This window comes from Struthio camelus, chromosome 2 (genome assembly GCF_040807025.1).
Source record: "Struthio camelus isolate bStrCam1 chromosome 2, bStrCam1.hap1, whole genome shotgun sequence".
In the NCBI taxonomy this organism is placed as follows: domain Eukaryota; kingdom Metazoa; phylum Chordata; class Aves; order Struthioniformes; family Struthionidae; genus Struthio; species Struthio camelus.
Window position 1 is genome coordinate 72,403,420 of NC_090943.1, and position 72,089 is coordinate 72,475,508.

Below are 72,089 nucleotides of genomic sequence, written 5' to 3' on the forward strand. Positions count from 1 at the left end.
TAAAGAGGCTCATTTGTACCCTCTCCTTGTTTCTCTTCATGAATGATGCATTGTAATCAAGTCACCTCTCAACCTTCTCTTTCATTAGCACTGAAATTATTTTTGCAACTCTTTTCTGAGCCTTCTCCAATTTCAACACTCTTCTGAAAATGAGTATTTTGGTACTGCATGTAGGATTTTAATAGGGGTTTTAAGCAATGCCAGATGCAATCATTTCCCTATGCTACTTGCTCATTCCCTGTTTATACCTCCTGAGACACTATTAACCCTTTTTTACCCCACTGGAGTCCATGTCGAGTGACTTTTCCATTGTAATTCCTAGCTGTATTTCAGAATTGTTGTTTTCCAGGACATAGTCCCACAGTTTCTAGGGAAGATCAGCGTGAGCATAGCTGTGGCCTGAAATACCTTGGGACTCCTTCTATAGAGAGCGACTTTATTATGTTTTTTCCTCTACAGTTATTGCACCACTAGTGGTTGTTAAATGCTAAAAACTTACACTGGCTCATGAGAAAACCTGAAAAACTGCTAATTCAGTCCTAGGAAATCAAAACTTCAAGCTGCCCTTTCTTTAGAGCGGGAAAAGAACAGTGATTTCAGGGGGAATACCTGCCACACGGGTGTGAGAACCACATAGAGTGCCAAGGGAACACTCTTCATCCTCTGTTGTCCAAATCCAGCAAGGTGAAATTTATTGAAAGACAAAGCGAATGGCTCACATGTCCCTGTTCAGTGTAGACCACCTAGAGACTGGCTGCACAGTCCAGTCCTCATCACAACTGGCTGAGCCGGCAGCAGCAGGAAGCAGAACAGCTGTGAAATGAGAAGTTTAATGTATATGGAGCACAGTGCTGTGCTATCATCTTTAATCTGTGAGCCAGGAAGAGGACCTGCACTGAGCTACGTGTTACAAAAGGAGCTACGTTTTAGCTGCTAGCAGGAGTGTGCATCAGCTTCTGGGAAGTCTGTTTTACCTTGAGCTACTTTGCTTCCAAGGAGTTATGCATATTCTTCAATGTAAACATGAACTTTAAGAGTTGGAATAAACTGGTCTGTGCGTTATGTTCTACTTCCTAAATAAATTTAATGGACTGTGTTTTGGAGAATCCTTGGCTATATCTATCAGTTAGTTACTGCTGCCTCACATACCTTAATTACCCGTTAAGTGTGCTGTGGTGCCTGTTAGAAGCATCCAGGCCATGGGCAGCACAAAATGGCAGTGCAACATAAAGTATACTGTTCAACCCTTCTTTGGCTCAAGTGGGGAGCTGAAAGACCACTAACAGAAAAGACCTTCTGTGGTGCGCTTATAAGAATATTGATTATATTTGGAAGTCAGTAATTAAAGCAGGTTTTCCGTTTACTTTGATCTAGCCTGATCATACCACACTTGACTTCAGAAAAAGAGACAGGATAGTGCATGTGAACTGAAGTCCTTATAGTTCCAGGCCTTTTTATTGAATGCATAAGCAAAAGAAACAGTTATAAAGAAGCTACTTCAATTTTATTTACAAACTCATAAAAATAGAACAATATTATAAAAATTTGCTTCAATTAGAAGCTACACTGCTGTTTATTGCTTGTCCCATTGACTGAAAGAGTATGAAATGTAGAGTGGGTGGAATGGGATTTTTTTTCTTAGTCTTTTATTTTTTCCCCTTGCATAATCCAGTTACTATATGTAATGGCGTGCAGTGGATCAGGATGTGATTAGTAAGACTCATAGTGTGTGCACATCAGGAAATATTTGTTAGCTTTTAAAAATCAGCTGTGTATTTCTATTTTTATGAAGTCTGTGGTTAAGCAGTATTAGGCTTAGTAGATTGGTTATTTTATACTGTTGCTTTCCAAAAAAAAAAAAACACTACAATTCTCTTTCCATTTTTTTTCTGATAAGGATAGTATTCACATGCTTAATGTTTTATATTTACATAATTTAACAAACTCTCACAAATGCCTCTGTGTGCTATCAACTCTTTTTTAGAGATATCAGATCAGGTGATAAATAGTTAAAGGAAGTATTGTTAAGTATTTTATCTTGAGTGTCTGTAATTATATGTTTTAATCCCTATTTGGTACTTAAATATGTTATCTGCCTTTTCTCTAAGATTCTGGCTGCCCACATCGACAGCAAGGTCAGTCAGACCTGAGAATACCCAGAACTGCAGCAAATAAAGCCATTCATATAGGTAAGTAACAGATTTGGGTATCTAACTGTCAGCACTTGTTTTTATATTTTTTTACCAAAATGTTTTACCTGAGGGAGAGAAGAACGAATGAATGAGGACCCATAAATTACTCGCTTCATGCCCCTTGCTCTGAGTATCAATTTCATGAGTACTTAACCCTCATCTTGACACTTATGTCAAGTGTCATGGTACTTTTTTTCCTTTTACTATAGTAATTTGAATTGTTGGCATGCTTTATTTATTTGGGAGAGGGGATATTTTAGTGTAGCAGAAGAAATTCTCTTTCTACATTAAAGGCAAAGAAACCTTGAAATAATATATTGTCATGAGTGCATGTTTACAAAACTCCTGTTGCCATGTTGGTCAACAAATGTAGGACTAGAAGCAGAATAAAAGGTATAGTGGGTCTGGTATTGCTTTCATTAAGTAGAAACATTCAGATCAAGCCATAAATTACCACAATCAATCTGAATAATTCAAATTTCAGTCAAAATAAATTCATGAAAGTATCATTAATTTTATAATTATGTTGATGTTTATCTGGTTTCAGCGTGACCTGAAAGACAGAACAGCAGCAAACTATGAGTAAAGTGTTTCTAACTCTACCACTCCAGGCAATAATGGAAACCATATATGAGAACTTGCTTTGGTAAGATTTTAATCCTGATTTCTCAATCAGAGAAATTCACATACATTCTAATAATCCAATAAGCATACAAACTGTACGGAGCTGATCAAAACTAAATTTCTGACTCATTTAATGTTCTTCTGTCCTTTTGAATATACTGACAGTAATAACCACATCAAAAAGAAAAAGAAAAAGAAAATGGAAATTATTTTCTTGAGAAGCAATAATTTTTCTTTTTTACTGTTGCAGCAAATGATTGAATAAATCACATAGTAAATCAAAACAGTTAATGGGCTTACTTAAACGTTGCATAGCTATTTCAGATTGAGATACAGGCTCTCTTCTTCAGGCTGCAAGGCTGTTAGAGGGTTGTGCTGATCTTGGGGAAAGTGCCCAAGGGGCTGTGAACTGTAGTGTTTCTCTGTGTGCTTTGCAATTCAAAGGGGAGCACAGCCTGTTCCATACATTGCAGCAGAGCAGATACCTCTTGTCTTGGTGTGCTGAACACCAAGGAACACTATCTCCTTTTGCATCTTTTTCTTCCTGCTTCCCGCTGGGGAGGAAAAGCGAAGAGCACGTGGCATGACTGACCATCCTTACCTTCCATGAGCATAAGTTGTGTCCTCTGAGCATGCGCACAGGCATCTGCTCATGAAACCTCAAGGTGCACTTCACCCATCTGCGTGATAAGATGTTTGCTGACTGGACATGGAAGCACAAGTCCAGTGATGTGAATGAAGGAAAGGCACAATCTTTGGTTTCCTGTAGAAGAGCAAGGTGCCTCTCCTTGAAGGCACAGCACTGCTAACAGAAAATGCAGGCAAGGAAGCCCTGCTGAGGAAGCTTCCTGAGGGAGGAGAAAGTAGGCTTTTACCTGCAGCGCCAGCTGAGTTTGTTCTCCAACAGCAGCACTAGTTTTCCCTATAGTGGAACGTAACCCATTTAGTCTAGCTAGTAATGCAACATGGCACAGCCACGCAGAGCAATAGGGCACAACACTGTGCCCCTATAGCAATTTTCTCTTGTTAAGTTAACATGGTGCCTGTATCCCTCCCACCCTGGATCCAGTTCAAAACAGGCTGGGAAAAGCAAGTCTTCCCCTCTCACTTCTCAAGTGTGCTTGAACACACTTGGAGTCGGGGGCAACCTGTCCCTCAGTTTTGTCTCAGTTTCTTTATAAAATGAAGAGATAATTCAGTATATGTCAATAACAGTTGAGTGATAGACTTATTCTATTGTTAGTTATTGTTTGTAATTACATTTTATTTGTGCTACATATTATCTTTTACTGGAATCCCACAAAAAATACTCTACAAAGCTTCACTGGGTGGAAAAATAAACTGTTCTTGCTTGGCACAAAATAGCCCCCTTTAGGATTTTTTAACTTAATTTTACATATTCACTTAACTCTTTCTTAGTGTTTCTTACAGTTCATTTTCAATGTAGTGCTCTTCTTTGAACCTTGTTTTATTTGTTCTAATGTGTAATAAAAGCACCTATGTCGTGCATCTACGTGTGTGCCTGCGTATGTGTGTTCACAAGTCTCTGTGTGCTCTGGTTACATGTAAGAAAGAGAAAAAGAAGCTCCAAGACTGAAAGACAATCTGTAGAGCGAAAGAGAACACCATTGACTGAAAACTGAGACAAATGACATAATAAAAAATTAAAAATATGCTAACCCTGCCCTGACCCTGCCCAGTCATGGTGGGGCTGTGTCTGACCCTAGTTACCCTCCCCAGGCCTGATCCTGACCCCAGCCCAGTCAGTCTTGGCCGAATGCTGTCCCCATGGCCCTGGTCTGCCAGCCCAGGCATCCCCTGCCCCAGCTCCCAGAAGCCAGCAGCCGGCATGGCACCCTGACAGGCATTTTGAAAGTAGGGGCTGGAGCTCTTAAAATGTATAATGGTCACAGATTTTTTTCTTAAATAAGAACAATAGTGAAGTGGGGCTATGATGTATTGCTTCTGCTTGAGACGATTAGTCTTTCCACAGGCTGAGAGCAGTAGGAGAAAATGAGGAGGGACACTTCTAAGGAGACCTTCAGGTAAATCAGGTTTGCAATTGTTAGATTGCCCGTATAGAAGTTGAGCAGATCTCTGAGGAGGTCCACAGATCATTAGTATGGAAGGTATATTTCCACTATATATGGATAAGATTTTCACAAAGGTATCACTTAGCTCAATATTTTGTGCTCACAAGTGCAAAAGTGGAATATATCTCAAAAATTTGATTCATAAGTTTGGCTTTTTGGATCATGAAGATTGAATAATTATTTCAATTTTGGAGCCTGAAACAACAGCATTTTAAGGCTATCTCTAACAAAAAAAATCTTCTATATTTTTTTAAAGAGTTTTTATTTTATGAATTCCACTCTGGCTTCATATAAAATTAAAGAATCCTTGAAGATATGTAAGAAAAATAGTTTCTGATTAGTGTTAGGTTTCCATGATCACACCCAAAATGTATAAGGTTACCTAAGAGCAAGTGAAAAGGTACAGAATGATAGCTACAATTTAGTGTGTGTGTGTGTATATATATAATTTACACTGCTTTTCTTCATTGGTAAATGCTGATCAGCTCAATTTACATAACTCAACTGCTAAGCAGTCTGTGACGGGTTACACAGAACACTACTCTTATATGCTAGCACTGTTCTCTTTTTTTTTTTTCCTTCTTTTTTAATTCCACAAAGAATGTTGCCTTCAGTCAAAACCTTTAATCCTCTTGTCCTATAGCGTTTATGGCAAGAAGTGAGAAGTTCTATTTAGAGAGGCATTTCAATTCCCCCTCAGGCCAAAAGAAAAACATGTTATTTCTAATGCCAGCACTGCGGCCTCATATGCTAGGAAACTAGTGACATTTTGACACAGTCAGGGACAGTTCTGAATTACGTGGGGCTGCTGCTCATATCATAAACTGGAGCTTAAGTGCTTAGTGAGCCTTCTCTCTGTATCTGTAACCTTGTTTCTGTGCCAGACAAGTTACTGTCTGTGGGGAACGCAGCACAGCTGATGTAGGCTATGAGCTGGCCTGTGCAGTGGGTTTTGGGGCTTACCTCACTTACTATCTGCCAGCAGTGGCCAGCTTGCATCTTCTGAGCAACAAAAATGCAGCTCCCGTGCTGGGTTATATCACACCCTGGCCCAAGAATTCAAACACCAGCTGTGGGGGGAGCAAATAAGGAGTGGTCAGTATGTACGATCCAGTCTTGGTGTCCTTGCAGTCCCAGTCTCAAGTGGAAAGACTGTGGAGAAACACTTCCATGTCCTGGCTGGGAGCTACTGCTGGAGCTTCTGCTTTCTTCTAAGTATGCATCTTGTAGTTTTGTCTTTTAGCCTATAAGAAGATTTCAGTGTGCAAGCTCAGAGGATCAAAATGTTGTCAAAGAATTTGCATGTTCTTCACTTTTCTAGTAATAATGTTTAAAAGCAGATATTCTTATGCATCTTAGCATGAAACACCAATATATTCATGGATTACATTCCCCTCTTCCATTAGACATATCTAGTACTACCATATAACATATTCTGTTTTCTCTTTGCAAATTCCTCTGTAGTAGAGATTTTTAAAATCTCCATATTACATTCTGACCCTGAAGTGATTTAGTGAATGAAATGCTTGCTTTTCCTCTTACAGTTCTTGCTGGCTTTACATAAGACTCTGGGTTCCTAAACCTGTTAGGCCAGTTCCTTTAGAAAACCTAGAGACCTTTCAAACAAAATAGACTTTTAGATAAACTAGACCGATGCAAATATCCCACCCGAATACCTCCTTGCTCCCCTGAAGGCCTTTACCAGGCTTGCATTTCAGGCTTTCATTGGATTACAGCATTTCAAAATGTTTTTAAAAATGTAACTGCAAAAGATCTAGTAAACTTCATCCTGAGCACACAACAGATCCTGCAGATATGACAGCTCAAAGGACACTTTTAAGACCTGCAAGGCATTTTGCAGATCTGTATTGGCAGATACAGTGCTTTCATACTGTAAATGAAACATCACATTGGGAGGACAGAATCAGTTTCTCCAAAATATGCCTTGGTAAACGTTAGTTCCTCTGCTAATATGGTGCTGTTGTTAAAAGGCCAGCTCCACACTATCAACACTCTATCAAGACTCCTAAGCAGGGAAAAGTCAAAATTTACATTCAGATATTATAAAAGGAATCTGATACATAATTTTTTATCTGATATTTTGATCTTGAGTTAGATTACATTAAACCACAGTGAGCATTTCAAGTACACCAAACTATCTTAAACTACTTGCTGTTACTGTTTTAATCAAAATATCTCATTCACTGGAAGGAAATACTTGATATAGCTAGACTTATGATAGCTCTCTTCTTGATTTCGGGTCTCAGCAGGAAATTTCATCTTGTGTTTGGTAAATTTTTGCTCTTTGTGCATGTTGTTTCTTGCTATTAAAACGTCTGGAAGTACTTGTTTTTTCAATTTTTTCCCTGTATTATACGGGATTCATACCCTACAGCATGTTTTTCCTGATACCCACTGAGAGAGGAATATTTTTAAATTTTTCATTTTTTGATCACTTTGATTTTTAATACTGTACATCAGATCTTCATTCTGTTAGAACTGCTTATATTAAGTATTTTGATATCCTTCTTTTTCCAGGAAAACTAAATTTAAATGTGTTCTTCACTTTCTGTGAATATCAGCTTTAGCATATGCAATGCTAAATTATAGGAAGAGAAAATAAAAACCACTTTTTTGCTTAAACAGAAGTTTTAAAACTCTGAAGATGTGTAAAGGTTTATACTGGCAAGAGCGAGGTATTTAGCTAAAGTGATATTTCAAGTGGTTCAATGAACTCCTAACAAAGTGCATCTAGGACATCCAGTAGGCCCATAAAGTTGCTACTGGCTCTCATAATTTTAAATTCTCTGGATACAACAGCAAATTACGAGCCTTTTAATAACTAGTTTGTGCTGCGCAAGGGTGGGTTTCTGCTTCCTAAAACCGTAATTATCTTGTCCTCATTCCTGACACTACGTTGTGTAATATAAACTTCCACTGTGGGAATATGAGCATGCAGCTTCCTTGCTTATGACTAACAGAGTAAACTAAGTGAATTTCCTTCATTAAAGTAACAAGACTTTTAACCATTTGTATTATTACCTATGCTACATAGAATAGAAAAGACATTATGCTAGCATGGATTTGTATTACAAATAAGACAACTCGGAGAAACCTTCCGGTTCCAGAGTTTGTTAAACAGGCCTTTACTACATTATACCTGTTTATTTAACTGGTTAAACACCTACTTTACACAAGAGGTTCAGAGATTCTTTATTCTTCTCTGGCATAGTTATGAGGTTTAGGCAATGGCGGTACAAAATACATAATATGGGGCTTCTTGATTTCAAAAAAAAAGTTGCAGTTCTCATAAATTTACAACTGAAGCAAATGATTTCTGACTCGAATTTTTTACTGTCAGGACCAACACTTCATTTTCCATATTATTTACTCATCAAAACCAGGCCTTTTATCAGCATAAACTTCCATTGATAGACATGACATTTACAGAGATTTAAAAAGGAGAAATCATAAGCTTGTACCATAAGGTACTACATAATATCATATTCTAAGCCAAAAGGAAGTATATATTTGAGATTGGTATGAAAAGTCTAGCTTTAATAAAGGTAGCAGTAATCTTAACAAAACTGTCTTACAAAGAAAGAAGGGGAAAAAAGTGCAACTTTTTTCCTCTTTCCTCTGAGTTTAGTTTACTCTAAACTCCTATTTCAGAATAATGGTGACACATTCTCAAACATATTTCATCCTCACCTTGAATCAGGATGAAATTAAATCTTAATTTTTTTTTTTTATTTTTGTAGCCAGTCAAGGAATTGCAGCAGAGTTTTATTTAAAAAAGTAAAAATTCACAACTATTTCTAAATTCCTATTTAAAAAAAAAGGTAATTAAAAATCAAAAGAAACAATGTTTTAAAATGCAAAGAGAGCAACTCTTTGCTACTATCAGTTTTTCTTCATGTTTCATTTTTTAGCAAAGGCACTTGAGAAGAAACAAGAGCAGGGTTAAGGGCTTCTGTGGCTTGTGAACTAAGGAAATGACTGGAAGGACTAGAAGAAGCCTTAGTGTCAAGAGACAGGAACACTCAGAGAGAAGGTCAGAGAAATACACAATGAAGCTTTGCTGCTTTTGAGTCAATGAAGTAAGCTAGCAGCTTTCAACAGTTATATATTTTGCATAAAACAATAGATCAGAACATCCGGCCTTCATGTAGGCCTAAATCTCAGTTTTATTGGCAGAGAAGGCTGTCTCAGATGCCGAATATCTTTTGCTGGAAAAAGGTTGCAAAACAGTTGCACAACCGTGAAACAGGAAAGCAGAAAAGGTGTTGCTTTTGACTGGAGATAAGTTCCTGAATGATGAGCTTTTCTTTGGTATAGCTTAGGTTTTGCTACAACTTGCTACAGCTTATGCTTCATCATAGTTAGCAAACTTAGCAAACAAGGTTGTTAGTAGAGAAATGAGGTAGCTGAAGGAGATGAGTGCATGCAACCAGCTGAATGATAAGGATTATCAATAAAGAAGCTCAATATAAGATTTCCTGAACTTCAGTAACAACCTTGCTTGTAAAAGAAGTTCGCAGTCCTCACCCGTTCAGTGACAGGCAGGCTGTCTAACTGAGAGGACTCTTAGTAGATAATTGTTCAGGTAATTATGGTGATGTTTGGCTAGATGTCATGTATATTTTGTTAAATAAAGGTTTGCCTTAGTGGATGAGCTGCAGTTTGGTCTCCTGCAAAGCTCTCATGAAAGGTTATGTTCCATGTTCACCAGGACAAATTAATTAATTACAGTTGCTCATTCATGGCTATGATTCTCTCTGTCTCCATTTCTATATTCCAGTTGTCAGCTCTCCCAAGTTATTACAGATCTTCTGCAAACCTAGCAGCAAAGTGATCCCAGCTACAAAACAGTGAGCAGATTTTAGGCCTCCATCAAAGGACTGCCCCATAATTGTCCAATTACCAAGCATTTGTTCTGCAGCCACTCTGGGTATAATTGCGGAGGTCTCGGTAATGGTCAAGACAGTTTGCAAGTGGGAAGATAAACAGCAGGAATAGGTACTGTGACCATAACGAGTGCAGGCAGGAAAACTTATGCTAGCACAAGTAGTGTGGCTTGACAAACATCCATCTGGAAGATTACTTCTTCAATAGGTAGGCTCTTATTAACTCACCTGCTATGAGTCATTGCACCATGGAATAGAGGACTATTCTATGCTTCATAACTGTTTTTATAAATTCTCATGAAAGTAGATTAAACATTACATTTTTTATATAGAGTTTTAAGGGAGATTCACCAGAAAGCAGCTGTAATAGATACATATTTTTAAACCCTCACATGTAGCAAGTAGAAAATTTAAGTGGAAGAAAGCATACAAATTTTAGTGTCAATAAAATAAAAACAGTGAGAGAACATGGCAGGTTGCAGTAGCTTGGAAAATAAAGTATACATAAGCTTCATTCTTTCACTTAATAGCCATGAGTTTTCCATTGGCCCTACTCTATGGTTTGGAATGTGATTTAGAAAAAGTCTCAAAATCAGGGTCCCGCAAGTCATTTCTACAGTCCTTCAGTGTTTATGATGCGGATTGGCTGCGTTTGGATGCTGCATAGCAAAACACTTGAAAAAGACACACTCTGTGCTTCAGTAGTACTTGAATTCATACTGAGCTCAAATCACCTGAGTGCAAGTGGAGAATCCTTTTAAATCCAGGTGTTTAAATAAGGAATGGCATATAGTTAACCAGATCTCAGATCAGTAGAGGAAAAAATATAAAGGGGTAGAAATTGATGGACTATGCTGGGTTCAGTAAGGGTCCATAAGACAAAATGTACCCATGTGTACGATAGCAAATGGTTAATATGCTGCAAACTTATGACACTTCCAAAAAGTCTGTCGTCTACACTCCTATCTTATCAGACAATATATCCTATGCGATGCGTCATATGAATAGAAGCATTTGAATGTGCCAAAAATGAGCTTGGTGTGAACTAATTCCCCCGCCCACATCCCCATGAAACTTTAGAAAGAAGCGCTTATGGAACTGGTATGTGAACTGCCCTGATGAAGTATTTAAGATAATTTTACAAAGCAGTTGGAAGCATGCTCTGTCCTGAGGGCATCAGATCTTATGTGGTAGTGCTCACATAATTATCCTAAGATGGATTGCCATATCACTCCCTGGGCCTCTGAATGGAATAAATCCTACATCCAGCTAAAGAAAGAAAAATGTGACTTGCAGGACTGGCATGAATCTTATTATATCTCAGAACTCTAAAGAGAGACCCAAACCTTTTCAATCAATGATTTTTTTTTTCTTTTGATGTCACTCAGTTTTGGCCTCTGCTGAAAATACCAGCAGCACAGATTAAAAAAAATATATAGCTGAGGTATTACTTTTGAGCTGAGCTGTCACCTGAAACTACATGTTCTATGTCTCTGTGGTATTTCTTAAATTGACTGGCTCGACTTGAATGAATGACATCACATGTCTATAATTATATAATATTTTCTCGAGTTGAGGTACTGCTGCATTTTTTATCAGCCTGAGTTTACTGTATTTATACTTTCTCCCCCACCCCTAATATAGTGTGCCAAATTATCAATAAAGCTGTGTCATTCTAGTAAAAATGGATTGCACAGTTACAGAACCAGTTTTGCTTAAAAGATAGATATAGGTTGACGTTCACTGTGAAAAACAGTATCTCACGTGCTTGAAAGTCAGGAAGCTTTTCCACTTTGCAGCTGAAAAGCTATACTAATTTAAATTATGCTCCTGTTTAGCCACAGAATTCAAATTAAAAAGCACCATCACTCAAAATGCATAAAGATGGGATGTATAGGCCAACACTCAGGTTGCAACTTGAGTTAAGTCTTCAGTAAGTATGAATTGCCAGAACCTGGATACTGGCTGATATTCCATGAAAAGAGGCCAAATGCTGAAGAGGACTGAAAACAGATGTGTTCTTTCTTCCCTGCTAATAGACAGGGTGCAGGCTACTGAAGCAGTTTAAGGATGTCTCTGCTGATGATAATCAGCATTGTAATGTTCAAAGAATGAAGAGAGTCACTTAATTCTCAAGGTATGCCAGGCACCTTCAACAGTTCCTCAGGAGCTGTATGCACTGTAAAGAACAACAGGCTCAAAAGGAGGCTCATACTTCTAGATGGGTCTGTTGATTCAACTAGGAAGAAAAATTTGTGACAAAGAGGTCCAAAACATGATTAAACTGCTGTTTCTTTTTACTTCTTTCTTTTCAGAAATTCCTCGTATTTTTAAAAACTCCTTGCATCCCATTATTACTGAGGTTACTTGGAAAAATGTCTAGTGAATTTACCTGCAGTTCTAATTTTAAAATAGTAGGTAGCAAATAGGCCAGCAATAGGTAGCAAAATAAGATATTAGTGTTATGTAGAATTTTTCCTTCCTTTTTCTTTGCTATTTTACTTTTTAAAAAAAGTGACTAAAGTCTGAATTTTGTTGAGCTTCCCTTGGTCTTGAAAACAGTGGCACTGTCTATGGGGCATTTTTTTAAGATTAAAAAATCATACTAAATGTATTCCTAGATCTAAATAACAGCGTCAAGAATGGAGGAGAGGATATTATTTTCTAAACACGGAAGCCTTATAAGCATATTACCTCTGTCCTTGTCATACTTTTTTCCTAAAAAAAAAAAAAAAAAGTTTCTTACCTACAGTCAAAATCTTGGCCCCATAAGCATTATTCAAACATAACTTCTGCATCCAAATTGCTAGTAAAAATGACTAGAAAAGGGTTTATTTCTCAGTTATACTACACTGATTTGTCAATATTCGGATACTAACAAAAGTACTATTTATACATGTTTGTTAGTTCCATAACCCCTTTTTAAGGCAGACAGATCTGCCTCCTGCCTCTATCATATAGGTCCTATGGTTAAACCATAGGTAGCTATGTTTTAACTGGTATTCTAGCCAAAGAGCAAATGATGTGAAACAATTGCCATCTCACTTATGGTTAGACTTATCAGTAAGCAAAGTTTTGTGATGTCTCAATGTATCTGAACGATTCCTTTGCTTTTTTAGTTAATCAAATGTAGTTTGAAACGTAATTTATCATCAGATTCTGACCTATCTATGAATGACAGCCAAAGTCTCATTAGAAGTAACAGTTTAATGCCTAAGGCTTATCAGAATTAGAGCATGTTAAATTAAAAGGTAAAAATGAGCAAAACTAAGTAGAAGAGAAAAAACAATTAATTAGTTTTGATTGACTTTTAATAAAAAAAAGTTATCTACAAATATGTTGTCCACAACATTCTATTGACACGAAAGATTTTACCTTGAGTTGTCATAATAGGGATTTTTTTTTATTATTTCAGTGTATTGAACCGATTCAAAGTAATTTGTTTTTAAATTGATGTTGTATCTGTCTGTCATAGAATGCGTGTGTCTTACAAAAGTCATCTAGACCATTCAGTGCCTCAAGCTCTTTTCCCCTCAGAGGTCAAGCTTCTTCGTGGGACTATATGTCTTCCATACTGGAAAAGGCATGGTATGCATAGGAAGAAAAGGCCTGACTAGCACTGAGGAGTAAGGACCTGGCACATGAACTGCACCCACAAAATGCCTTGGAGCGTTGTGAAGTGTTGAACTGACCTGAAAATTTTTTGATCTAAGAAACTGGTATGAAGGCATTTTGACTCAACAATGTTCAAATTTATTCTTTAATCAAAAACAAGCAGCTTAGGTGGTTCACTATTTCTTAAATAAAAATAGGAATATTTATTCATTTTATATTTTTCAGCATTTTGGCTTTTGCTTTCCAGTCTAAGCTGAATGTTGAAATTCTATGTCAGGAATTTTGAAATTTTGATTTCTGATTGGTTCTACTAGAGATAAAGAATAAATACAAATTATGCTTTTTATGGCCAGATGAAAAATGGATTTCTCCCTTCATCATATTCATTAATTAAGTTAACATTGAAATAAACACTTCCTTTAGAAAACTAAAAAAATCTCCAAGACTAATTTAAATCAAATGTCTCCTTCTATGACCAACTTACAAAATCCACTACACATCGAACTTACTTAAGTCTTAAAGATGTGGGCTTCAGCTGAAGTTAAATACATAAATCTAAGGCATTATAGTTCAACTTACAATGTTATGTGGAATATTTTGTTAAATATACTTGACACAGCACAAGTGCTTAGTGAAAAGTAAGGCCAATCCAAAGGTGCACTAATGAAAGAAATTGTAAGAAATTAAAATGCTCTTCATACAACATATGATTTCTTACCATGCCCATCCTTAGCAATTCTTTTTTAGGCAATTCTTGAAAAACCATTTTCGAGAGCAAGCATTGTTTTTCATAATCTTACGCCTTCTCTCAACCATATTTTCTTCTGGTTGCAAAGTAGGACCAAGTAGCCATGAAATAATAAAAGTTTTCATTTTTACATCATTAATGTTGTCATCTTTTTAAGTTGCGAGCTAAGTTTTGGCACAAAATAGCAGAGCAGGATGTTAAGCAGCAATTAATAGTTACCTCCTTGCCTATTTGCGAAAGAACCTGTTACCCTTTTAGTTCACATGAAGGTATTCTTTCAGTCAGTGGTGTGACCTTTGCCAAGAAAAAAAAATGCTGAGTCCTATACAACTAGTAACTGATGAGAAAGTAGAATCTTCCGTTCTGCCAATTACAGACAGTAATTGCCATGTAATGAAGTTAATGTTTTGTAGAATTTACAACCTGAAATTAATGGTGTTTCTTTTCCACCCTCTCTTATCCTACTTAATTTTCACCCAGCTTTCTCACAACAAAAGAAGTAGGACAATGCATGAAGGCTCATTAATTCTATTTAGTTTTGATTTTTCCTCCCCCTCCCCGTCTTTTCTCCCCTCCTCCTGGAGGTGAAACAAGAGCCGTGCCATCAGGCCTCTCCGTAAACTCTGGTTCACCTAAGGGTGAAAGTTGCAGCCTCCACACAGCAGCCTGCACCGTATAAATGCTCCCCTTTCAATTTCCACTCAGGCCATTTAATGGCCATGCCTTTTTATTGCCTTCTTGATCACCAATTACACTACGGAGAACAATAGGCCTAACACTTAAATGAGTAGGCCTCAAATTTGCCTTCATTTGCCACCGTGTTTCATAGCAACACTTTCTTTGAAAGTAAGACTAGCCTAATTACAAGGATGAAGATGGATCAGGGTTTAAAAAAGGCTCTCATCCCCCGAACAATATGCTAACCTAACTGTACTGTCTGTACTCCTACTGTATTATTCTGACCCCAGGCTGCCCTTCTAACACTCTGCCTGACCTCTGGCTTCTAAAAGGAAATTGTATATGCCCTCGCTATCTTCAATGTCACTGCAGAATTTGGGAGGGTGTTGCTGAATTTAATGACAACGGAATCTAGGAAAAATAAATCATAAGACGGGAAGTAGACAAATTGAGGAACTGCAGGGTATCCAAAGCGTTTCCATGTTATTTTGTTTTGCCACTAATGGCTGAAACGAATAAATCAGGATGTGCTAACTCAGCGTACTCTGTAGGGCAAGTGCTGAATACTGTGCCTTCTTTGTTTAAGAACTTATAGCAGTATTTCACACTGAGGTGTTTTACACACTTGTTGTTTTACCAGGATTTTGAAGTGATTGCTAATATATCAAAAGTAAACACAATTGCAACGTATGATAAAAATAATTTAAAAAGAGACTGAATAAAATTATAAACAAGGTCATAGGCTAGAGCTATGGAAATTAAAGACATTTTTCTCTATTTAAAAATACACCTTAACATGCCATCATGATTTACATACCTTTGTGTATAGAAGTCAATCATACGGATATTTTGATTTGGTTCATTTCTGCAAAAGTGCCATTGAAAGGAATGTCACCACCTCAGAGCTAATGATCCAGTGTGCCCAATACACATACACACTTGGCAATGCCCCTTCAAATCTGGTGTTGCCTCATTCAGCGGGATGTGCCAGAACTGACCCAGTGCACAGAAAGATAGATTAAAGACATTCACCACTACGGAAAGGTTTATTGAATTAATTCTGAAAACAGGCATTGGTATTTACGCAAATGGACTCAGGTGTTCTAATGGTATAAAAAGCTGATAATTTTCTCTTGGAACGTCTTTAGGCATCCAGATTCTCCTAACTTAAGTTAGTTCATAACTAACCATATAAAGATTTATGCATGTACTTAACTTTACATACTGTGTGTGGTCCCAGGAAACATCCAGTAGCAAACAACTATGTGCAGGACTGGGCCCTTTGTTCATGAGAGAAAAAATGTGTGGGCTAATTGTTATAGCATAATTATGCAGTAGTAAACACAATTAAGCATTTACTGCAGGGAAAGAGTCAAGATTTTATTTTTGATTTTAGCTTTTACATCTCCTATCTTCCAAGACTGTAAATGCATAAACTTAACATTGTAATAACTTAAAGTTTTGTGTCCTTTCAATGGGAAATAAAAAGAAAACCCAGAGCTTGGGCTCGGGTAGCTGACACGTGCTACATTTCTGTTGAGATCTCACTGCTACAACAGGCAGGAATCTCCCAGGAGAAAGGAATTCTCTTTCCCTGCGGAAGTTAACTGCATATGATCATGAAGATTTCAGACAAAAATCTATTCTTGCAGTGAAATCTAATTAGAAATAATCCTTTCTGTATTGAAAAGGCATTATTTGCAATACTAACTAATTGCATTTAAACAAAGTCACAATTTCCGGTAACAGAAGGGCCTAGCTGATGTTTAAATACTTAGCATTTTATTATAGGTTGCCTTCCTCCTACACAGATAGGTGTTATCCACAATATGGACAAGCCAATCAAAACATTAAAAATTATAAATAAGTCAAGTTTTTACAGCAACATATGATAAAAATTCTATTCTGTGATGAAAGAACTGTGCTTTCACTTTCCTTCATTCAGAAACACTTGAACAGATATCTCTAATACATTCTCCATGCCAAATCTGTGCAAAACCTTTCAGACCAAAGGATGAGATAAGAAACATATGAGCCATTAAAAAAGACCTATAATGACAATATCATCTCACCAAGCTGAAAGAGATCTATTGCAATACATGCAAAGAGATGGGAATGTTCCTGTAGCTTTGGCACATAAAAATGGGGGGAAGGGAGTGAGAGGAGGAAGACATCTTTTGAAACTAAAATGAAACAGAGACAAACATAAAAAAAAGTTAAAAATGAGGATCCTGTGCTTCCAATACAACACAGACTTTGGGAAAGTTCTATCATCTAACTATCTAGCTCCCATCATGCCTGGTCAGAAGTCATTTGATTAAAATATCAGGAAAACAAAATCAAATGACATCTAAATGAAATTTCAGTGTCAAATTGTCACTCTTAAACCACCACGAATATGTCCTGAGTGTATGGGCATGCCTTGGTTTCATTTTCTGCTGAACTCCAATAGCAGAACAGTTAGGATGGACGGCAGGGCTTAGCAACGTGTTATTGTGATTCAGGCAGACTTCATGCTGTCACTGTAATTCTAGACACAGAAGTACCAGACAAACATAGCAGTTGTATTTTACAGTCAGTCAGTTTCCCTACACTCAGTGTTTTTAAATTTACCTACACGTGGTTATATATGTTGTTTCAATATCAGCTGAAATATGTCTTAAATAAATACATGCAGGAATATTTAGGACCCTAAAATCATTAAAGGCTAGGCTGCACCTATAAGGCAGGCTCTGCAAAGGCTCTCTTCAGAGGGAGAGGTCTGGTAGGTCTTATCCTTGGGAAACAGCAGCAAGATGGCTGCCATGAGCTAAATGAGACTCCAGAATGGAATTAAAAACATGGTTGTCAAACCTCTCTTACTGTTTACTGATAAGGATAACTGCTGCTTCATCTTCTGAGTTTTTAGATTGCTTGGCTGATGAAAATGGGAGGACTTGTGTCTCTAAGCAGAAGGTGCAAATTGTCCTCATGATGTGCCTAGCTTCCGAAGTGACTGTTTGTTGAAATATTGAACTTGCTTGCCAGATATTTTAATTCGTCCGCAGTCGTCTTTGCGGGTAGGGTGGGGCAGATGGAGACGTGGTGATGCAGAACTTTTTTTTCCAAGCTACAGCTGGCAGATTGGCTCATACATCTGTGAGTGTCTGTGCACTGGAGTGCGTGGTTGATAGGGAGAGGGAGGGAGAAAACAGTATTGAAAAGACAAATACTTAAAAATTATTTCATTTGTCTGGTATGCAATTTGGTTTTGACTTCTGAACATGCTGGGCTTTTTATAACTGTAGGAATTCATCAGAAGTATTTCTCTGAGTGGAGGTTTTTATTTTCCATCTTCCAGGCTGCATATCCATATGCATATTGATATCCAATGGAACACGCACACTTTCAGCAGCTTCCCATCACTGTTGCGTTAGAGCAAGACACTTACTTTTGCATAGTTGTAATCTTCTTGGCAGAGAAAGTAAGAGTTACATTATCACTAGAGTAGCCTTTCCTTTCTCCCTCTTCTTCTGTTGTTTTTCCTGGGAGACAAAGCTAGCAGAAAAATCGTACGGGTGCAGAACTTTGCCTTGAAGGGGCATGTTTTTTTCTGGAAGCATGTGTCCACAGTGCCAAAGTGCAATGAGTCTGAAAAGAAATGGGTTAAAAACTGGCTAGGCAGCAGGACTCAAATGAAAAGAATCAATGACTCAATATCTAGTTAGTAAGCAGTAAGCTGATTACCTGGGTTCAACACTGGGGCTGATCTTGTTCAATTTCTTAACCAGCAATCTGGATGATAAAACAAAATGCACCCTCAGCAGACTTGTGGATAACACTAAACTGGGCACAAAGATGGGGACTGAATGTAGAGAAACTTGAGGATTTAGCCAACAGAAATCTTCTGAAATTCAACAAGGAGTGCAAACTACTGCCCCTGCACCAAGTAGGCATCAGTACAACATGAGATACCAGCCCTGCTAAAAAAGCATGGAGGTTACAATGGAAACCAAAACAGACTGGAGCTAAAATTACACTCTCTTCAAAATGATATGTGACACACCCCTAATACTGTGTCTAGTTCTGGTCACCCCAGTGCAAGAGGGATATTGAAAAACTGGAGAGGGCCAGCAGTAGGCTATCAAGATAGGTAAGGGTCCTAGAGCACTATAAATCCATGAAACAACCTATAAGAAGATGTTGAGTAAGGTGAATTTGTTTAATCTGGCAAAGCGAAGGCTAAGGCGGGTAATCTGCTAGCAGACAGTTACAAGGATAGTTACAAAGATGGTGGAGCCAAATTCTTCCCAGTAGTGGAAAATGATACAACAACAAGAAATGACTACACGTCATTGTTTGGGAGGTTCAGATTAGACATTAGGAAAAAATATATATTCGCTGAGTGGGAAGAGCAGCACTAAAACAGAATGATACCCATGGGTGTAGTGGAATCCTTGAAAGTTTACAAACTCGGCTAGAAACTTGGCAAACCTGAGCTAGCATTGGCAATAGTCCTGCTTCAAGCAGGACTAGATGTCCTCCAGAGGTCCCTTCCAACCACCACTTCCATGATTCTATGAAGGAGCTCAGTAGAAGAGCAAATGTAGAACAGAACAGCAGGTGGGCTGCTCTGAAAAGGAGAAGTAGAAATCAATGGTAGCACAGCACTGAAAAAGAGTTGCTCTCTCCTTAAAGAGAGATTGGAATTAACCAGGGCTGGTGCAGGGAAAGACTGGGCTCTGCACACAGAGCAGTGACAGGGACAACGGAAGGGGCATGATCTACAGACAGGGAGCAGGGTGCAAGGGAGAGAACTGGGGTTTCAGTCCAACCTGAGGAAGAGGCAGGTCCACACAAACAGGAAGCTTCTCATTAAGAACTTAGAGATGTCTGACAGGATCAGATTCCACCCAAAAAAGTAAACCGTATTCTGTGTCATGAGCCTTCACAATGGCTGTGCATATAAAGCTGAACAGGGTCCTGCAAGCAGTGTGAAAGAACCTCATGATCTTCCTTTGACAGCGTCACTAAAATTTTCAGTGTAGTATACCAAGGTTCACTACGACATACTAAGGAAGAGGCTTCAGTGATGTTTCCTGTCTCCAAAAAAGAAGATTGAAGATAATCAAGATCAAGAGATTGAACAAGGATTGGTGCAGTGAGGAAGGCATGGAGATGTTAATTCACAACATCCATGGAAATGTATATGTTTTTCCTGGTGTCAAGGTTGCCATGACTGATAAGAATAATTTCAAAAGAAATAAGAGGAGAAATCTGAACTAGACAAATGGTGTCTTTTCTCCTGGGTTTAGTATAAACAGAATGCTACCTTAGTGACCAAACATTAATGTGGGAAACAATGGATAACAAGAAAAAATAAAAGAAAACAAAGCATTAATATTGATGAGGACATATCAAGTTCACAGAACCAGTAAGAAAACTATGCTCAGTCCACTGTGAAACTGACAGCAATCACTGTACTCTAACTGACAGCAGCACTACTGGTTCAAGACAAGAAACATAATGTTGATAACTGAAACAAAGAAGAGTAGAAAACAGTTATTACAGTTAAGCTGATTAGACTGTATTTGGAAAGGTATAACTCTCATTTTTTTTGAAATCTAACAACATTAATAATAATCCTACCAATAGCATAGTAGCTCAACCAGCAATCACTGCAGAAGGAGACTAGTAAGATAACTGGGGGAATTTACTGAGAAAATCTTTTTGAGGAAAGTTTAAGCTAACAAAAGAAAGTTATTGATGTGATTGTTATATAGAAACATACAACGAAGAAAAACGGAAGAAAGTTGCTTAAGTTGAAGGACAGTGTTGAGATTAGCTGGATTTAAAATGACATGAATATATTTTTGGCTGAAATTCGATTTATAGCTGTTAAAGAAAGGAGGTTCTGGAACAATCTTCCAATGGGGAACGATGATGAAGAAAAAAATGAATAACTTTTCAAAATGGAGTTCAGAATGTTTGGTGCTGACTATCGGATGTGATACCTCGCTGTGCAGGAGACTGGACCTGATGATTCAGAAAGTTCTTTAATTCCTCCTTTCCTTCAGTCTCGTTCATCGTCATCTCTCTACATCACAACCCTTAAACAAAGATAAATGTGTGTTTTGTTTTAGGGACCTCTTTGAGATTCTTAATGAAGCAAAGTAAGATTTAGAGCAATGATTACAGCCAAGAACTTTAACAGAGGACAAGGTTCTTTTCAGTGAATTAATGAAAAATCATAAATGAGGGAAAGACAATGCTGCCATTTTATTGTTTGCATATAATCCTTGATAAGGCATCTATGAAAAACAACAGTTGCTGTGATGAATGAACAAAATTTAACACAATCCTTGCATTTCATGAAATAGTTTAATGGCTTCTGTTCTGAAATAGTAACTGATATTTCTCATACTTACTAATACACATCTCAGGATTCTTATTCATTCAGCAAATATTCTTAGATTCCTTTATTAATTAAACTATGCAGACTATATAGTTATGAAAACTGCCTGTTAGTGCAAGAAGCCAAAAAACACCAAATGGCTAAATGGTAAATCCTTACCAAGAGGATATATAGGAATGGGTGCTCAAAGGGAGCAGATATACTACTGTTTTATGCAAGGTAAGGCTCTAACTTACCAATTCAAGAATTTTGGTAATTTTTCTTCGAAAAGTTTTATTTTTAGATAATAATATATGTAGGTATAACTGTAGATAAGGCAAGGACCCTATTGCCTTTTACTTTTCAGATTCTCCCCTCCCCTCCGTAGCTCATTAGAATGTCTAGGTAAATTATTAGTACATAGTGAAGTATGATCTATGTTTTCAGACAAACATTCAATCAAATCTGAGTATGTTTGACTGTTTTGAGCTTTGGCAAGAAAGCAAAATCTTTCAAAGGACAGAGACCATGTTTACAAGTTAGGAACATTCAGTGACAATTCCTGAGGGTTTCGGAAAGTAATAAATGTTGTCTCAAGGATAAAGATAGCCAGTTGCACAACTCAATTGCTTGCAGAGGAACCTTCAGAGAATTCTTTACCTTGTGGCATTTTTGTACATTGCTGTTTACTTAGTGTTCCAGGATGTTCCTTTAATAAAAGGCCTGTTATTACGTGGAATGAATCCCAGCATGGAGTCATATTCCTTCCTAAAAGGGTGATAGCTGGAGTTCATAATTTTTTTGGCTTTATGAGCTCGATAATAAAATAGACCAACTGCAAAGAGTAACCAAATGCTAGTGATTATCTTCTAAGAGCACAAGACTACTGAAAGAAGTTAGAGATAAAGGTACACACCACAGAAAAGAGAAGGAATTTATGGTACTTCTCTGCTAGTGGTTTCTCAAGACCATCACAAGGTAAGAGGTATAGGATACTTACATATTTATTGCGTTACTAGAATTATGATTTATACGAGCCACCTTTTATTTACTGGCCTTGCATGTGTGAAAAGGAATGTTAAAGTTTATAGAAAATAAGTTTCGAAGGAAGTTTTTTTGAGTGGCTTGATTCCATGTATATTAAAACTTAGCTGTGTGGGTTATCAAAATTTTGAATTCAGACGAGGCGTCTGACATAGCCCAGTATGTCCAGCTATGAACAAAATATGTTTTTGGTAATGTTAAAGTAATCACAGAAAGCCATAATAAATGTGATGATTGCACTTATAACTACAGAATATACTATCTAAAGTAGGATATAATGAGTAAATTCAGCTGAACATCATTCAGCACATTGGGTAAAATCTGTCATAGAGATTTAATCAAATCTAAGCACGAATAATGGGATTTATATAGTGAAATTTCTTGGATTACCAAACAAGACTCCTAACTTATTTCACAATAGGCTCACACCTAACAGATGAAACATCTAAAGAAAAGGCTATTCTTATAGTTATGATATAGAATGGCCTCAGAGGACATATGAAAAAAGTAAGAGTAATAACAATAGTTTGCACATTAAGTTTTGATCAGTTCCAGAATGCCAAGAAAATACTAGCTTACATTGTTGTGATAAGTGCATAACATAAAATTGATAATATCTGAACCAAATTGCTTTGGAGATTAGAGTTCAATCATCAGCTGCAGTGTATGGCCTAAGAAATACCTGATAAAATTTCAGGTTCCTAAAACACCGATGATGTGACAATTTCTAGTACAGTATGGTTCTTTCTTTAACACTGACAGCTGGACATAGCAATATAAACCTCTCCACCTCCTAGCTTTTACATGAAATGTAAAAAAATGTAGAGGTTTTTTATTTTTGTTATTATTATTCTTTACTTTTCTGTTGTTTTATCATATGGATAGACTCTATGGCCAGCCTCCAGGGACAGTAAAAACAAGGGAGAAGAATAGCTGAACCAATGATGCAATATGGTTGATTCACTGATCAGATGTGATAGGTAGTCAGTTCCTTTTCTACAGGACATATTTCTTGATTTGAATAGCATCCTAGTTCTTGGGATATTATGTTTATTTCTGAATCTTTAGTACAAATATCATCAACCTTAACTATGATATTAATGATGAGAAATCAGGAAAGGATGCTTTAAGAACTCACCTGATAATTAAGAGCTTTCCACCTATGTTAGGGAATATGAATAATACAGTAGACAAATATAATATATCAACATCAGGATTCCCAGTGCCATCTCAAGTTAGGTTAGCTTTTAGGTTTCCAAGAGAGATTAAGGAACAAAGAGGAAACCCCAGAAACAGGAAGTGTCTTATTCAGACAGGTTTTTTATCCTCACAGATAATATCAAAAATTCTGGCATTATTACTGGGTCTCCACTTCTAAGAGCAAAGACAACAAACTTTTCACCCCTTAAGTTAATTCTATTCTAATTCTGTAGTAAGGCTACATTTTTGAAGGAAGTATTCAAACTTTAGAGGGATTATATGATCAAAAGTAAAAAAGGAAACAACTATTCCTTGGTGTGCAATGTTAATCAGTTATCGCTTTATTAAAGATGTAATGCAGAAGCTTTAATTTGGGTATAGATTTATAGCAAAGAAGGCAAGATTTGTACTAATATAATATTTTTGTTCGAGTTTTCTGAATTATTGATTGGTAAGTTCATAAGAAACATGAATTATGACAGAGAAGGTTGTGCAGCACGTCTCCACATAGCAATCAAAAGAAAAAGTATCTTGCTTTTCTGGTGCATAAAGATATTAATTTGATTAGAAAAGGAAACCCTGCTTCACAAACTTTCTTTCAAAAGTTCTCCAATTTATAATTGATGATGATGTTTATATTTGTGTGCATATATATGACATTTCTAGTCATATATTCTAGTCACGTTGAACATGACTGGGTTCAGTATTAAAATACTTCTACAAACAACTGCTGGTCACCTAGTTACATTAATATCTGAGTTATATGCTACAGATGACAGCAAATTTAAGGGGATTGTCAGAAGATAACAACTCATGAACGTAGGGTTACATTCAAATGTATTGCTCAGCATTACATGCATGCCACTACAACGAGAGCTTTCAATTGTTTTTCTGTTTCACTGTTCTGGTTTTAACTATTGAATCTGTTGCTTTGCAGCTCACCCCTTGCAAATACACAGGTAGAAGATGCAAGGCACAACAGGATGGTACACAAGGAGGAATTATCACAAAGATGAGACATCAAGAAGTATGTCCAGTGTGAATAATTCTTTGGACCTAAGTCTTATCTTTGTAAATTGTCTCTAAATTGTTACCCAGAGTTACAGTTCATGTCTAAGAATATGTGCAGTGCCTGTGCCTTGCTTTCCACACTTGATGCTATTGCAGGAAAGCATAATTTTCAGAAAAAACAAAACAAGAGCAATAACAAATAACAGTTACCAGTTTGGTAGATGCAGTTCAGTATTTATCATCTTTATGTGCTTATCAATATCAGACAAAACCCTTTGGCAAACTTTCAATGTGTTGCTTTCCCATCCACTACGATAAATCATTTCAGAACATGTGTATCAATCATTGCCATAAATAAAATGCTTTCATCATAATAAAAGGAGGCAGTTCTAACACAGATCATAAACGAGTCATTACATTGCAAAAGCTTCTAATGATTTCAGCTATTTATCTTGAAATGTACTTAGTTAATGGTTAAACAACTGAATCCTGCTAAAGCAGCAAAGTCTCATGTTGGAAAACAATAGGTGTGGTTAATACGTATGCTGTCATTGGGCTAGTGGTACAGTAAAGCCTTTTGTATTGTCTGACTTATGATAGATTTTGTAACACAGTGATTTATGAAGGGCAAGCATGGACAATTCCTCAAGCAATGGTATTTATATCTAATACTTAGTTTCCAGTATACCTCATTTCAAAAGTAATGTTGCATTTAGATGTTCTGGAAAAATGATTTCTATTGCATAGTAGCTACGCTTGCTGACAACTTTGACGTTTTATATGCTGATGTATACTGATAAACTCAATTGAATGCACACATCTCACACTTCTTTGTTGGTTGTTTAGTACCTTTTTAATAAAAAATGTGGGGATTTGTGATTACAAAATAAACTCTCATTCATTTCTGAAATTTAAAAATAGGTTAAAATATGCATTTAATGGTTTACATAAATTAAACATATATGCTTACACTGGTTTGTCTTTTATTGCTTAATGTGAAGTGCTTCTTTTTGTAACATCGTGTTAGAAGTTAAATAAAGTCAGTAGTTTTTTCCAGTACCACTAATCGGGGCCAGGTTCAAATGACCTTTCATTGCAATATGATGTAATACAGGTTTGTTCCCCAATCTGTAAGCTAGAGAACCAGGGAGATGCAGTATAGGTGTAAGTATATTCCTCTGTGTATTTTGAATCTTATATCTTGTGCATCTTATGGGATGTTACAATACATTCCTTTTGGGAAGAGTAGCATCAAACAGATTAGACAAACATTGGGGAGCTTTAAACATAGAGGATCACAGTCTACATCACCTGTTCAAACACGTGCAGAAGCAGTTATCATTCTCAGCAGATCTGTTATTGAAATCTTCATATCCAAGAATGACAACGTGGCATTTGACAAGTGACTGGCATATACATTGATAAAATTTTCAAAAATGCAAAGAAAAATGTTGCTTATTCTCAGACATAGGGAAAAATAAATATATAAAACTCAGTTTTGCCCAAGTCTGGACTTAGCCTTAATACAAGGTTCAGCTTAGAACCTTTGGGGTTGGTTTGTTTTTTTGTCTGTCTCCCTAGAAAACTGCAATTTGTGCCTATAGGCACAGAATTAACATTCAATGATTCAGAAGTGTCTTTTTCTGTTTTCTAAAGAGCAATTTCCCATATATTCTTAATTAGAATCATTTATATACATATATATACATATATATGTATTCAGAGCCGATCTTATACAAACATATATGTATATTTTATATATATGTAGGTGTATTCATATAAACACTCAAGAAACAATAATATTTTTCCTTACAGGGAAAACCATATAATAAACTCTAAGTTGATTATTTCTTTCCTTTCACCCAGGAGGACCAAAAAACAGAATAATATTAAATTACTTAACAGTTGCACTTTACATAGTCAAGAAGTGTGAATTGAAATGACAATTCTGATATCTCAGCAGTGTTGTGTCATGGCATAATTACTTTTCATAGCAGATGAAGCACTTGCCTGTCAGACTTCCCTTGAATAAACCAAATTCCCATTCCAGTTGAGACTTTTTGGTGATCTTAACTAGCTACTTACTCATCTCTCTGTGACTTTTATAAAGGAAATGAAAGAGAAGTTTATATATTTACAAAGAAAATATTTATCTTCCCTCCAGCATTGTGTTAATAACAGCACAAGCTGAAAACATAAATTGCCTCGTTGTAGAGTTTTATGAGAAATTTCAGATTTTAATTTTACAAATACATGGAATATTCTTAATATTTTGGGAACCTCTGTCCTTACAGCAGAAGATGCTAGATTATGATCTTCAAATGCAAAACACTGTGTATATCACAGGAAACAGAACATAGGGCTTTAGTCTGCATTTGTTCAGTTTGTGACTTAGAGCAGCCAACTTTATTGGCCAAAGAAAAATTAAATTCTCATGCCTTCCCCAAGTCTTTCTTGTGACTTCTAGTGAAGGTATTGAGCAGAGCTGGCTGTGGAGGTCAGTAGAGTTTTATGCACTAAATAAATCTTCAATGAACTTACAGTGAGTTCTTGTAATTTCAGAACAAAGAACAGCAAGTTGAATATTCTGTATAGTGTTGTTGTCTGGGTACCTTCTATATCTCTCTGGATTGTTTATAAAGAAAGCCTAGAAAAGTGGCTCAGGCTAGTCTTCTAACTTTCAAACAAGTGAAATTAGGTGAGATGAATCCCACTCCATAATGCATCTTCAATATAGCTTGATCCTGCTGTAATAGAACCTGATAAGATTCACCACTAATTCCAGCTGGGAAGTAGGACTGTACAACAAAACGCATCGCTCTCTCCATAACCAATTGCTGCAACTCTGAATATTGAAATTTGCTCCAGTCTCCAGCTTTTTTCCTTGACCAGAAAACAGTAGCCTATGTCATGATTTCCCATTTCGTTTGCCCTAGCTTTGTTGCCGAAGTTCAGTAAGACTTGCATAATTACTGTGAAATTCTATATATTAAACTAGATAAAACATGCATGGTGGATTGCTTAAATACAAAGCATATTGTGGATGAGTCTGGGGTTCTAAGCTGTTGATGCAAAAAGAAGAAAAGGCAGAAATAGGTTACACAGTAAGCAGTGAAGTTAAAATTTTCTCATTAAGAAGGTAAAGTTTGGATGTTAAATTTCATCCAAACGGTAAAGGGTGTGTGTACTGTGTGTTGCATACAAGAGAATTAAAAAATGAAAGATACCTACAGTACACAAGCAAATTAGCAGCAACTGACCTAAGTGATAACAGTGTTATTATGTATTAAAGTCAGATGCCATTTCCCCTAATTTAAAGGTATTCCAATTAGAGTTAACCTAAAGGTCAGCTACTTTCTTCTTTATCATCTTTGTGTTAGTGTTATCACTGATATTATGGCATCATTGAAATTATAAGCAACATAAAAATTCAGCTAATTATCACTGAACTAGTCACTTCTTATGTAGTACTCAGTTCAATACTTTCAAGCCAATATTTGTGACCTGTTCCTCTAACAACATCATCTATTATTGACTCGTGGCATGCATCCTTCCTTTCTTAAGTTCTAAGTATCTGCCTGGCATTGCATTTTCTCTTGCTGGACAAGTGAATAGTTTTTTTTTTTTTTTCCCAGCATTTAACACCCAGAATGTACAAATGAGATTCTTAGCAAGCGCTGAATTTTGTATTCAAATTTGCATGGATGGAATGCAAAGGACTGTTCACATACTGTCAGCATGAACAGGACATGAAGGTATGAAGGTCTGCATTAATTGAGCATCTGAAGACATAATGTTGTGCTCATTTGTTGTTAAAAAAAAAAAAGGAGGCCACGATTATTCTTCCAGTAAGAAAAATGCATAAATATAATTGCATAACAACATTTCATTAGGTTGAAGATGGGTTCTGGAGGACTATGTCCCTTTCTAGCACTTAAACTTTATGAGAAATTGTGGAGAGTGTATAAAAAAACTCAGAGAAGCCTTGAAAGAATTCTTAGCATTATAATTTGCTAATTATAATTTTGGTTTGGTTAAACTCAGAATTGTGTTGATTTTCAGGGTAAATCAGGATAAAAGATAAAGCTTTAACACAATCAAATCTTCTTGAAATATTTTTCTATATCTTTTAAGAAAAATTTTTTGGAGCTGAATACTACTCAGTGAATACATTATTCACTGAATTTTGTCATTTTTCATTGAATAAATTATTCAATGTCTTTTCCTCTTGAGTATTTGACTAGGTCTATAACGAATATAATACCATTCACTGAGCATATTACTCTACAAAAATTGACAATAATACCTGAATAAATTGTTCAATAAATATTTTCCCCTAGAATTTGCCCACTTTTATCCTTTACTTTTTACACCAGTAAAATATAATTTCTCATATTCACATCTACACAAAGATGTGTGAACCTTGCAGAAGAAAACTGGAAAACTGGTGAAGTCAGTGGGAGATTTCTTCATTGTTCTGAAATTGTATTATCACTCAAAATATGGAAGAGAATGTGGGCTGTGTTTTAGCTTTTATCCAATTCTAAACCAAGATATGTAAAACCTAGCTATAATAAATAAACAGCAGTCTCAAAATATACCAGAACTGAAACAGTACCAACAGAAAAGGCTACCTGAGCTGTCTGAAAGGGAAAGGTTCACAGATTCACAGGTTCACAGTCTGGTGTTCAGAGGGTGGTCGGATCCAATGGATACCAATCACATAATTGGTTGATGAAATTTTCCTTTGATTTTAATGCACAATTTCTAGCTAATGCTGCAGCTAAAAAAATAATTGGGAGGAATACTGTGTATGAAGGACTTTTCGTTATTAAACATTTCATTTAGCATGCAGCATTTAAAACTTTTGACTGGCTCAAGTGTTAGGAGGTACTACTTTTACCTCAGGGACTCAACCTATCCAGCTGGTCATTAACAGTAAATGCGCAGTAAATTACCTAAAGGTAACACATTATGGCTAAATTAATTTTTAAAAAAGCAAGAAAAATGAAGCTGATTGATAGTGTACTATGAATGATCTTTTCCATACAATATCTTTCAACCAAACACTTTGGCCCTTACAAGGAGACACTAAAGAGCTCTGCAATAAAAATTAGCAAGCCAGAGCCCCTTAAGTGATGTTGCATTAATTTACTGAGTGTAAATAGTATTTTCCTGGATTTCAGCTTCACAGTGTAGCACTTTTGGAACTCACTTCTAGGAATGTTGGATTGCAATATAGATCTTCTGAGTGAAAAACAGTCTTCTACTAGTGTAAGGAACAACATTCATGTTGCTCATTTTATCAGCTTTTAAACTTCTGGTTAAGATGATTTTGAGGTTTTTCTTTTTTCCTTATACCTTTAGGAAGGCTGACTTGGAACCTTGCTCCCTTGATAGACTTTCTTATAATTTCCAGCCTACATTTTTAGGGTAATTTATTCATGAGCTAACGTTGTTCATTCTCCTTTAGCTCAAATAGCTCTTTTCTGTCCCTGATTTATTTCTGTACTAATGAATGCACAAGGACAATGAAAACATAGGAAGCAATATATTATTTTTCAGCCTTTATTTTACCAAGGAAAACAAGCAAGTTTTTTTTATTCTTTCATGGTCTTCTTGTAGAAAAGTTGTAATGTAATCAAAACAAGTAGCAAGAGCAATACGTGTAATTAATATGTAGCAGGTCTAGCTATGAACAAGCTACTCTTTATTCAACCATCATCTAGCATGAGTGACAAAAAGTTAGTGCCTACCCCAAGGCACTTAAGTTCACAGTCCACCAAGGGACATAAATATCACAATACTTAGCATGGTGTGCCTTGAAAATCAGGTACTCAGATTCAAAGCTGCAGTACGCAGTATAGAGGCATCTGAATTTCTTGTAGTAGGCAGAGGGAGAATTAGGTATCAAGACAGAATTCCCAAGTGACAGGGAGGGTGAGCACAGTGGTACCTAACATAGGAGACAAAAAACACCGAAGGAGGAAACACATCCAGGAGCCTACAATGTAAACTGTGCTTCTGCAAGATTAATTTTAAAACTAAAGACCTATTCTTGACTGAAGCATCTAAACCAATTATTTTATGTTCTTCTGGTGTGTTTGTTTGTTTGTTTGTTTGTTTGTTTGTTTGTTTGTTTTTTCTGGTAAATGCTTAAGACTCCTGTGGTCAGGGCACCTACATGTCAATCGGCCATGAACAGCCAGGGAAGAAATCAACTGTAGTACTGCAGCATATTCTTTTTTCATCCTCTTGAATTGGACCTCTAAGCTGCCAAAAACGCAAAATTCAGAGTCAGCTCAGAGTAAGGTGGCAAGTAAGCAAAATTCTGATGGTTGGTAGTGAAGACCTTCAAATGAGATCTTCTGCATTTGCATCCTGAATTGCTGCTGCCATTCACATTAGGCAATCGTCAACTCTGAACGTTCTCCTGAATTTAATGGTTCATGTCTGTAAGCATCTGGATGCAATCCCAGATGTCATAGAATCCTATTCTTGCATTTAAATCTATTTAGAAACCTAAGTTAGGTGCCCAGGTACTACAGTGCCTGCACTCCATAACTCATGACTCATTAGAAAACTCAGAATTACATGCAAATAAGCCAGTGTGCCGCCCTGATTGAATGACCAAATGAAACACTGATTACCTCACATTCTGCTTGTGATTCAAGACTTCGGGAAAATGCTTTGATTAGTAGCACCTACTTGTCTTTTAAAGATCAAAAATGCTTCATGATAATATATTTTAAAAATGTATATATGTATATATGCGTGTGCGTATGCATATATATATGAATATATTATATAATGACAAATATATATGTGTATATAAATATATATGCATTAAGATATATAAGTGTGCATTATGTATATGTGTGTGCATGTGTGTGTGTATGTATTTTATATTTTATAGGTATTGCTGTGGCAGAGGCACTCTCCTAAGAAATGGGGAGGCCCAGCTCAACTGCCTTCTCTTTCTCTGAGGGTTCAGGTCCAAGTTACCAGCCTTTCAAGAGCCTGAGGTAACACTGCTGCACAGACTGCTATGGAGGATGGAGGGGACTGGAGAAAGCCATGTCTTTCTCCACATGTTCTGCTCAAGATATTCTAGGTGATCAGGGATAAATTCAGGAGCCATTGGAGAGAAAAAGAAGCATGAGTTTTTTGCAAATTGGTGAAAAACTACATTCTGATCTATTGACTATTTAAGCAATGTCTTCAGTAACTTAGCATGAAAACACAAAATATACTTTTTTTTTAATACTGGCTCTTTAGCTAGTTTACAACTTCTGATTATTTTGAGTGCTCTATGGAAAAGTTTTCAGATGCTTAATGACATATCTTGCTTGAAAATGCAATTCTCAGAGGATTTGTTATCACGGTTTTGAAAACTATACAAATAACCTGAATTAAAGAAATTGCAGATGGGTTTTGCTGCCACGCTGTTAACACGGGTGGAGGCTTGGTTTGCCCTTCAAACTTAAAGCTGAGCCTCAGTATGAATATTTATTATAATTAGGTTCCACTACTTTGTTTTTATACTTTGAGTTTTCAGAATTTTCTATAAAAGGGCTTTATCTCGCTTGCTATATTTTGTCCCGGCAGGTAGATTAGATAGGTTATTGTGTTGTTTCCTACTTCATACAAGCAGAGCCTCTGCTAAGAGGCAATATCTCCAGATTAGCAGATTACATAGATCTGTCTTCACCTTTCCAACTGGCTCCCTGACTTGCTTTCATGCAAACAAAAGTGTTTTGAAACCAGTTTTGGAGAATAAGCACAAATGACTCTTCTTTTATTACAAGCCTTGTACTTATTTTAAGAAACGGCAAGCAGAGATCACTGAATGGTTACGTGGAGTACAAACTCATGGTAACTACCTGCTTTAAGGCTGTAAAAGTTGGCTACTAGGCTTTAGGTTCACCATCATCAAAACTTCCTACGCAATATTATGTGTGGTGATTATAGGAATTTTATGCCTTTCATAGCAAGCCCTTTTGGGAATAGGACAATAGAGCAGATAAATATTACAGCACTTTCCTCAGTAACATCGTGAGCTAGGAAAAATACATACAAAGGAAATTTTGATATTGGCACAAAAAAAAATCACAAGCAGCAAGCCGCCTCTTTCATATATAATAAAGATCTTCCCAGTCAGCTGCTGTTGACGATAAGTATAATATCTTTAAATGGTTAATCCAAGGATCACGGCTCAAGTGCTTTATGTGGTTAGGAGCAAGCAAAGCTGTTAGTAGCTTCAGTGTGCATTTCATAAACCCAAAGATTTTTTTTTTTTTTTGGGTTTGGCTTTCTACTATATCTTAAATGCTTTATTTTTCAGAGGAGAGATAAGGCTTGGTTCTTCACATAAAACTACAGCTTAGCCATTACTTAGTCTTTCTCTGTTACGGAAAAGGTCCTGTCTGTGCACAGATGTCTCAGATTAAATTGTATCTCACAGTCCTTACAGTGCTCAGTACTAGATGAACTGCCAAAAGGGCCGTAGGCAAGAACTAAATTGCTTTGGTTTCAGTACACAGTGAATTTGGCTCAGACAAGCTGAATCAGTACATTAAATGCGAATCCCTCACAGATTTGAAAGCAGCCTTTAGCACAATTATTGACTGTGAGTGATGATTATGTCTAATTGAAGGAGACTTTTGCTACCTGTAGCTCAGTTGGAGTCCATGAGAGCCACAGCAAGGCACTGCATCTTAATTCAATGTTCCAGCTTGAAAGAAGCAATTGAACCTAAATCCTGAAGTGTATACACATGGTCGATAAACTTTAATAAACTTTACAGGTTCAGTAACGAGACCGAGTGTATATAATTCAATTTTTTAATTCAGGAAAGGAAAATAGCTAACAAGTATGTTAGGCTACAATAATGTATTAGTTCATCTCAGGCAGAGGCCCTCTCAGTAAAAGGAAAAGATATAGTTTCATGCTTGTCTTTGGTACAAGTCGTAAATCTGCTGTTCTATACACTATATTAATGCTCTACAGGTGGGAGATTGCCAGGTTACTTGGGTATGGCCCAACTTTCAGTAAATTTGTGAGGAAAATAAAGTAGTTTGACAATTCTGTATCATTTTCTATGGAGGTTATGCCAATAATGAAGAGAAATGAATGTTTTTCTCAACAGCTTCTGCCTCTCCCCACAAGATTTTTTGGCATGTTTTCATAGTATAACAAACCTGTTGTACTAAAAATGATAATATTCTATGTCTTAATCCTTCTCCTAAAAGTTATTATTTTTTTCTCAGTGAACAAAAATCGATTCTCAGGGACCCTACAATTAGAATTATTTTTTTCCTTCTTTCTATTAAAAAAATAAAAATATATGAATGTGTTTGCTACAAACATTTTGCTCCCGTATGCATTTATTGTAACCTATTGGCTCTTTTCTAGGTTTAGGTTAGGTTCCCTTGGCACCATTATTATGATAACATTCATCGAAAGCTCTGTGCCAATGCGTTTTTCATATTTTCCATGAACGTGTAACTATCCGAATCATATAAATGTTCCATTTAAATTGCTCCATTATTAAGTAATTGATCTAAAGGGCATATATGAGCCATACAGAAAATTTGTGCCTTTGTTCTAGGGGCTTGCTTACATTTTTTGCAGTCCTGAGCCTTTACGGAAAAAAAAAAAATGGAAGATTGTCTTTAAAAAGTGATACATACCATAGGCTGTGTGGACAACAGGGAATGCAGGGTGAAAAAGAGAGGTCTGTGATAACACATTTTAGCAAAATCCTTCCATAATCGATAGTGCATAGCTTTTGAAAATGTTATTATTTGAACATTTTTTTGACAACATTATTTGAAATGTCATTATGAAGCAGCTATGATTGATTGTTATATGCAGACAAGTCTACGCACCATTTGCATTGTGTGTCACCTGGGCCAACAGTCCAAAAACCAGGGAATATCAGAACTAGGACATCTCACTTTAGCATCCATTACATATATGTTGTGTGATTTCCTAGATTTAAAACAAGGAAAGCCGTTAAACTGGTTCTTGACCAGAAACATTTAACGCTCAGCATAGACTTTTGACTCCTGAGCTAGTAGACTAACTGATGGCGATACTCTGTCATTTTATAGGTGAATCAGCTCTATGAACCAGATGCTCTTTTGCAAGGTTTCCAGTCATATGATAAGAACAAGGATGTTCTACTGCGTCTCCTGTTCTTTTCCCCATGCTTCTCTTTTGCTTCATAATCACTAAACTTTTCTTTCTGAATTTAACACCTACCCTGGCTCTCTGTTCCAGGCAAATCTTCCCTTTCAGACATGTTGTCCAAGTCCTCATATTTTTCTACTCTCCCTTTCAGACTTTCCTTCTAATCATACTCACCTGCATTCATTTTTTTTTTAACTTACACCACATACTTCATGCCTCCTCATGTCATTCACTTCAACCAAACAGCCCTCTTCCTCCCAGCTTTTCATCTAACCTCAGAGGTCTCTACTAGGTGTCTTCCATTTAGTTTCCCTTTCCGATTCCAGTTCCAGTCTCCTTACTTCCAGTCTCTCCCCTATAGGTCCCAGGCATATTCCACTCAGCTTCTTCCTTCCCTTCCATGCTGCCTCTATTACCCTCTGTTTACCTGGACCACCTCCTTGCCATCTCCAATCAAGATTTTCTTTTAATGTCAGATGCAACATCTTCCTTTTCTTGGTCATCTTCTCACTTTCTTGGTTTAGTAAGGTAAATCCTTTCTGCTGAGAGCACAGATGAACACATGTCCTGAACTCAGTTCTGATTTCCTATTGCTCTTCACCCCACAGATACTGGTGGCAAAGCTTATAGGATCATTCCAGGGAATATTTTATGCACAATGTGCTCAGCACTCCAAGCTGTGGAGAGAAAGAACATTTATTGGCCAAATGAGTTGCTGACAGCTTAAATAAGAATGTATTCAGCATTGGCAAAATGCAATTTATTGAAGCTTTAAAACACATTGCTATTTCTAGTAGCTTGTCCAAATTTACCTAAGTCAAGCTGAATTTCCAGAGCAGCTATTTTACAAAACAGAGCGCTCTAGAACATCTGAAAGAAATCTTTGTAATTTTTAACAGTTACAGAATAAGCTGGCAAATATAGCTGAAATTAAAAAAAAAAAAATCAGGCCAAAATCAAGCACACTGTACGGGAAACTTCAGAGTAAACAAAATCTGTCAAAAGTAAAACAAAACAAAAGCCTTTTTTTAAAAAGAATGTTGAGCAAGCAACCTTGCCTGTAATAATGTTCCTTATTCTGGCATTATTCTTTGGAGTAAGAAGTATTTTCTCTGAAGTGGGATACTGGAAACAAATTGAAATTGTTTTCTTAGTTGAGGCTTGGTGGACAGATGTTTTTCCATACAGCCTCTGAAATTCACTGTTTTGGCCCAGCATTAAGTAATGACACCAAGATAACATTACATCTTAACAGGCAAACAATAGAAAATAATAGTTTCACAAATACAGCATATAGGACAGCATATGAAGTGGCTTAGCTTGGAATATTAGCCTATCACAGGTAGGGTGTGGGGCCAGGATCTTTAATAACTACCAGCAGCCACAGAGATCATTACTTTTATGCACAGGTTTACAAAGTTTAACTCTTCTCTCTCTTTCTTGCTATTGTTTTTTTCTATAAAGCAGTATAAATGCAACTTCTATAAACGCAACTAGTGATTACATCTTTTTGTACAAAGAAAGATTTCAGACTATTTCAGAAAATTAAGTGCTGAAAAGAAATATAAGTATGTTATAGTAAACAAAAAGATGGTATAAAGAAATTGGGACACTTAAAAGAAATTTATATTAAAGCTACCGTATATGTTTGTGACTTGTTTATTGTTACTTAATAGATCCAAGTACACTATTACTCTAATTTTTTTACACCATTGAGTTTAATTGTTTGTGTTATTTTTCCCCATGCTTATTCTGCATTAACAAATAGACTCAGTAAAAACTTTATAGCCCTTTCTCAGAATGGGTTCAATGACTTTTTTTTTTTTTTTAACCTTGTTTCTTTGGCAGCTTTAGCATCACGGTTCTAGAGCAGCTGGGCTTGAACCTGACACATTGCTGTTGCCAGTGTTTTATTGTGATACTGCTGCTTTAGCCAAATAGGATTCAACTATCCATTCTATAAATCTGAAAGACTCTATACATCTCTTGTAATATACCTGGGAATAGTCTTCCAGGATCTAACATGAAAAATCTAAGATTCTCTCTTTCCGAATCAGTGTGCCAACAACCCGCAGCTGAGGTGTTATATCCACAACCAAGGCCAGAAACCTGCTGCAGGTAGATAGATATTCTGCAGTAGAGCTGAAAGCCACAGCATCTTGAGAAAGGCAGCAGCAAATCCTATCTCCTATTTCTCATTGAATTTTGAATAGAGCCAGAAGCTACTGTCTTGCACAGAAGGAACATATCATCTACTAAGTGGCCAGTAACATCTTGCCTCTTCAGTAGAAGGACTAGCATTATATCGCTCTTGAAATGTTAAAATTTGATACAAGCCCATTCCGTGCTCAGGAATGAAGAGTCCAGAAAAAAGATTTCCTAATTCTTATCACACATTTGCTGCTCAGGAAATAGTTCTATAATCTATTGACAAAGCTCCCCTCTGAAAGTGGGTCAAATTACTTTTGCACAAAGGAGAACTCATTGCTGTGAATCAGATGGTCCTAAGTTTCAAACGGAGATGGTTAAACTTACTCTCTCCCACAAAATATGCTTATAAAAAAAACTTTCTTGAAGAAATGTATAATAAATTACATACTTTTCCCTTTTGAGATGTTAATAAAAATTGAAAACTATGAAAAGCAAACTCTGTAAATCTGTAACAAATTCATAAAAAAAATTGTATTTCATGGAAATATTTTTCTTAGTAATATTTTGTAAAAAATTAAAACAGACTGAAATATGTTATTCTAAAGGTAAGATTTACTATTTTACAGTTATTATTCATTTTATTTTATTCATGTCATATTGTACAACTATAAAAATGAGATTACAATTATAAAAATGAGACTGGAGCAAAATATTCCAATCAACTTTTTTGAAGTAAAAATAATAAAAAGTAGGGGCTTTTTCATTTCACTATAGAAAAAATGCATTTTTTTTCTTCTGAAGCCTGACGTCTAGTCCTCAACCAGCTACATTATTCGTCCCACAGGGTTTAGGCACCGCTCTAAATACAGATGTGTTCTAAAGGAAAAAGAACAGCATGGTTTTCCTTAGCTTATTGCACTGTCTTGGGGGTCTAGCTAAGTTTAAATATTTCAGAGCACATATTTTATGTGGTCAAACTTGTTCAATATTATCTACCTTGGGCTACTTCTGTTCACTTAAAAATTCTAATGGGACATCAAAATGATGTGTGGTAATTACACCACGGAAAACACACTATTAGTATATATTAGCTTTATATTTTCTAATCAAAAATATAATAAATCAACTATATCTGTGGAATTGCTGCTGGTATAAATGGGATAAAGTTCCACAATGTTCATGATTGCTCTGTAAGGAAAACCTGTGAAGGCACTGGTCAGCATGCACTTAAGATGTCATATGTATTAAACATTTTAGAATGCATTTAGTGAAATTTTCTTAGTAATTACTCGGGAAAATGTAGTTAAATGATCTAAAACCAAAGCCCGTGTTAAAAACTTGTAATACCTTAAATCTGATTTCAGCTGCTGACTAGGGAATGTAGCTACCATAACTTTTAACTGCCTAGGTTAAAACTTCTTTAAAAATATAAAATAATAACCAGAACTTAAGCTTGGGGATATGTCCCATATCCCCAGTATATACCCTTTTCTTTTTGCAATGAAATACACTATACAGCCAATAGTTTCAAAAGAAGTAACTGAACACATATGCTCAACTAAAAAGCACTGAAAAAAAAAATTCCAGGAAAAACCTTCACACTTTCTCAGAAATCACGTACTCTTACACTGAAATTCTGTTGCTCAATCTTCTATTTGAAAATTTTGGCATAAGTACCTAATACACTAGTTATCTACTGTATAATAATTTACTTTAAAATGATGTTTTTAATAACAAAAAATGATTTTTGTTATTAATGATTTATTTGGATTTCAGTGCAGCATTATTTTCAAAATACTGGCTAAAGTCATGAAATTTCAAAAAAACCTGTTTCTTTCACAGTGGTGACTCAGTCTCATGGCATATTCCATATTTTTATGGCATATATGGCTAAATTAAATTCTACATTTAACAAGGAGAAAAAGCTTCAAAATTATTTCATATTAAAAGCCAAAGAACACATTCGCAGTTTGCAGCATTGCTCGCCTAAAAGTCTGGAAAGTAAAAATCTAAGATCAAGTATAGAGTTTTACCTATGAATGTATAAATAGCCTGAACAGCCAGGCTGAGCTCTGTGGTCACAGGAGCCAAGGAAAGGATTGTCTTCATGGAGAGCAGGAAGGCACCAGCCTTTCTGGCAGTCTGCATCCATACTTGCAGGTCTACGTTCTCACTCTTTTACAAAGCCGCTCGAAATTCTTGGTCCTAATTCCAATCCTTTCACTTGGCCCTTCCAGTATATTACCTGAGTGGCTGAATCCAAGTTGATAACCTTGTGAGTGTTTGTTCTCATCCACATGCTGTTGGTCTTTATCAGCGCTGTGGAGTAGATCTATATACTACATATTCCTAAACAACTAATCCTACATAACTAATTCCCATACAGCTAATCCAGAATGACACTTTGTCTTTTATTTATCGCTCCTTCAACTAGTTACTCCTACTTTGTCAAGATCCTACTGCAGATGTATCTGCCAGTTACTTCAGTGGGGAGCAGCTACTCTCTATATGAACACACTCTATATGAAAATTTTATTTGTTCTGCAGCCACTGCAAGCTTCTGTATAGTGCTATAATATTTTATCCTATTTTATGGGCCAATTTTAGCCCAGATCTAGCTCCTCTCTTTTTGGTCTAGTTCCTTTTTCTTCAAGTTTCTTTTAATAAATTAGGCCTCCAGTGGGAGGTGCAGCTGTTCATAGCTACTCTGACTTTGACCCAGCATAATTCTATTACATGGGGATCAATGTGTGCATTTGTGTTCCATATTGAATTTAAAAAAAAAAGATGGGAATAACATTTTTTAACATAAAAATTATCATTTTCATTTTAGCTGTGTCATATCACTTACATGTTTTTTTTTTCCTCTGAATTTTTGAGGCAGAAAGAATAAAATTCAAGCTGACATCTTTAAGAAAAAATTCTGAACATTGGGAATAGCGCAATATGATCTAGTACATAAATAGTGTAAGCAGCTACCTTTAAAATGTTAATGTGCAAGTTGAAGGCAAAAAGAGCCTCATGGTAGATTTAAGATACTTACATATACTTACTGGTGCTGCTGGTGCTTTTCTATTCCCATGTTTCTTCCTTTAACTCTGAGATAACGGACCTTGATCTGACTCTTGTTCATCTCATATTCTGTGAGATGATACCTCAAAATCCAGAACACACTAACTCAGCATGGCACTGAATCAGATACCTGCCTTTTGACCCAATTTGTACTAATGATTTCTGGAAAAATACTAACACATCTTTGGCACCATGACCGGTCCAGATGCAAAAAGCATTCTCCAGTTCCTGGAAATTCTGATGAGCAAGAAGTGTATGGTCCAGATTTCAATGGTTTAAGCTATTCAGTTTTCATTCTACTTTCACAACTTGTAAATACACTGTAAATAGTCTCATGAAGTTCTGAGAAAATTAAATGCTTATCGCAGAAAGAAACAGCATATGGGCCAGAAAATATAAATCTATATTGAAATAGTATATGAAACTTTCAGTAGTTGCAAGCTTAGATAGATTCTTTGTGGGATCAGCATGACTTTCCATGCCCAACTTGTGTGAAAATGACAAGCAGAGCACAGCTCATAGAAACCCATGGAAAAGACTGAAGGACCATTTTCAATTCTGCCTGAAATGCATTACACAACAATGGTCATCAAGTTAGTTTTGCACCCTGAGGTAGAAATAAGTTACAAAATAACTTCTTTCCAATCTTTCTCTTGTTTTTTTCTTTTTGGGTTGGGGGCCTATTCTGCACGTGCAGTTTAAGATTGATTTCCTATTTTGGACATGTTCAGCAGGTGGTTGCTAATGCTGGGTAGTTTCGCTAAAGGGTTTATCACTTTTTACACCTGATGTTCAGGGTCATTACTTAACTTGCTGCAAACAACATTTTGTCAGGGAATCTCTCATGGAAAAGGGAGTTTTATCTCATGTCAGTGGCCCTAAGAGGAGGATGATGGGGAAATTGGTTTGGTAAAAGTGATACTCAGTAATTATATTCTCATTGAAGAAGAAAATTCCAGATTTCACCGGTACATTTAGTGCTGTTTGAAAGTGGTTTTCTTCCTTACCAAGTCACTGGAGGTCTAAACTAAGTAAGAGTCATTGGTCTTTCTGATCTTTAGGGGGGGCAATATTCAGCCTAACATAAAAAATGCCTAAGCTAGAACAGCCAGAGTTTTTCCAGCTGTACTAGCTTTATGTTAAGGACAGTTATTCTGCTTTATAAACAGCCCTCCCCTCCCTACAAACACACAAAAGTGGGATAATTCTTGGATTTTTCCAACCTGCTTAGGCTATATCAGAAAAAGGTTGAGCAACCACAGGCAGCTTCTTACGTAAAGCTAGAAATGACACACACCACGTGTGTGTCATTTCAGCACACAGATACAATTTGATAAAGGTTTCTTATAAGAGTTTTTATGAGCATTTTATTTTAGAGAAAGATAAACGAATAACTCTTTTCCCTTTCCTTTGTGGCATGCAAACTCCCTTGCATTTGCACAGCATGCAAATTTCCAGGAGGAAGCAGTTAGCATGTCAGAGAACCAGCAACGATAACACTTGAGTGGAGCAGTCTGCAGCAGTCTCTTTAGTTTCACGACAGCCACATTAGTCTGGATGTTAGCTGTTTCTCCTTAATTGGATTGCTTGCATAAATTGCAATACAAGGTGGACATGTGATAGCTTTCTTTTTCACCAATCAGTCATGTCAAGAGAACCTTATGTATTTTATACAGAAAGTGGAAAAAATGATAATTTGAAGAGATGAGAAGATGGTGCAGGGCAAAAGCTGATATTCTTCCTTTATAACAGATAGCCCCAAGTTGTAGAGGCCATTATTTCTTGCATTTTCAGAGCAAATGAACTTGACAGATGGCTGTGTCACCTAAACCCCTACCTACCAACTTGATTATGCAGAAAACAATACAATAGAAAAGAAATCATTACTGAAGGAACCTGGTTAGTCCACAGAGGGCTGAGCGGTGCAGAAGAACAAAATTACAGTTGTGGAATTGAACAGCAAGAATACATTTAACATAAAGTGGGTTACAGCAAGGCAATCAGTCATGGCTAAAGCTATTGTCTGGGCTTGCTTGCATGGTATATGAAGTAATCTGTCATCTACCACTGAATTTATGCTTAGTTTATAGTAGAAAAATACAAAGGTTTTGCCAGGGCATGTTTCGTAGTCTTAAGTAGCTCAACTATGGATCTATGAAATTAAAATTATGGGAATTCAGGACATTTTTCTGCTTTCAATGTGTTTTGGAGGACATTACTTTAACACCAAAGTAGTTTCTTCTCCCTTCTTCCCTGTTACTCAAACATGAACCATATCACACCACTTAAAGAAAGACAAAGCAGACTGGACAAGGCAAACGCTCACCGCTGGTCTAAGTTATACAGCACCATCATTACTACACAAAAAGTTAACTGGCTTTACTGGAAGTCAGGCTGCAGAAACTATGGAACAATGCAGAGCAACAGAACAGGGCAACACCTATTCCTGGTGGCCCAGTCTCCGCTTAGTTCATTATTACACATTCTCTCTAAAAAGATAAAATCTTCTATCAGTATCATTACCATTTATTTATCAGGGGTATTATTATATGAACTCATATATCATTCAAAACAAAATGGGCTTCCACACTCTTTCTGTTCCTCTCAACAGTTTCAGGCTATACTTTGTCTTGCTCTGCGCTTGAGGGCTTACCACCTGGTAAGACTTCATATTAACTAATTATGTCAATTAACCAGTTCTGAAATAACCAAGATCTTCTAGTATGCCATTAACAACAGTGAAAATCTCAGTTTAAGCATGCCATACAATCCTTACAAGTAGAAAGTTTAGCTGCTTTCCTTTTCCAATTCGCTTTCAAATGGATACTTACAATAATCCACATCCTCAACAGAAAACATTTTATTATTTTGGTTTTGGGGACATATTTTCATACTTTGTTCGTAACTGGCTGTAACAGTTACGCAGTGGTAGCCAGGTTTGACTGAATTTTCAGTTTGCTTTTCAATGAAGATTAAGTATTCTGACCCGTTTATTCTAACTCTTTTCCACAAAACAATAACCAGTTCATGAACCAAAATAACAAACACAGCTACCTTAAAGATATCTTTGTACAGGAGACTTATATTTGATAGATGTTCCCTTCAGTACTCAAAATGCATTCTGTAAATCAGGTAAAACCTAGATTTTCTCGTTGCACCTGTTCACTAAATGATGCAGTAACTTTTGTTAAAAGCTTCAGACAACTAACAAACTATTTGTGAAAGGACCAATAAAAAAGAAATCCTGATACCTCCATTATGTATGAATCAATTCGTGAATGTACTGAAAAAATAAAAATAAAAAAAAGAGGATGGAGTCTCCAAAAAGAAGAATCTCAATCTTCATTCATTTGCTGCTTCCAAGCCCCTTGCCATAATATGAAAATTATTTCACTCAGATAAAAACACACATGCTCTAAGATATTTTTAGCCTCCATATATGATCCAGTCTCTGTGGATGAGGTCTTTAGCACTTCCTCAATGCTGAAAACATTAGCAACTCCACCAACTCAACCTCTGGTACTTTGAAACTTGTGCCTCTCCCCTTTGACTCTGATTTTAGACTCTTCAGAATACCTAGGGACCGAGCCTGTTTGCTATTTTATCAAAAAAGGCTAATTCAGGGGAGCAGCAAAAAGTCCACATCCTCATATCCTCCACATCCCAGGGGTTAGGAACACCAAGTAGGATAGGGCTAGTGCCTGTTCTAGTTCTCAGCCACATCATCTTTTCTAGCCCAGAAATCTTGCCTGTGTGAATTTTATATATTCTAGGATTTGCAGATCTCTATGAGGTTAAACAGAAGGAATGCTTCTGATAGGGCTAACATGCACCCAGAAACCTCATGCTTGATTGCAGCATAGTCCAAGATAACCAGATATACATGGAAATGGATGCACAGCAGCTTAGATATAAAACAAAGGTGAGATATGTGTTAAGTATCTTGCAAGCAAGAAGTTTTGCAAGCATGAAGTTGTCTCAGTCTGGAGAAGTAGCTGGGCAAGGAAAGAAAGTCGTTCAGTAGAAGGGCAATCTAAGTATAACCAGTGATTTGTATTAGGCTCTGTTACAGAGGGACACTGGGGAAATACCTGCCCAAGACAGAGATGAAGCACTCTCAAAAGGAGACACAGAGGAGCAAACCAAAACAAAATAATTCAGTAGGATAGGACATGATCCACTCTGGAGTTCAAGTAACCCTTCAGCAGCTGAACAGCTGACAAAAATATACAGTCTTGATTAAGAGCAGAGAAAGTGAGAATAGCAAATGGCCCAATCATCTTCATATGTGCTGATCCCAATTACAGCAGATCAGGAAGACCTATTTCTGTGACAAATGAACCAAAAGAAACAAAGATTAAAAATACAGATTTAAACTCCTCAAAGAATATAATAGAAACACCTTCAGTACTGAGATGAAGCCAGATTTTGCCTACACTACAAAACAGCAACTCTTCTGCTCTAGACCCAATATCACAACTTCTTTTCCATATGCAGAATCTAGAAATACAACTAAATCCTTACACAGACACACACATATGTATACATATACCTGTTTACCTATATAAAGGTAAAAGTCCTAAATATAATCAATTTTTTCGGTCACTGATTCCCATTCAGCTCATTTTTGTAAAATTATATTTTACCTTCCCATCACTAATCCATTTCTGAGCAATTTCTCCTTCCATAAGATCATCTGGATCTAGCAGGATAGCACAGCTTTATCAGGACCATGCCCTGGCCACCCCATTGCAAATGTTTTCCTCCCCTCCTTTGGTATGCACTTAGACTTTCGCCAAAGCAGCCCACTCTTCCTCTTACTACTCAGATTCCCAATGTCAGACAGATTAATGCCAGGGTAGGATATAACACTGATCCTCTTCTGCTAAAGCACTCATCCCTCTGAAAAAAAATCATTCTCCTTCAAAATTAACCATCAGATTACAAGAATCACATTATCCTTTTTCTAACCTTTAAGTCTATTTTTGCTTTACAGACAGGGTAGGTTTTGACCACCTTGGTTATTCCCTAGTATACTTTCAGACCTGCGCTTGTCTCAAAGATGTGCTCTTCACAAATTAAAAGTTACTGTGAGGAGCAACAATCCTCGTGCTTCACACTTAGCATATCAGCTGCTTGCTCACTTAAATTTTGACACTTTTTGGGGGGGGGGGTAAGTAATGTAAAGCTTTTCAGTAACTGTGTGAAATGAATGTGTGTGTGATTAATTATTTTATTCCATATTATTAACCTGTTAGGGTTAATTTTCTTGGTTTGGTGGCTTGAGTGTTCATGGGATCACAGAAGCTACTTAGTCATACAGTTCTCCCTAAAAGGTCAGGGTTGTATCTTGCTGTTATGTCAGCTAGTGGTTGTCCATCTTGCTTTAAACAAACAGCCTCACCTTGAAGTTTATACCTTGTTTTTTTGATCTCCTCACTAATAATATTAATAATAGTTTGGGATATTTAAAAACAATGTAGTTTTTTCCTCCCTATTGAATCTTTCAAGATAGTTAGTAACATCACATTGCGCAAACTAATTGCTGACACCGTTTATACCTGATGCAGTGTGCAGGAGCATCCCCTTAGTAACGTAATATTCCCTGGCCAAAGCTACCTTGACCCTGTGTTGCTGGACCTGGGAATCCTTCAAGTATAGTATACTTCCCAGCTGGACTCCAGGAATTCTGTAGACACCTCAAGCTTCAAATCCTATTTGCCTTTTTTAGCTGGTGATGTTGGGACCAGTTACGTAGGCTCCTGGTATGAGTTCAAGACCAGATGGAATATCTAGAAGAAGTCAACCTGGGGCATTATTCCCTGCCCATCTACTCAGCAGGTAGTCACTGAGACACTACTCATGCAGGATTAGTCACTTTAATGGCTAGCATGTGAACCTGCTTTCTCCTCAAGCCCTCATATACAATATGGAAGTGTGGTATTAACACAGCTGTAGTAATTAATGGTGACATATCTGACTGTTAGTGATTATTTACATGCTGAAATACCGTTCCAGAAATGCCTAAGTACAGGAAATGCTCTATGGATCCTTATCATAACACATACTCATCACTTTGTGTAATTATTGCCAATTCAACAATTGGGGCAGAGTAACCTGTACTCTTGATCCTGAGGCTTCAGAAGAGCCTAATCCCATGGCTCGATCTTGTCGCTGCCTATTTCTGCATTTGTTCTATTTGTAGAGAAAATTATTAGGTACTCTGGCAATGGCTTTTTAAGAAGGAGCTCCTCTTGCCTTGAAAAGTCCAAAAACCACTGGAGTTTGCAACTAAATTTTCCAAACCTTTTCTTCATATCCTACAACATGCTGCAAGGCACTTTGGGATTCTTAGTTGTTCACAGCATTAATTTATTTTATTGATGACATCATCAGTATTTTGTCACCCTGGAGTTTAGTTGTCCTGAGTAAAGCTGACCGTGGAAGTTCTGAACATCGATTTTTTTTTCCTCTGTAGCATAAGCACACAATTTATCATCTTCTTCTGGGACATCAGCCAGAGGCAAGAAATAGCTCTAATAACATACTCTAAAGTGACTTATACTGATTGAGTGTTTAAAAACTAAGTCAAGAAATGTGCTGTACCTGGACAAAGGAACATTAACCAACAGGAAAGACAGGAAAGTTTTTAAACAAACAAATAAGCCCCATACACACACTACACACAACCCCCTGTTTTCTTTCCAAAAAGCCTAGAGACCTCTTTCACTTGTAAAACTCAGAGTTTTTGAATCTGTAACTTTATGAACTCAGTTTTTAGTATTTAAAAACCTCTGAATTAAAATATTGTGAAAATGCATGTAGAAATCAGGAAACGGTATTTAGATTTCACACATTTAAAAACATGTGCAGATTTCATATATCAACTTCTGCCTTGACAGGGACTTAGATTTCCCATCACTGATCTTATTAATGGATTATTTTCTTTCTTTGATATTGTATTACAACAGAAAACTGAAAAATTACAACCCTTGCAGCACTACTTACAGCATAAGCATAAATAGCTTCTATAGGATCCCTATCCTTGTTGCTGCAGTAGGCTTGAGCGTGTGCATTCATGACAGAGAGACAGATCAGATGTAATTAAACATTAAATATTCCTAGGTGACAAAGCTGCCTATTTCTTGGAGCATTTGATTTCTTTTTCTTACACTTTCAGTGATATGAGTTATAGAGCAGTCTCAAAAGCAATCATACTGGCACTACTGATACAACAGGAGACCAAAAAACTGCTGTACAAGGATAGGGACAAAAGTTTTAGAGGAAATAGGCCCTCCTTATGCCAGAGGGAGAGAAGAGCGGGGAAAAAAAAAGCAGAATTTAGAGATAAGCATTTCACAAGTAAGAACTGATTTTGAGGAAACAGCTAGAAATAATTTGCAAGCAAGTTTTCAAGTTAATCTGAGAGTTATAACATTTCTAACATACAAAAAGCCTAGAAATAAAGAGCCCAGAAATAGAGTGGGAAATGTGTAGATCTACACCTTGCATATGTGCAGTCTAAGCAGAAAAACAGAAATACTTCAAGCATTTCAAGTATTAATAACGGTAAAAGGTAAGCAAAGATGCAAGAAAATCTCTGTCCGCTGTCCAATTCAAAACATTTACATTAACTGCACTTTTTCTCTTTCTTATTTGCTTTCCTGAATGTTTATTTGAACAAATTTTCGTCTCCTAAATGTTCATTTGAAAAGATTGGACCCCAAAAATGAAATGTCTTTAAGCATGTTAGAATTTTGGTTGCATGCCTAAATGGAAATCAATTTGGATAGAACAGAAAGTGTTTATGTAGGTAAAATCATTTAGTAAGGAAACATACAGCACAAGTAGGCCAGTTTTTTAACTGACGTAAATGGGTGTAGCTTTATGGTTACAAGATGTTTCATACTCACCCACATTTTAGTGTTTCCTTCTCATATGGATGAATCAAAATGACAATTCACATATCCAAATGATTTGGGTATTTTCTGTGGAATTCACAGGCTGAAACACTTACAAATACCACATTCTGATTTTTTTCTTTAATTATAGTACATTTAGGATTATTTATCAGAGAGAAAAAGACTAAATTGACTATTTTAAACGATCATTAACCAATTGCAATGGTAAATCTTTGCATAAATTCAGAGAAAACATATTACGGGGTCCTACAGTCCAGTCTTACAGTAAATCTCATAAATGTCAGGTTATGTTAAGCAAAATAAAAGTGGTAAATACTTATTTTTTGGCTTCTACACAGCAAGAATTAACCTACCAAACTGTAAACAAATAGTTGCTTCTGCAATAGCAAAGTCACTAATTCTTTTTCAACAGAAACAAGCATCGGTAGCAGGTTTTTCGGCCCTTACTAGAATTCTTCTTTCCTTCTCTTTCCAAATTTGTCATATTTTCTCAAAGTTACTTCTGAAGCCTCATTTCTCCTTAGAGGTGAGAGTCTACCACAATTCTTACCCTATTTTCTCAGCTACCTTTTTCATAGTATTTCCTTTCAAGTACAACAGAAGCACAAAAGATAACATGGTTTTGGTTCGTCCATTGGATGTTCATAGCAAGTGAGAGTTCATTGCCTCATCAGTCTGCCAGACCCTTTCAGGTTGTACTTACTTGCTGTGCAAGAATGCTGTTTGATGAATAGTCTCAAAAGTCATTTCTCACTCCTATTTGCTTATTAGTATAAACAGATTTTACATAACAGCGTTCTTTCTACCTCCGCAACCCCTTCTGCTGCAGAAATTATTTGTAAGCAAATGAGTTGGCCGCCAAGAAAAGAAATTCTTTTCCTTGCCTCTGTCTCAAACACACAAGAAATCTCTGCCCGTTGTCTAAAGGGAGCTGTGCAGGATTGAGAAAGCGGGTTAGTACCGGCTGTGCACTTGATATGAGCACCATCTGGCAGTCGCAGGGCAGGACGACTCTGGGGGAACACTGTCAGGAGCACTGTGCTGCTGCTCTAAAGAGGAGCAACGGCAACATCTTGCTGGAATATGCTACTGGCTTTAGCATATGTGATAACAGACTGAGACTGGACATGACCACTTCTTGTGGGACCGTGTTTCCCTGGCTGACAAGGGATCTGTTGCTGTTTTTATACTACAAGAAAGCTGATTTTAGAAAAAATGTTATCCTCAAGCCCTGTTTAAGCACACAGACCAATGTCCTGATTGCTTATCAGGAGCTCCCTTATAAAACACTGCTCTCCAAGGCATGTGCCAGAAACTTTAAAGGTTTACAGAGGACAATATACAAAATTTAACAGCAAGGTAAATTCCACTTCCATTCCAATTCCACTGAATTGGAAGGAATGTCTTGTTCCTTAAAGAAAACTTTGAGGACTCCAGGGACAGACCACTTTTAACACACATGGTGGTGTCATAAACCACTTCCCACATGTCTTTTGGAAAAGAAGTCAAAGTAGGGCCCTACTTGAGGCTACATAAAGAACAACCACAAGAGCAGATATTGGCATCCAAAGTTAAAATTAAATGCAAATCTCAAGCTCTGTAAATGACCTTGGACATGTCATCTTCTGAAGAACATATTTGCTGTTCAATCCATTATTACATATGCATGATCCTTCACATGTGCATATTATGTGTGGGTGCTGCAGATTATTGTGTGGTTTATTAAATAGTCTTTTGAAAAAAAAAAAGAAAGAAAAAAACCCAGAAAAACTAAGACCAAAGGAACTGCGATACACTTTACTAAAAAATACCATTGGTTTCACTACAGTAAAAGATGCATCATGCCTGAAAATACTATGTAATAAGAAGTAGTTCCAAAATGATCAACATGTTCAGGTGAACTTTAGGCTTGTTATAAGTATATATGCTTCGCACGGGACTTTTTAGCAAGACAGGTTACGTGTATTTCAATAAATGAATATTTTAGTGGCTTTCTTGGCAAAAAACTTACAAATTGCTTCAAACTCATGTTCACTGCACAAGAATTAAAGTAAGTGTAGTTCAAGCAATGTAGCACACAGGTCAGGCTTTACATGCTCTTACTTGATATGAAATTATCATTACAATAATGGGAAATAGAAGATGAAATTCTGAGTTGTGCGGCAAAAGCATAGGCTGTTAATTTAGTAAAATATGCTCTAATAATATGCAACAACTTTGACTACAAAGAACTCCAAATCTTGCTCTCTTACTATTTTTTTTAATCTGCTGCACTGCTTTTTTCAGTGTGGGAGGTACACAGCAAAGCACGGAGAGCTTTACAGGAGATAGTAAACAGCAGCATAGCGTTATTGCAGCTTTTAAGAATTTCATATTGACTGTACGCTAACCCTTTTGGTGCCACAACATTTAAGACATCAACATCTAGTTTTCTGAAAAAATAACTGATAGCTGTTTACAAACGTTTATTAAATAAACAACACTTACAATTTTGCCAGCCTAATTCACATTGTGATTCATATCTCATAGGACTTATAAGACTCACATCTTACTCCATTACCAGACCCAACTATTGCAGTGGCCACCTTACTGCGGTTGTGAAATAGATTAGATTATTACACCATTTACCTTACTTTCATGTTTTCTTTTCACTGACTAAGACTTTGTACACATTTTCTAGTGATAAGACACACTCTCATACATGCACTTTTCTGTTAGAGTGAGATTGTATTTCTTGCTCCAGCACGTGATTCAGAAGTTAGCATTCAGAAAAGAATGAAATTCATTCAGAAAGAAAAATTAACATTCAGAATGAAAGTTCATCACTAGGAAGACAGCTCTACAAATAGAAGACATGAAGGAATGATAATGTCCCCACTTGGTAGCTGGGAGACCTTTAGGCTGGTCCAGCCAGAGAGGATATGAGGGGCAGGTGAGAAAAGGGAATAATTTCAGAGGAAGGCTGCTGGGGCAAAAGGAAGAAGAAAAGTGTTCTTTGGCATGATTCACCTGGGGATAAGCCATTTTGCCTCCAGAGATCCAGGTTGCAACCCTCCGCCTGAAAAGGAGATGAATGAGTAGGAAAAAGTTCATAATATTGGATACCTGAATTGGTAAGGGCCAGGGAGATATTTTCCTAGGAAGAACCAAAAAATGGTGCTAGGCTGGAAAGAATTTTTCACTTCCTTCATGGCATCAGTAGGGGAAAAAAGTAATGTTGGGTTTATGGGCAGTGTAACAACAAGAAAGCAAGCTCCACTGCTCAGGATGTCTGAGGTTCTGTCCTCTGGAGAAACAGGGAGATTTTGAACTTTGAAAAAGCAACGAGGGACCTATAGATCCTGCAATGCCAGACTTCCACTTTGAGATCCCCAGTGGGAGCATATAGATGGTGCCTTATTCACATATGCACTTGGTTTTGGTTACCAAATTCGTTGAGGTATAAGTAAACAAAATTGCACCCTTCTATATAAGTCCCATACGCTTTTCCATGGCTAGAGCCAACCACATGGAACAGAAATGGATCTACAGTCTACAGAAAGACTCTCTAGGCCCGCTGCATTTCCCAGGCCATATTAAATGGTGTTTCCTCGTTGTTGCTGTGGCTGGATTCACAGCAAAGCAATTAGTATTAATTAGAAGTTAGCATGTAAGTGTAAAGGCTACCACATCTTTGTGACCATTTTATACACATTTAGCATTCACTGTCATGGGAGTGAGCTGGCAGTTGAGGCAAGACTTCCAAAAATCTGGCCCTGCTTTTAAAATTATTTTAAAAAAACTGTAACATTATCACTCAAAGAATTCCATTTTACTTTCCACAGAGGAGCTCAGTGTTTCCGATCTGAATGTAAAAAATATCGTTAGAAGTTATAAGGAAATTTTCACAATTTCAGGTTATAGTTCTGAGACACAAACTCAATTCCTACTTCTGAGATAACAGGGGCACTTTCAGCTTGGAAGCAGATAAAATTTGTTTTGTTTTTTTTTTCATATGACACTATTAGAAAAGAAAATTTAGATTTTGGCAAAGGAGACGACTGTTTTTCAAAATGTTAAAGTGAATTTTGGAAAGACAGAGGAATATAATTCATTTCTTCTCTTAAAAAATCTTAAATTTTTGGACAAAGAAAGTCTTTGCTATTGTGACAGGTTTCTTTTAATCCTTTTACAGAATTGTGAAGGATTTTATCTTGAGATAGTTCTAAAAACGTGTATAGAAAGGGATATTTAATCTTTAAAGTTAGTGCTTTTAGTGGAAGAAAACTTAAAAGAAGGTCCACAAAACTCCAAAATAACAGGCCTGTCTTTTTATCGCAAGAAGATCTTGTCCTGGTTTTTACAAGCGAGCAGCAGACCTGACCTGTTAGTCCATTTATGTAAATAATAATTCCAATTCCCATTGTGAGCTCATGCTAAAGCAGTGCCATTAGAGCCTTCGTGTCATTTAGGCAGTCAGCGGAGAATCAAAGACTGCCTGTGCTGCAGCAGCCCACTGCTATGTTTCTAAGAAAATGGGCTCTTAAAAAAGGAAATGTCACACCGCAGTGTGAGAGATAAACAGAGGTATATCTTTAGAGCAGCAGGCAGGGACTGTAGACACACTCTCTGTAAATGACTTTGATCCCCTAGTGTGATGAATCATGGAGTCGCAAATCCTTTTTAGCTAATTGCTATCAGCTTGTGAGATTTTTCGTTCCATGTTCAATATCAATTTTCAGGGCCATAGGAGATAGCACTTCTCCCCTGAGTCTGCTGGCGACTTACCACTAAAACTGAACTAGCACCACTTAACAGTTTAAAGGGGGAAGTCATCTAATATGACACTGCTGCTAGTAACTAAAAGGGAAAAATATTACGGGCAAATACATGGAATAGTAAGCCTTTCTACAGCCAGTGACCTTCCTTTGAAAACTGTCCTTTCCATATCTGCACAGCATCAGTACAGCTATCTCAAAGCAAAAGAATCTTTAATTATTCAAAAGTGCTAAACCGGGACTTGGGAAAAAAGGAGGCTGAAATTTGGTTATTTTTCAGCCCTAATGACGAAGTCATTAAGAATTGAAAAGAAAACAAACTCTTTAATGGTTTTTTGAACGAAAGCATGGATCTGAATGGAAAATGAAGAATATCTTCTTAATATACTTTCTACCACTTAACTGTAACAGACAGCAGTTACAAGGGCAACTGTCATTTCTTTTTTCACCCTTAGGACAATCTAATGAAAATGTACTAGATTTCCAGTCAAACCTATAGGTTTCTTCCCTATTCTGTTCGATAGGACTTTTTTTTTTAAAAAGTTCATCATAACTATTTATCCACAAAGCTGTGCAAAGGAGAAGTTCTTTTATTTGAAGCACAACAACATAGCATTTTGCAAGGTTATAGACGGATGCAAATTCATATGATATCCAAACACTGCCAGGCTTTTACAATTTCTGCAAGAATTTACAAATTCTGAAAATTTGCATTCACCTCTTGAAAGTCAATAGCTATTGAATTTGCCCCAAATCTCTGGCGCTCAAAAACATTTGAGAGCTAAACTTGGATTTAGGGTCAAATTTCATATCACCTAAACGTCAAAGTTTGGAACTTCCAGAACAAGAGTGAGTGATCAAACTACTAGTGTAGCTGCTGAGGTAATTTTGTGAGGTTGATTAAGTACAGTGCCTCAGAAAGGTCTAGAAAAGTTTGAAAAAAAAGCAATTGAGTTTATCTTTGGTGGATTCGCTATAGCTGAACTTTTACCGTTTTGCATATGTCGTATGTAATTCACTGGTAGGAATACTTACAGAAATCACAGTTTTCCAGATGAGGTAAGGAGTATTTTTTGAATCTGTATATGAAAATACTGATATGATAATCCAGGAATTAAACTCACCTATTCAAGGAGCATATATATAAAGCATTTATGTCCAACTAAATTTACTAGAGAGTAAGATTAGTTTTACTGTCACATGTAGGCTAAGATTTAATCACCAAAATTATTCTGATACAAATTTTTAGTAATAAGGGTTCTTGTTTAATAAATAAATAAATAAATAAATAAATAAATATAGGTTTGCAATTTATTATTTCATGGAGATTATTCACTTGGCTTTCTTATCAGGAAAAAAATCTAATATTAAAGTTGAGATGCATTTATCTGATGGCGGCCTTAGCTAGGACAGCCTTCAAAGACTGTAATGAGATAAAAATCATAGTACTTTAACGTATATACTGAAACTATAATATATAAGCTGAGACAATCCTTTATCTTTAGCAGAGCAGCCAGATTCTAAGCTGATACCCACATTCATTTTTCTTCCTGGAGTTGCCAGATAGCATTTTGAGGCCAGAGCTCAGAGCTTTGAACACTTTCCCAGCATACTGTGGGAAGGAAGTTTTAAATGTTCCCACCTGACTGTACCTCAGGGAAATTTCTCAGAGCACAGAGCTGATGTGCTTACTACTTAAGAGTTAAAAATATAGTAGGACACAGATCAGTTCCTCCCTTTTGTCTGGATTCCAAGTCACAGTGTTGATCTGACTTATACATATTTTTAATATGCGTCACTAAATCTCCAAGGGAGAACACCAACAAAATTTCTCATATGTTTTTCCTTATCTTGCTCACAACTTTTCTTCTCAGAAAGTTGACTCGAAAACCTTAGCCTATCATCTGTGTACCCAGACTACGGCATCCACACTGATGAATGCAAAGCACCTATATTCTGAAATTATACTGCCCTGATGCATCTGACAAGTCACTGGCTCACCGCTTGTTTATAAATAAGAGAATTATAATGGTTACCTAGTCATAAGTTATTTACAAAAATGTCACAGTAGAGGAGTAAGGAGAGGAGAGTGAAGGACCAGATCTGTCCTTTGGAGAGAAAAATGTAGAAGTTAAGCTTGATGTGAATTGCCTGGATATCAGAGGCCAAAGTTTGATAAAGTCAGGCAAGTCACTTTGACTCTAGAATTCTCTGATTTCACCTAAATATTGAACAGTTAAAGTCTGAGAAACAGCAAAGGATAAAATAAAGCTGCAAAAATTTTGGACAATGCAGTGTGACTTACAGAAAGTTCTTTGGAGAAGTTTTACAGTTAAAAATATTTTTACTGTTTGAAAATTAAGACAAAATATTGACAATCTACCTCACTGTAAAGTGGGAGTCTTCAAGATTAATTAAACAGGCTAAGAAAACTCTTGATAAGATGACAGAGTAAAAGAATTTGTACATTTACATATGCGCAAATTAGCAACAGGGACAAATACCAATCGCAGGTAAAACCTCTTCATTGAAACAAAGCCAACTTGCTTTAAAGCAAGAAATAAAGACATTTGTGACAAAGGAGACAGGAACAAAGCTCATAAAGGTCAGTAGGAAAAATTTTGATTGCTGGCCTTTCAGATAGGGACAAAATTATGCTCTTATGGACGATCTCTAGTTCACAAACAACAAATGCACTAAACTTCAAGCGGGTCCTAGAACTCAAAAAGACTTCAGTGCAATTTAGAGCTAATTCCAATTCAACAAATCTGCAGAGCTATAACTACTTAAAACTTTGGCAGATGAGATCTGAATCAAGTCTGATATCTCTCTCTCACGGAGAAAAGACTGAACTGATGTCTCTGGGCTTTGAAATCAGGGTTTAAGAGGTGTAGATTTGAGGCCTTGTCAACTAAATTACTATTCCAATAGAATTTTGTTAACGAATTTGACAAAAAGACTTAATGGCAAAGGTGAATACTGAATCAATCTGATAATCGTCAATGTGGTGTGCTTGTAGAGAAGAATTGGTAAGAAGGTATTTCTTCCATTACAAAGTTCTTGTATCCCAAATTTTTCAAAAGGCAGTGATATTAACTAACATGCTAAACTCTTAAATACTCCTCCAACTATAGCCTGATTCAAGAATTTAGCTGTCCTTGCAGCAACTGGCAAAAAAAAAAAAAGTTATATCTGAAACAGAGTTCATCTAAATTAGAAAAAAATATATAGATCTATATTTTGCATTTGAAGAATTTGAAGTGATAGGATATTATTTCCTAGGCACTGAAATGTTTTTTTATAAACAGAGACCATAACGTCTAGCTAAAATTGATCTTTAAAATGTCATGTAAATTTTCCAATATAGTATACACAATCTTTGACCACTTATCTGCCAGAAACAAATCTATTTATCAAAATAACGTTTCAAATAGCCAAATAAGGTGCTACCAATTAGCAAAATTCTATAATTAGACAGTTAATTATACAAAAAATTCTGATTTGGGAGGGATCTGTTCTGGGTTTTCTGAGAAAGTTTGAGTCAAATCTTATTTCAATATTGTTTTTATTTAGGATCTACTTTACTTGTAGCTTTTAATAAAATCCTATATGTAATAATATAATAGTATCATGAAATAAATGAAATAAAGGAAATAGATAAAACAAAGTGTGTCTGAGGTTTTAAATAAACTGGGGCAATAGCACACAGATGGTTTTAGAACTTGCAGAGAGGACACAATATCAGCAAAAATGATGAGTCTCAGGAAGAGTGACATTGTACCGTCAGTGAAAGTCACTAGCGGAGTTTAGAAGAACACTAAGATTGCTCTTTTTCCATCTTCTAAAAATCTTGTGAAAGAGCATCTTTGGTGATCTGTGTCAGCACTAATATCAGGTCTGTGCTTTTCAGCGTTTGGGCAACTTTAGCACAATAGGACTAAAAGGCCCAAATCCTGCCATGGCTCTTCACTGTAAAATTCTCACCGATGTTGATGGAAGTCCTAGCAATGCAGAGGGTACAGGATAAGGTCACAGGATAATGAATTTAACCCTAAGTTTCTAAATGAGGAGGTTTGGGTTGTTGGGGTTTTGTCTTATCTTTTTTTTTTTTTTAATAGCATCTTTTTCTTCCTCAGGGAGATCTGCAGGCTGTGGCTTTTTGCCTTTGAACATCCTCAAGTCAAGCATCAAGAAAAGGTGATGAGGGTTAGGGAGGCTCCCTTGACATTTGGTGCACTGGCATCAGCCTTTGCAATTACGGGCCACCTTTCTAGCAGACGGTAATTGAAAAGTGTGAACCACATGGGCTCTAGTCAATAATAGCGGCAGCATACAAATGACACTCTGAGCTTTCTGTGTTCGCCATCTACTGTTTTTGCTTTTCACCTTTTATCCTTCTCAGCATCATGACTTAATCCACTCTAATGAGGTGAGCTCCATTGCCAAAAATCAGCAGCAACAGAGCTCTCTTCTGGCACCGCTTGGGGTTTGTGAGGAGTCAAAAAAAACAGTGAATCTGTCAGCTTTCCAGAAAGGAGGACAGTGCACCCTTTGAAATGTTCTCAGCTTTTCTGAACTCTCTTTTCAGTACAGGCTTCTTCTACACTTGCCTAGGAACGCATCTCAGCTCCATAAAACTTGTTCATCACTAAGGCATTACCAACCCAAGCTGGCCGGGGCATTTAAGATAGTGTAGTACATGCCTCTCCTCTCTTGAAGGTCATTATTGGTGGCCACATGTCACTGTTTACAAACAGCAGGTGACTGCCAACAGTGGTGAGTGTGTGAATTTCCTTTGCTCTCTTTTCCTTATCCATCTGTCCACGTTTCTGGAATCGCAAGTATCTGCTTGTAGAAAAGCTTCAGAAAAGACAGGCCAAGATATTGCAGGTGATAAGAGGAAGGTAACTGGCTGCTTCTGAATAACTGAAGGGAAACCAGTTAGTTTTACAGGCACTTTCTTCTTTTCTTTTCTTTCGGCACAGGCAATGTAATTTAAGGCCGCAGAAGAGTACGCTGCCCACGTAGCACTTACAAAGAGCACTTACAAAGACCTGGAATTAATGAGTTCTGTCTAGCTATGGGTTTTTCAGCAGATTTCAAAATGGATGCAGAATAGAGCCGTATACACGTGTCAGTCAGAAATAAATGCCACAATAAATTGAGTTTAACAAAATCTATATTCAAAAAAGCAGCAGATTTACCTGTGTGAGTGTTGATCCTTAGAAATGGCGCGGTATACGTATTCATAATTTTAACTGCAATGGAAATTTCCATTTTTAAAGATAGGGCTAGAGGGTGGGGGTGGGGGTGGGGAGGAGAAGAAAAAGAAATAACAATAGAAAGTGTTTCCATGGGATTAGGCCGCATGGCTTTAACGCACATATACACAACTGAGGAAAGCAGGGAGAATTTTGCCTCTTACACTCCTCGGACCTCTCCCGCCTTTCTTCAGCTCTAATCTGATTTTTGCCAATTCCTTTTGATCTACCAGGGGCAGGCAAGTCAGGTCCATAAGTACAGATGGAGTAAATATGGAGATTAGCCTCTTCTCGTACTGCATTAGCTCCTAATACCTGATTAAGCCCAGAATCATGCAATTGTCTCCGTGTTGGCTATCAGAGTGGCGGAGCACAGAAGGGGGCAGGATGAAGGCTGATTTTGTAATGGATACTTATTTTATCCCAGTGCTCTAAGAAGATTAGGCCTGGGGGTGTCACATTAGCCATGATCTCCGGGCCTTTGGTCGTCTCTCGCAGTTTTCAAACACCTCTGCTTCAGCCTCAGAACAAACAGGCAGCTTGGGCGCCGTGGCCCCATGTCGTGGCATGAATAATTGCGCACTGCAAACTGTTTGAAGATCACAAAGTGCTGTGTAAATTACCCAGTTTGGGCTTAGTAGCAGTGATTTGTGGTGACTTACTGAATCTTTTCACAGCTCGGCATTAAACTTTCCACATTTCTTACTATCTGAGACGGAATGAACGTTGAGTCATATCTTCCTTTATTCCTATCAGATCGATCTTTATAAAGCCAGTTTGTAAAAACTGCTGTACTGTATGCAAACTCTGCATGCAGCACTTTGTCTTTGGTAAAGGTTCAGTTATATTTAGCTGAAACACCAAAAGATGCCTATTCAGCACAAACCCTAAATCAGCTCCTGTGAAGAATGTAAGGACATGTTCAAAACCATCTGTATAATGCGTGCCGGAATAGTACATGTAGAAACCTGCACTTTTTCTCTTTCTTTTCTTTTTAATGAAAGTTTCCAGCAAGCATTCCTTTTTGTGTCAAAATAAGTTTCAACTTAACCAATGAACAGGTAAAGCCAAAAAATGAAAATAAAATTTATCTCATTTAATAAAACTATGGACTCTGAACCAAACGCAAACCAGAAATATGAGACTAAAAAAAGAATTAAAAACTGAGCAGTATCAATTGAAAGAAACACTTGCACTATTTGTACCTAATTTTTGAAAAATGCCTTTTTATTGTTATAGATTTTTTAATGTATATTTTACTAACAAATTAGTTACCTCACCAGTCTATAAATTTAACTCTGTTGAAATTAGTTAATAATTTAAATATTTGTCTCTTCCTAAATGATTTATAAAGTGCTATATAAACAGATGATGATGTCTGGAATCAGTAAACAGTAAAAATTTGTAATAAACCAAACCACTGCAAAATAAAATTCTATGACAACATTTCATTATGAGTGAATAATCTCTGAAGCTATTAGCTTTTGGTTTTGGTTGTTGTTGTTTTTTGTTTTTAACCTGTATTTGTGACTGTTGAGGAACTGTTCCTTTACTTTTCCCCTGGGGCCGGGGAAAGGGAGAAATACAGTCTGGCCTTCAGTTTTGTGTTTTGTATTAATAGCATTGTTTTGGGCATGTATACCTTTATGCCCTACTTGATCTAATTATACTTTGTTGAAGCCAAGCAAACTGGCAGACAGAAAGTTGAGAGTGAATTATAAGTTTCAGAATGAAGAAAAAAGATTAATATAGAGATTTTATTTTGTGTTCCCACACTGTGTCTTGTAACCAACAGTAATAATCCTTTTTACCACAACAAAAATTTTCATGATTAAAGCCATAGCCAAACACAGGGGTATTCCATGTATCTTTCTCATAAGTGAGAGAAACAAAAAGAATAAAAAAATCCAACGAAATATATGTTTATCCCGTTCAGCACATCTGCTTCTTCAAGTATGGATCAATTAATATTCATGCTTTTTATCACTAAGGAGTAAGCAAATTAAAAGCAAACCTTCAAGATGCACATGCACTCACACATGTGCGTGCACTCAAACACACACATAAAATGAATGCAAAATGAGTATACTCTTTTTCAACCAGCAATAAAATAAACCTCTAAAACTAGCTACTGCCCACTAATGAAAGCAAATATTCACAATGTTGTTCAAAACCTATAGGATTTAAAGCAAGTGATTAGCAAAGTATTTAACAGAAACATGCAAGAGCAATTCTTGGGAAGGATAAGCACAGCTAAGTGTGAGATACTATTCTTCTATGAACATTATATATTCTTGCACGAGGTGGATATAATTTAAAAGAAACAGAAAGTGCAGAAAAATAATTCAGGAAGTTTTAATGTACCTTCCTAATTGTTATATGTATTAGAGAAGCGGTATTTCTCCCCACATCCACATGGAAAAGACACACATTTTAAAATTGTGGAAGATCTAGATTAAGGGTTGATGGAACTTTGACTTCAAACCACATTACATACTTGTAATTAAAAAAGAAAAAAAACCTCTGGCATACTGGTCACTAACTTCCTATTTGTGAGCTATCCTATGCTCTCCATGGCAAATATATACGACTCATCCTAAGTGTACTGCACAACCTAAGTTGCTCACAAATGTATGAGGCACATCTAGAAGAAGCATTATGGCATTTTCTAACTTCTATTGAGAGATCATAACAATAGGTTATGGGTAATTATAACTTAAAATTATATTCACCTGTGAATGGAAAAATAATAAGGTGGGAATTTATTGTACACCCACTCATGCTCGTAAATCTGACTGGCTAAGGAGCTGACAGACTTCATTCCGGGTGAAACATCCTTAAAATCCAAATGGAGCTTTCTTTTTGTCTGAAGGAGGACAGACACTCCTGAATTTTAAAATTGATTAGAAGGTTTAGAGACTTTCAGTTTTTTGTTGGGATGACCTGAATGTGTGAAGTTATTTCTCATATTTTTTTGTTTTGGAATTGACTAAAGAAAACCTTCTCCTGGGACTTTGCCAAGTAAAGTCCTTCTATGCACTTAATATTCAGCTGAATCCAACTGAGTACAGATACTTTCAATGGGAACCAAAAGGGACCTAAAAGTGCTTAGAGACTATGGTGGTGTGTTCCTGAAATAAGTTACTTTGTATGCGAGATATATCGCAACAGAGCAGCAGCACAATTAGGAACAGAAGGCTGAGTTTCTGATCCCCATTTGGTGCCCTTTGAAACCCTGGGAATCTGTTCGACATGGAGCTGTTTTCCTGGAGCGCTAGCTTGTATGAGAAGTCAGGAAGGTGTTTTGAACTTTGTCCGGGTAGGACTCTTCCTCTCAAAGAGGAGGAATTCTTGTAGACTTTCTGTAAGATGAGACTGACTTGGGGCACCAAGCTGACTAGATTGTGGCAGACCTGGCACCCACAAAACCCATCCCTTTTCACCAAAATGAAGTTCCACTTAACACAAGTTATTAAAGTACTCAAATTAGTTAATTTATAATTCAGTAATACTTATATCAAAAGAAACACAGATTATGATGGGTGTCAACCTTTCCTAACACAACTATTCATACATTACCTAGATAAGCATTTAAATTCAACAGCTGCCAAGGTAAAGATTAATAACAGCAATATTTTTATGACACAACAAGAGACACTATATCATCACTCAGCTTTGTGAGCTTTTTCATGCTGAAAATACAATATAAATTACTCAGAAGAATAATTATAATCTGTTTAGAAAGATACATTAATAATTAGTATCTTTTTAAAGAGGAAAATCACTGTGCTTGGAGTTTTTAAGTCTGATGATTTTTATATAAAAAGAGATTACTGCAATTTGTTCTCCATCTCTTTCTGAAAGTGAAGAAAAAGGTATGTTGAGAAAATACTGCAGTTAATGCCTCTGAGGTTTTGGAAGCTATTATATGTTAGGCATATAAAACAGATTTAACTGATAGATGTGAGACCGGCAAAGACGGAAAGACCTATGTTGACTGAACTCCGTTTGCTCTTCAGACAGATATCCTGAGTTGCTTAGTACATCTGGAATGATGCTTTTCTGAATATCTTTCCAAGACCCTCTGTAGGTCCAGAGTTGTAGTCATGTTTCATAAATCATGTACATCAAGCCCAAACATAAACATAATGCCCCTTGCACCAGTACCTCAACAGCTTCACAGCCAGTCTTGGGTTTTTCTACATTAATTCACAGATTCATATAGTTAAATATAATATCTTTCTCTTTCCGTGCATCTGATTGTGTCTGCCTTGGTGATTCTTCTTGCTAACACTAAAAAGAGTCATCTGGACGACCACCTGTCCATGCCTGATACAATTCAAACGTCTGCTAGCAGGTGGCGTTATGAGCAAGGAAAGCTCTAGGGACCAAAACACAGCAAATGTAAGCACTAGTTCTGCTATGTATTTGAGTGGTAGCAGGGCTGAAGTTATTGTTTTCATACTGTTTTTCTCCTCTGTCATCGAGTCCGGAAGACACATTTCAAGGCTCAAGCCCTAGCCTTTCGCTAGTGCATGATCCTGCCTGATCATTCCAAGGAGGCTGTGTTACAGTTCACCTAGCTATGCTTTCTAACCCTTTTATTCAGAAAATCTACTGATCTTCATTAAGCTTGCTTCAAAAAGATTCTGGGTCCCTATGCAGGTCATGAGTGGTCGGCCAATATCTGAAGGATTTCCATACTCCTGAAGACATTGTTGAGTGCAAAGTATGTAATGCTACTCACTACCTATTAATAAAAGCAACTAGAAGGAACATCATAGGAGAAATATCTAGTAGCCACCTTTTTCCAACAGTTCCTACTTGCCGTGAAAGAGAAATTAGGTTTAATATTGTATGATAGCAAGCCTCAGTCACTTATTAAGTGTTGTATTCAAATAAGAGTTCCATTTCAATTTCATAAAAATAACGATTGCATTTTAAATGTCTCTTCATAATTAAAGCCATATATTGTGAGTTTAAAGTTGTGCAGTAATGCAGTTCATATCTCTATCACTTAGCTGATAATAAATGTTTTCCTAATAGTCTGCTTGTAGGACTGTGAAATCTAAATTAAATACATAGGAAGGTACAACTATGTTGAGCTTTCTGCACGATTTAGGTGTATATAATAGTTCAACATAAGCATCAGTTATTAAGTTCGCTGTATTTTGAGGAAGTAAAGTACTTTGTTGAATTTACAGTCTTTTTTAATAGATTGTCATCTGGACATCTCCATGAGAAAGAACAGCTAGCAAACATGTTCTGTAATGTAAGATTACAGGTTGATTCACATTTGTGCAGCTTGTTCCACCCAAATTTATTTTTATGGAAGGATCAATGAAAAAAAATAGAAAGCAAATTTATTAAATAAGATCTTTAACACCATGAAATTCAAGAATTCTTCCCACCTACTTGCCTACTATGAGAACCCTATTTCAGGTGGCAAATGCACTGATGTTGCTCATCAGATACATTTTTTAGATAAATTTGGTTATATTCTTCTTTATGCACTGAAATAAAAAAAAATTAATTCTGGAAAAACTGCAAGAAGTAGTCTGATAAAATATGTTAATTTACCTGTCCATCTAACCTGGAGTTCTGACTAACAATAAATAAGAGAAAGGTACAAGACATCCTGTAATGAGATAGTAGTAGTAGAAATATCAGCTAACAAAAGACAGAGAGTTTGCAAAGGCAGTGTTTTAAAAAGTAAAGGCAGTCATGCTAATGCTACATATATATGAGAAAAAAAGATTTGTGTTAAGAAGGTTAGTATTATTTCAAATGCAAGTACCTGAAAGCTAAGAAACAGCAATACTAGAATTGCTTCCACAGCTGGTATTTCACACGCACACACCTTTTCCCCACTTACATATTGCAAGCACCGTGGTATTATTGGATGATCACATCAGATTTTTTTATTCCAAAATCTGTCTTGTCTTGTACATGTTGGAGAATGGGCTAACAAAATCATATCTGTACAATGAAAACAGCTGTTTTTGTGGGATTTGTGCCTTGTTTGCTTTTAGATGTTGGACTGTATGTAGGAAATTTTGACAATGACTCTTTTTTGGCATAAATATTTTTATTGATTCAATATTAATTATGCTAATTTGTATGAACAAAAAAATCCAAGCAAACATCAGACAATTCCATTCCTGCACAACCTCACTCCCGTTTTCTCCTTCCTATGTCAAGTATATAGATGCATATATAGATACCTGCCACCTACGCCTCTATTTGAATCAGATAAGCTTTTGTACAGATTCCTTTACCGGTTTTATGCCAAAATTTTACATTCCACATGAAACTAACTTCTCTCAGTTTTTTCCTGGCCATCTCATGTACCTGCAGAGTCTTATTTGCTTCCTCAAAATGCATATCAAAAGCAGATCCATTTCATCAACTAGATAGCCTGCTGGCTAGAGATGACTGACTCAGTGGATGAGGGGAGAGCAGTAGATATTGTTTATCTTGATTTTGCTAAGGCTTTTAGTGGTCTCCCCAACCTGTAACATCATCAGCATAACACATTGATGAAGTACAGGCTGGATAAATGGACAGCGAGGTGGAGGGAAACCAACCAGTGCACCACGCTCACAGGGCAAGAACCAAGGGCAGGAGGTCCAGCTGGCAGCCAGTCTCTAGTGGTTTCCCCAGCGGCTGCTACTGAGTCCAGTAGTGTCCAGCATCTTCATTAAGGATCTGGATGACGAGACACAGTGCACCCTCAGCAAGTTTGCAGGTGATCCCAAATGGGGAAGAGCAGCTGACACACCGGAGAGAAACCTCATGGAGCTCAGCAAGGGGAAATGCCAGGTCTGGCACCTGGGGAGGAATAACCCCAGGCAGCAGGCGGGGGGGCCGAGCAGCTGGAGAGCAGCTTTGCAGAGAAGGCTGTGAGGGTCCTGGGGGCCGAGCAGCTGGGCACAAGTCACCAATGCGCTCTTTGGGCGGAGAAGGCCAGCGGTCTGCTGGGCTGCACGAAGAGCACTGCCAGCATCGCCAAGCTGCGAGAGCTGGGGCTGCTCAGCCTGGAGAAGAGAAGGCTCGGGGAGGATCTTATCAATGCGTGTAAATATCTGATGGGAAGGTGCAAAGAAGACAGAGCCAGGCTCTTCTCAGTGAAGCCCAGTGACAGACAGGACAAGAAGCAATGGGCACACAGACCGAAATGCAGGAAGTTCTGTCTGAAGACAGGAAAACATTTTTTCACCGTGAGGGTGGTTGAAGACTGACACAGGTTGCCCAGAGAGGCTGTGGAGTCTCCATCCTTGGAGATATTCAAAACCCAGCTGGACGCAGTCCCAAGCAACCTGATCTAGCTGACCCTGTTTGAGTAGGGAGGTTGCACCAGAGCAGCTCCAGTGTTCCCTTCCAACCCTAACTATTTTGTGGTTCTCTGAAATAAGTCTATCCAGACTTCAGGGGGATAGAACAGGAAACACCTTTCATATTGTATCCTGACAAGGGTCTGCATGACACATTAGTCAGCAGTGTCTAGCTACTTAAGGAACAGATTTGCATGAGAGTGTCTTTAGGCAAAGTGAAGACTATAGCAGCTAGTGGGTGTTGTATATATAGCATACCTCATCCTTAGACCAGATAATGGGATCAAAATTCTTGTAGAAATCATGAGGGTCACAGTTCTACCCTATTAACTGTAATCATAAATGTTACATTCCAAGAGGATAAGTAGCAATATTTATGCCTAAGTCATAGGGAGTTTTTCCAAGCAGGATCCTTATGATTATATACACCAGAGAAGCTATTTTTCTTTAATTTGGAGTTTGTTGTTTATTTTAGTTATTTCCACCAACAAAGTGCTCTTCCACTGCTGGGATGACTCAAGTGAAGGACTGTAACCTAATTCACTGGCAGCCGCTTTGTTTTTCTTCTTCTGAGCAAATGTATTCATCCCATAGTATATCATATCCAGGAACTTGACCTCCTCTTCCGTTTGAGCAACATATTTCAAAACTACTTTTAGTAACATCTGATCCTTCATCTCCTGAAGTGATGTGCAATTACAATGGTATAAGTTATTAGACTGAAATGATGAATAGGTTTTGGAAAAATGCATACATTCTGGAAGATTTCTTCTGCCATACCTTCCCATGCACACCTGCATGTGTAACATCAGCTGAATTTGTCTTGCAACCAGAGAACTCCTTGCAGCTTTGCAAATGTGCTCATTAATATGACTAGATCAAAGTCAGAGCAAGAATCATGAACCACCAACTTGCCTTGTAGCCAATTTGCATTCTTCCTTCTCTCTTCATTTATCTCCTTTCTTATGCTTCCCAGCCTCCAGGCGCTATGTGAACATTAGGGGAAAGCTTGTGTTGCCTCCTTTATGTGTACATAGTAAAAGTTATGTAAAAACGTTAACTGTGTTATCCCTTCCCACTCATCTCTATACTGGCAGCGCTCTGTACAGAGTATTTTACAACAGCTCTAGATTTTTGCTCTTTTAACAAAGATACTTAATTACCTACCATGTACTTCTTTACCAAAAGATAGCCGTAAAAGTCTAGATGAATGAAAACAGCCAATTGTTTCGGATACTAAAAACCTGATTAATAAGTCTAACAGCCACAGATTGTTAATAGCCAAAGCACTCATGATTTTACGAAGGGATATGGCTAAAGTTCCAAATTCCTCAAGAGAAACTAACCATAAGGAATTCTGTTCTATTTCTAACTAAAATAGTACAATTGCTATAGATAAAGGATTGCAACCTGTTACCATCATTCCATTTCTCAGGTCTTTGTCTGAGTGAAAAAAAAAAATAAAAGCCAAATAAGAAGCTCGTATCTTGTCTCTTGAAACAACATCCAGCCCTGGACCTGTTCCAAGGTTACTAAGTTAACAAACTTAATAATGCTTCACAAGCAGGAACAGCTCTAGTTCTGTTAGGATAAAAAGTACATGAGGAAAGAGATCATGTTCAGAAGCTAGCCACCGTTTAGAAATGAAAAAGAGACGTTGTTAGGAACGGCACAGTAAACTCAGCCGATGTTCCTCTTTTCTCCTATGTGTATACTTTTTCAGGTTTTTTTTGTTTCCAAACACTCCAGTGCTCTTTTATCTAAAATACACAGCATTACAAACCTTCTGCTAGTAGCCTTACACTTACAAGCAGCCCTATGATCATAAAGCAGAACATGCATGTGATAGATTGGTAAGAAAACAGTTTTCCGTTGTAAGATGCTAAGTAATGTTATAAACAACTGTTAATACAAAAAAAAAAAGTGAAACAAAATGTCTCTGCACAATAAAAAATCTCCACTCCTATCATCACTAATTAGCATGCTGGTTGATACTGTCAGTCGAGAGGCCAAGGAAATGAAGAACAGAACTACCCTCTCGATCCAGGTGCTACCTCCAGGGCACGACAGAAACATGTTGGCAGAAGAGCAAGGAAGCTTGCCCTAGTGCTCCTGGGATATGCCTAGGGATGTCTTTTTTTCATGTGCAATAAATTTACTAAAAATGGCATAGGAAGAAAAAATGATGAAACATCTTGACAGTCTTTTTTAAAGTTTTTCAAAGATTTAATAAACTATTGGAAGTGCAGCAAACCTGTCAAGGTGTAGACGGCTGTGTGTCTGAAAACCCTTATACGCTGTCCATTACTACCACTAATCCAGCCTCAGGCTGGATTAATTTGTATGATGTTAAAAAGCCCTTCCAGCTATCCAAAGGTGTCAAAGTAGGCTAGCACAGACAGAATGCTTGGGAATACAGCCACAGCCATCGCACTAAGGGAATGCAGCCAGGTGTCCACTCTTTTAACCCGATACAAGTTTTTCAGCAATATCAAAGCTAAATCCTGGTCTCCTGTGCAGACATAGAATAAGCCAAGCTGGAAAGAGCTAGACTGATAGGAAAGGAAACTTTCCCAGACTTTAAGCAAAGCAAAGAACACCCTAAGGCTGGCAATTTATATGACCATTGTTGCTGAGGGGTGAGCATAAAGAAGACTTCCATTTATTTCAACAAAAAGCCAGAGACGTATTCTTTAAGTCTAAAATGGGCTGAGTTTATTAGTTACTATTATATTTAGGTCTATCCTCCTTTTTCCCTTCAGATCCCAATGAGTTTTTAGAGGCACCTACTTGTGACGAAAAAGAGTTACTTCCCATCCTAAAACACTTATGTAAGCACCACAAAAGTGCCACAAGTCAAAAATTTCAGGAGTTTTAGGCTTTTTATGATCTTTTTAGTCTAAGGAGGGGTCAATCCTAAAACGTAGAAGAAAACGTCAGTACTGACACTTCATCAACAGATATCACCGAGTATGGATGCACACTGCAAAGTGACTATAAAATTTTCCATACTCTAGTACTGTATTCATTCAATGAGTGGTTTTTTGAAAAGAAAACTTCTAATAATGAGAATATTGAAAATAAGGTGTAACTTTTTTTTCCTCACTAGCTTCCAGTATTGTCAATAGCAAAGATTTCTAAACATGAGACAAAACAGAGGTTAGAAATTTGAAGATTTTTTTCTAAAAGGTTACCTGTTTCTCAAAATTCAGAGGTACAATTACGTAACATTACAAATATATATTTTTAAAATAGGGTAATCTAGGATTCTCACACAATGTTTTTCATGGCAGCATCTGGGACCATAAATGAAAAATATCAAGTACTGTGAGATTCATACTGCTAATAAAATGGAAATGGTAACACTACATTTATTCATTTATTTGCTTTTCTTAGGTCTGTTCTCTATCCCTTTAGATACAGCTCCTAAACTACTTTTCTTATCTCCTATTACCTGTTGCTGTTGCAGTAGTTTTTCCCTTTCAGGAGCCAGTCTGGACATTTTTATAATGAAAAGTAGATACTACACATCCACTGTAAGCTACATGTGCTATACATTCCCCATTAGCTTCTACAGCAGAGAATGACTTAGAAGTGGCTGAAGGGGAACATGTCACCTTGCACAATCGATGACAGTTTAGAAAGGTCACCTTATCTCCCCTCTCTGTAGCCTGAAACTCAAAGACGTTTTTATTCATTTAAACATTAGTAATTAATCAAAAATTATCCTTTAGATCAAAAATTATCCTTTAGATACAAGTCATACTTTTCACGTCCTGGACCTATGTTGCATTTCAACTATGAAAATATGTTAACAGTCACTTATAAGAGACTTATAAGGGACTGTTCATCTTTGCATGTGGGGATACAAACAAAGGTTTTAGTCACTGCAAGATTTCCCATTACGTACTGCTGAAATACGACCTGCTACCCACACGACCTGATTCAGGAGGAGGCCTCTCAATGCTAATTCAAGTGCTAGGGGTACTCAGCAATAAGTGAGGGAGAGAGAAGCTTCTAGACTGCAGTTCACGAGATCAGATGCCCAAAGCAGGTTGTAAAATTTACTAGAGACATAGTTGTTTCTGGATGTTGATTCAGATCACAAAATCCCTAACAAGGAATCCCTAACAAGGTTTCACAAAGTTCAGCTAAATGAAGGAGTAAATTGTGCCTAGTAACCATATGTCTGCTTCAGTATATATTTTGTCCTCTAGTCTCATTCACAACCTGCCTCTGTTGGGCCCATCATTCTGGAATTCTGCAGATATTTTGGAACAACGTGTGTCGTATGAATTGATTCCAAGTAATCAAAACATGCAACGAGTTTTTCATTGTCTTTGTGTGCTAAAATGTGTTTACAGAACAAACATTACTGAAGATTGCAGGGGCTGAATATTACTGGAGGGGGTAATCAATGTGGCCAAAAACAAACAAGGAAAACCAAGATGATTACAGGGTGTATAATGTTAGATGTATAAAAATGGAAATAGCCATAGTCAAGATGGAAAAAAAAAAAAAAGGAAATCTGCTCATAAACATAATTATTTAACTTCCGGGACTAGTTTTTATCTCTATGGGATGTAGCCGTTATCCTGCTTGAACACTAGAGCTCTGTTCAGAGGAAGCTTGGAAAGCTATGCTTCTTAACAGTGTCCAATGTATTAGAGTTTACTTTATTCAATTTACCAAAAATGAAATCATACAATCACTAAGAATGAAGACTATGCGATAAATAAAGGAGGAAGAGGAGCTGCTTATACTAAAACAATAATGATGATGACAGAAAAACAGACAGATATAAACCATGCCAGTAGCTTATTTAATCTGGAAATTAGAGTAACACCAGTAATCATTAGTAAAATCAGATTTGAAGTATATCAATTAGAGATACAGCAAACTATTTTTAAGATGTCCTCAATATTGCATGAAAAAGCTTATAGAGTACAGCACCGGTAATAACAAAGGATAAAATTTGATGACCAGTCCTATCTTACGTTTCTATTTTCCTAAGCTAACTAATGCCTGAGTTAAAAATATATCAACTCTCCCACTAGTTTATTCTCTTCTTTTCCTTTCTTAGTCTATTTCATTCTGTAGAATTTAGCTGCAGCTGCAAATGTCAGTTCTTATACTGCTGCTTATTAAAATGATTTCTAGGAATATTTTACTCAAGAGGTATAAACAAATAAGAAAATCCTTAATAAATCATTTTAAAAAGAAGACTGATGTAGGGTCACTTTTTCCAGGAATTAACAAACTAGTTATCTCTGACAAACTAATTCACTGATATCCTATGCATCTAAAGCTGTTCTGCTTGTTCAATAATTCTACCTTTCACTCACCACATGGAGAAGTAAAAAGACGAAACAATTTGAAAATGACTACTTTGAAGAGCCTGAATGAAGGGGAGAATCCATATTTCTGTCCATTCCCAATTCTGGTTGTACATTAACATTCTGCTACTTTCCCCTCATACTACAACAGAGAATCAAGGTTTTAGCCAAGATTATCAAAGCAAGATAGAGCATATCTCAGGAAGGGTTCCAGATTAGTCCAGCCTTCAGCATAGGTTATTGAACAGCCAGGTTGCTACTGATATGGAGGTTAGAGCAAGTAAGGCAAGTTTGATTACAGAATCCTTTGTGCCATAATTGTGCTCTATCTAAGAACCCTCTTGCTTCCTTCAAATTATTAGTCCTTTTGCTGCTATTCCACTTCCAGTTGCAGAAGGACTATGCATCCTCATCACCAGTCAGGCTTACAGATATTCTGTTGCTTCCTTTCCCCTTGTTGCTTCTCTGCTTCCCAAAAGGCCATTAGTCCATATGATTTTAACTTGCCATTGAAACCCAGTCGAACCCTTGAACTCATTGGCCGTACTACAGAGCACAGGTGGGCATGGAGGCTTTCTGACAACTTTTCACTGGTGAGGGCTAAGTACACTCAGCCCCATTCTGATTATACCCCCTAAGCAGGCATGGGATGTGATCAGAATCAGAATAACCAGAACCTACCTAAGCTACAAGGTAGGTGACCATCACAACGTGCTTCAGTCACATTTGCACTGTGGAAAACATTCAGTTCTGGGACCAACTTAACATGGGCAGCAATAGTGACTACCTTAGGAGAACCTTGGCGTTATGATGTTGACTCCGATGATGGTGTGCTTCCAGTTCACCTCTGAATCTTGAAAACTGCGGTATTCTCTAGTTGCTACAAACTTTTCCGATCTGAAACAATGGGTTTTCAAAAGTAACAAACAGATGCCTGTTCTTTGAAAAGCTGGAAAATGTAGTAGCTGGGTCATAATTATGGAATTTATATGAGCATATAGACACATAAAAATGGGATGTCTGCTGAAGTTGATTTATCTACAAGAGAACATCCTTGACTAATATTACTTGTATTGTTTTGCAAACAGTACAGTATTATTTCTGTTTGCTTTTGGCTGTCTATCTAAGCTGACGAATGACTTTAAAAATACATTCTGTGTTACAATGGTCTGCATAACTTTTACTCACGCTCATGCTAGTGCACAAACAAGTAGGAGAAGAAGGGCTAAGGGGAATCTATATAGAAGAGGATAATATCAACAATCAAAGCACAAGGGAAATGCCTTTACTGCAACAACCAAAGAAAAGTGGAGAAACTGAATCCAAAAGCAATGTACTGTAGCCAGAGGTGTCAGCAGTAATATCATTTGACTCAAACTTGACAACTTAGTGCATTAGCAACTCTCCTCTAAACTTACTGCTTTTGTACATTTTTCAGTGCAATCCTATTCTTCTGTTCTATTATAGAGGCTGCATGTGCATCGGTATGTCTCTTTCTCTTTAGTTACTTTTATGGTTGTGACTAGCGTGTAATGTGTTTTTCTCAATGTTCCCCACGTAATCATCTCTGTCTCCCA